Raw genomic sequence first — 72,089 nt, 5'->3', positions numbered from 1 at the left:
ATGAGGGTTCCAAGGTGTTGGAACACCACAAGGACAATCTTTTATATATTTAGGGTGTGTGAGATTAACTTAATTATGCCTTTCAAAATCCTAAACTAGGATTGGATCTTAATACAATCTAATATAACTTTGATCTTCAATGGATTCTTCAAGTTTTCATTTGTCTTGGACTTCAATGTCTTTGGCCTTCATGATGTGGTCCAATGAGATCTTCTTGGCCTCAATCCAAGTAATGTTGTCTTAGCACCAATGAGCTACAACTTAGACAATCAAACACATTAATGATCATTAATCACTTGTGTATTGGAATCATCAAAATAAGATGGGAATGCCAAGGTGGAAACCATTGGGCTTACAGTTATCCTACAGGAGGTGCGAACTTATCATCTCCCAAAAAAATTCTTGATCATGGATCTAGATTAGAGCAATGAGCTCAGGTCGATCACCATGGATAAGAGGCTTGCTTTTATACCAATTGTTAGATTATTTTATAAAAAATAAAGTTTGGAAAGCGATCATATCTCCGGCCATGATGATCAAATCTGACTACTATGTAATCCATGTGATCTCACCATTGGAGATGCTCCATTTCTCTCTCCATCATCGATCAATAGAAGGATCTTCCAAGCCTTGACACTCAAATCTATTGAATCTGGGCTTGCACTGGTAGATCAGGGACCAAGCAGAAGAGAAACACTGATTCCTAACTTGCTCCCATTAATCAAAAACACACATTGTAATGAGATTAGGATTAGGTCTTCCAACGCAACACAATCCTAAATATGGACTCTTGTGGGATCAGTATGAACAAACTAAGATGTTTCCTTCTCACTGAGTTGTCAGTGAGGATTGAATTTCTCTGTGTTTTGTTTGGATTGGATTGCTCATTGAGAGTTGAATGAGCATTGGATTACTCTCTATTTTCATCAGTATGGTGCATAGCACAAGAAGCAGATGTTCTTTCTATCCCCTTATTTTTATTGGGATTGGACTGCTTTCTATTTTTCAAGCTCTGAGAATCTGGTAATTGGATTGCCTTCACTTATCTCAATCTTGATTTTGGATTGCTTTTTGTTGTTTACTTCCACCTCTTTTCAATAATTGTGAAAAGACCTTTGAGACTGAGCAAGGCAAATCTCATTTGTGGTGAATGGGGAACCAATCTCCATCTTTACTACAACTCAGTTGAGTCTATGATCCTCCTAAAACCTCCAAGGAATAAAATCCCATAGTTTTTTAGCACTTGATCAGATCATACAATCATAGGAAGGTCAAATTGCATAGAATCTATAACTGTGCAGTAGCTTGTAAGATTTTACTAATTTCCTTTTGAATACCAATTTAAAATGTTTAAAATTTTGTAAAAAAAATGCATGTTAAAGTAGACCACACACTCTCAGTCCACATCAAATGTAAGTCAATTCATAATCATCCATGGTACGTGTATAGGTAACACAAACCTCCAGAAGAATAAGACAATGTTGCTTGCATTTCTAGTTCATGAATCTACTTTCTACTAAAGTATGAATTTCTCCAAATAGGATATTAGTTGGATTGTATATCACTTTGATAAAAATATATTTAATTGGCAGGATTTTAGTTGTGTGAATCCTCTGTATAGGGTACTGGTTCCACTTTATATAGTGATCCCTGGCCAATTTGCATCCCAAATTAGCTTATTTTGTACGTTTTGTTATTTTTCCCATCCTATAAATTCTAGACAGATATTTCAAGTGTCTCAAAGTGGATTAACTTATTATTAGAACCTGACACATCCAGCGGAGGACTTCCCCTGGGACTTTACATTTTCAAATTGCTCCTTTACAAATTCCTTTATCTTGCATCAAACTAAGCAAGGTGAAGTCCATTAAACTTTAGCCCATGTTTGGATACTGTAGACACCCTCATTTTGCTACACTTTAACCAACAATAACCTAATATATTGATCCGTGGAATTTCATTGGTAAAGTATGCATCCTCAAATTTTCTGAAAACCGAAATGATAAAGAGATGTACCTGGTGAGATGATTAGATCCGAAAAATTGAAAAATACCCTGATTGGTGAATTTAGTGTGTTAAATCCATGTGAGAGCCCCTCTATCATGGATTTATATGTTTTAGGTCATTAATATATCGATCTGACTTTACGGATCATCAATCGGGACAAAATAAACTAGGGTCACTTCACAGCCCGGGACCTGATTCCATTCCGAGACACGATTTCCGTAAATCATTAGATCAAGGGCAGATCTTAACCTGGGTGTCTTTCCTTACTAAGAATTTGTGATCATTTAGTCAAAATAGGATCGATCAAGGTTAATCTCAAATTCAGATTAAACATTGTGTCACTTAATTGAGCAAAAACCCAGTGAAAAATCACGGATCAGTGTGGGTGAACGAGAGCCGTCAAAATAATTTAACCAAATTATCAACAACAGTGCTTTCAGTACTTTAATTGTTGTCAAAATTCTTATTTCAAAGGTTAGGATCATTCATCAAAAATTGATTAAGTTGGTTGGATCAATCGAATCGTCAATTTGATCAACGGTTGGAAAAATGATTCGCTGTTAAAAACCGACGGCTCGCATTGGTCAAAAATTCTGAAAATAATATTTCTATGGCAACATTGGGCTTAAATGAAAGAGGAAAAATCAACGATTTTAATGGCGAAAGAATTATCGAAATCGAACTTCAAAATCTCCTGAAAACTGCGTTTTTCGATTTTTACATTCAAAATATTTGAAAAATCTTTTACAAGATTCTAGGAGATTTGGAGGCATCATCTCGTCCATTCTTTCGATCGAAATTGATCTCAAACACCCAATCTTATTCCATATCATTGCAAAGATTTCAGGATATTTGGAGACCCGATCTCGCCCGTTCTTTCGATCACATGGAGATTGCAGTTAATCGCAATCATCCAAATCGTTGCCATTCTCTACAAAGGGAACCAAATTGGACATTTCCCTTACCTTGAAATTTGCTTCCAAAATCTACAAAGATTCCAAGGACAAATGGCATCATCTTGGACCTTGAATTGTTCCTAAATCTTTAGTACTTGATCCTGGCCGTATAAGTGCCTGCCATTTTTAACATAGTCATGGCTTAAATGGAAGATGCCAAAGAAGAGGGAGAATATTCTAGAAAAATCCGATCTTGGCCATTCTTTCCCCTTCCTTTTTCCATCACTCAATCTCCACCCTACACCTCTAGGCCCTAAAGATGGCAACCTAGCTCATCCCTCACCTATAAATACCCATGCTCTCTTCTTTCAAAAGAGGGAGAAAAAAAAAGGAAGAAGACTCAAAGAAAACTACTAGAAAATCCTCCATATCCCCGCCTTCAAATCTTGTCCTATTCAAAGGATACCCAAAATCTCCATCACAGGTAGGTGCACTATTCTCAGACTTTTTCAGGATTATTTGATATTTTTTTATGTATTTTTGTACGATTTTTAGCATTTAATTGAATTTAATTCAATATTATATGTGTGTGCTCAAAATCACGATTTACATGAGTGTTTCAATTCCGATTCGTCCCGAAATTTAATACACTGATCTATTTAAATAGACTAAAATAACCATCAGATTGGATCGGACATTGAATCAAAGGATTTCAAAAATTTGAGTGATGAGTGGAATTTTATTTAAAATAATGGCTGAGAAATTACAAAATTCGAAAAAATAGCCATCTCAAGATGATCTATTTTTTGGAATTTAAAATTTTTCTTGTGTTCATCATATCAGAACAAGATTAAATGACGTTTTCCGGAGTCGTAATTTCCTCGAAAATCGTGTTTTAAAAATGGAAAACTCTTCAAAAATATCTTTTCGACGAAGAAAAAATAAAATATATACTAAATGGATTCCAAAATTAATGAAATTACGTGGGAAAATAATATGGTACTGATATATTCTACCATGAATTTTTAAGAATTTTTGGATTTTTTTTATATATTATTTAATGCTTTCTTTGAAAATTATCAGATTTTGTGAGAATTTTTACTGACATCCGATCACCATTAAAATTCACAAAATTTTTAAAGTAGTCTTATATTTCATAGTTCTTACGGCTGTACAATTTTTAATTTATTTGAATCTTGTTTCCTATGGGATGTAGTGTTAATTCATAATCTGGTCTGCAAATTGAAAAATCCGAAATTGATAGTAAATAGTTTCTAAAATTCATGAAAATCTCACAGCATGCTATTTATACTTATATCTTACTACTGTAGAAATTTCAATGAATTTATATTTCTATTTCTAGTAGTTTCTGTGTTATTTTTGCAATCTGGTCTCGTTATTGTTAAATCAAAATTAAATATGAGCTGAATGTAAAAATATGCAAAAATCTTCCAGTAAGCTACATCCCATCATGTCTTGCTGTTGTAGAAGTTTCAATTCATTTCGAATTCATTTGCAATAATTTCACTTGTAAAATCACTCATATGGTTTAAAATTGATAAAATCCATTGAAAATTCGAAATTAATTAAAAATCATCATAAAGTTTCTAAAGAACCTTGAATTTTTGTCACATATTAATTCCTAAATTCATTGAAACAGAAATTTTAGGATCTTTAGATTTCCCTGGAAAAATGGCCAGTGCATCCATAATCGTATCCCTATTGCACTCGATCTTTGACAATTTGAACATTTAAGCTATAGCATGTTGTTGGCTCCGAGGTTACTGTCCTCGGAAATCCTGAGATATGCCAGGCAATAAGATGCTATAACTTAAGTATTAAATTGCACAAGGAAAGAGCGCACGATTCCCTTCTTTGGATGTTATTCTAGGCCGAAATTGGTGAACCCTAGAGCCATTGGTAATCCTTAAATGTCTAGAAACTGAAAATCCTTAAAATCTGAAATTCATTAACTTCAAGAACTGAAATCGATTCATCTCGTGTCTCTCGGAACCATTGGATTATGGTTTCCGTCATAAGAACCCTTAGAGCCCAATTTAGGAACACTGGTGTCGTGTCTTGTCCTAAGTTTTAGGGAGTCTTAGGTTTTAGGGAGTCCTAGAGTTAGGAGTCCAGCCTCATCACATACGTTTGCTATAGATAGCAACCGTGCCATAGGTCTAGTTACACTAGTCACCCAATCTTTCCCTAGGACAAGCCTAGTGAACTAGGATGTAGGCTAACCTGCATTAGTCTAAGGAACAACTTGCATTTAGATAAGAATCATATAGCATCTTAGATGAAATCCTAGGATAATAAAATCCTCAACTTGAATTAAAATAACTTCTCTTAAAACTGTTGAAACAGTCAATCCCGTCTAGGTCGGTGTCTTAGTTGAGTTAGGCATAAGTAGCTTAGCTTAGGTGCACCGAACTACGTCGACTCTGATCCCAGTGAGGCTTGGGTACGTAGGCAGCTTGGATGTCTGATGGCATACCAACCGCGAGTCGGCTCCACAACGAATTGTGGGGTTTTGTACATTAATTTTCTTGTACATTCTTAATTAAATTATTTAGGATTTTCCATGAAATTAGAATCTTAGCAAAACTTTCACTTAGATCGAATCCAGACAAATTAAGAAATCAAGATACACATTTAGGATTCACATTGAAACTAGATTTTAGGATGCATGTCACGTAGTTAGCACATTAACAGAGAGTTGAATGAGCCATATAAAATGAATTTAAAAGAGTTAGCTTTTGGAATTGAAGACCGATTATCGGGCAGGAATGGTGCATGTGGTGGATAAATCCCCATACCTTCCATTCTTGTAACCAGGTAGCGAGTCTAGATTTCTGGTTAATTTTGGGTCCTAGATCCCACATCTAGGTGGCAACTCTGTCAGTCTCTTTTGTGTGGAATTCGGATTGCCTTAGTGATCCCAAGTTCACATAAAAGATGAATTAAAATCAATACTAAAAAGTGAACGCCAATCACGTGGGTACGAGAGACCAAGAGAAGGCGTGGCGGCTCGCGCCCCACCCCTCTCGCGGGATCGGGTCCCACAGATACCCACAAGATTTAGATTTGGATTTCTCACATTTGAAGTTGAGATTTGGAACCAGATCAGATCCTTCGATTTCCAAATCAGCTACAACAGTGGAAAAATATGATTTTTAGATCTTTTCTGCAGGACATTATTTAGAAATCCATATGTGGCAATTACCTTCACCCTCGCTGCTCCTCAACCTTGCTGCAGCAACAGCAAGTCGTCACTCCCTCTCTCGTACAACATGAGCATGAGGATGATTGATGTATTTTGTATCCAAAATTCAAACACAAATCCAAATACAAAACCATGAAGTATCCAAACATGGCCTTAAGGAAGACAAATTTGCTTTGGAGGCATTTTCTTCCAGTTTCAAGTCAACAACCTGTGAACACCCAAAATTTTGATGCCCAAAATACCCTTACTTGAAATTTCGTGCCCCTTTGAAAGGGGCGTGTGTTTTTATCTCTTGGAAACCCACTCGGGTTAGGACTTTTAATAGAAAACTATAAATACATCCTTTAGGTTTCTGCAGAACATAACTCCAACCCTAATCATTTCTGCAGCCATAGAAGAGAGAGAGAGAGAGAGAGAGAGAGAAGCAAACCGAAGGAGACAAAGATCGAGGCCAAGGAATTGGAGACGCTAACCGAAGTAAGAATTTAAACCCACGTTTATAATTCGTAGGTGCAATTAAAGAAAACTAAAATAAGGAATTGAAGAAGTGAAAATAAGATTAAGATGTAGGGATGATATACAATAACCTAAGGAGTGAATCTATAAATCCTTAAGAGATTAAGAACGTGTATAGAACCCTAAGAATTGAGTTTTGGACTTACGCCCTAAAAGCTTAGATTAATTTTGGTAATTAGATCTGAGGATTTTCAAGCGTGAAATTGGATTAGATGGATTCCTCTCATCGATATGATTCCAATGGATCCGAGCATGCGAGAATCGAAGCTAAAACGAGAAAGTTATGGTCCGTTGAAGTTTTAGAAAAATTGGGGACGAATCTGAAATTATTGCAGAAAAACCCAGTCTGTGTCCTCGGGGTCCGAAGATTTTGAGCGAGAGTCCGAGCACAGGAACGCGAGAGTGGGTTTTCTCTGGAAAATCTCAGAGGCGTCCGAATGGGTGTTCGGGTGTCCGAAGGTCTGGTTCAGGCGTCCAAACGCAGGAATTTGTGGAAACTTTGGAAATTCATAACTTCTTCATTTCTTGTCGGTTTTTTACGCTCTTATACTCTACGGAAAATGCCGGAAACGAGTTATTTCTGTTAAAAATAGTTTCAAGAAGTTTTGGAAAATTTATAGTAATAATAATTCGAAATTAGTAAAAAGAACCATAGGATTGATATTAATAATGGAACTCATGGAGAATATCCATATTATTGATTGTAGGTAACCAAGGTGTTCTGTGAAAATAATTTTGAACTTCAATCGAGGTGAGTAATAAGGGACTATACTGATGGGTTATCCCAAACCTTTTTGACAATATTCTTATTGTTCACATGCTTCACTGTTTGAAAACCAATTCAGATTATTGATTACTGCACCCTATCGAATGTTGAAAACCATGATACCTTATAGACTGAGACTGTACACCCATTATGAACCTTTTTGAACTACATGTTATTAAATACCTAACCTTCTAAATATCAAATCGGTTTTTCTTGAGATGCTAGTTTATTTCTAAACCCTTAGGCAATGGGGGAATGCATAATACCTTTGGCACTTAGATACCACTGGCCAGTGTAATTACTGTCATATAGTAGACAGATATCGAATCAATAAACATAGCACTATCGATGTCTCAAGAAACTCTGACCTATCGAATTCGACACCCATATCGAATATTTAAATTGAATGATGCCTTATTTCTAAAATTGATGCCCATTGAACTACCAATTACTGTTATCATCGAATGCCTTACCGTCTTTTGATTGTTTTTTTCTTTTGATGCCTTATTTGTTAGTGTAGTTTCTTATTACATCACATGAGCCCGTGAAATCCCAATAGGCAAACCAAGAGGGGAGTGAATTGGGTCTAATTAAAAATCTCTACAATTTGTAATTTGTTTAACCCTAGAAATTTAAAGTGCAACTAGCCCTTGTTGATTAATAAATAAATAAGTAAAAGATATTACCACAATTCTTGCACAAATGATAGAAGAGAGAAAGAGACAATGAACACGAGATTTATAGTGGTTCGGTCTATCACAAGACTTACTCCACTCTTCACGTTCGCACGCGAGTTCCACTATCTCGATCCTCCTTCAAATGGTTGGATCAATGAGCCGATTACAATGACCAAGCTTCTCCTTTCTTGGGCCGAAGAGTAAAACCTTTTACAACCAAGCTTCTCCTTTCCCAAGGGCCAAAGCGTGAAACCCTCTCTACAAACGAGCTTCTTCTATAGGGTTGAAGCGTAGAACCCTCTTTACCAAAATGAATGGAAGAAAGAAATAAACACTCTCAAGCCCACAAGGTCTCCAAATGATTGAAACTAAATGCTCTTAGAGATCCTCTAGACAAGTAATGGATGCAAGTTCAAATGCACAAGAGGTAGAAGATGATTCCTTTTGATTTCTCAAATTTAAAGCTTTAGGGTTTGATAAAAATCTCTCAAAAGGTTGTGATGAAGGTCTTTTATGGGGTTAAAATAGCCCTAAAGGGTTTATGACCGTTTGAGGGCAATATTGTAATTTTTGGGTTAGGTAAACCTACCCTGCGCAGGCCCCAACGGCTCTTTTGCCAGACCGGGGTGGTCGACTGGGCTACGGCGGTCGCCCGCCCTTATCGGGCGCTCTTTTTTATTTTTGAATTTCAAACATCCGCAGTCGCCCGCCGAGGGCTACCTGTCTTCTTGTTATTCTTTATCCCTTCCCTTCGACCGATCGTGCAAGATAGAGGAACCGTTCATTATGTTATATCATCAGGGTTATGATCCACCAACCTACTAGTTCTTTTTATGAGGCACCCACAAAAGAATTTATCCTGGAAGCGGAAGAACTACTGAAACTCCACGAAACCCTCACAAGGGTTTACAAGTCTCGATCTATACGAAACGCACTGGGTTTTTTGTGTTTCTTTCGGTTTCATTGAGAGCAGAAGAGTACGCGCCTTAAGTTTAGGACGCTCACGCTAGCCAGCAAGCAGCAAGCAACTGCTTCAAAGCCCCCTATCACGTATGGGCATTTAAAGGATTTTTGGGATGAGTTTTCTGCTATTTCCCCTGGCCCAAATCCGCTACATCACTAGTGTAGTGAAGGCGTGAACCGTATGTTATGTGTATTGAAATAATGAATGAATGCACGAACACAAATAATGAGCAAACCAGCTCCCGTTTTATATGTGGGCTCATTTCATAACGTATTTTTGAATAAAGAACCGCGCTCCTAGTTAGTGTAACGTAGGTGTCGGGGCCCAATAGGGAAATCCCAATTCATTGGGCCTTTCAATACAATCAAATAGATTGCCACAAGGGTGCCATATTCTAGGAGCCCAAACTATGTGATTGAATAAATCCTCCTCTATCTGTTGCGGGTCGAGGGCTCATTCTCCTTCCCTTCTTCAAACTCTAATTCATATTTTTGGTATAGAAATCTCTTATCAACGACACATTTGTTTGTGAATTCCAATGTGGCAGATAAAATTATATATCTACACGGCCCAATAAATAGGTCAAGTCACACACTCCCATAATCCATCTTCTCTTCGGAGAATCCACTTCAACTATTCTTATCAAATTAAGCACAAAAACATGGAGCGGTCGACTGAGCTTACACGGTCGCCCACCAAGGGCTTTTTGTTTTAAAAATTGTTTAACTTGAAAAACCTTCCGCGGTCGACCAGATGATTACGGTCGCCCGCCAAGACCTTCTGGATGGTTTCTTAACTTTTAGAAACTCCATCCGCGGTCGACCGGCCCGCTTAAATTCGGAGGTTGCTGGATTTCCAGCCAACCTTCCGCGGTCGCCCGGCATGGCCCAGTCGACCGGCCCTATTTTAAAATTTTGTTCTAAGGGACTTTGGGCCGTGGTCTTTGGGCTTTACATATGTGTTTTCAAAATAACTTTTTAGAGATGTAAAGATGATTTTCAATAAGTTTTGAAAACACTAAATCATGCAAACAGTAAATGCCAAGAGGACTCCAATGCATTCTAAAAAACTAAAGAACCTTGAGTCTCCTCGATCTTCAATCTTCTTGGGAGCTTGCATGAGCTTTTCCTTGTCTTGAGATAGTCTTCAAACTTGATCTTGCACTTGTGATTCCCTTGAATCTTCAATAGACTATACAGCTCCAAGGTTAACCACCAAGACTTGACTTTCTCCAAGACTAGCCCTTGTTCTTCTTGCTTCAAGTGTTGATATGAATGAAACCTGTCTAAACCACAACGCTAGCAAAATCATTAAAATCATATAATCAATTTGAGTTTGTAGATCATCAAAACATAGATAAGGTTGAACCCTTAGGCTTACAGCGCGTTTAGCTCACCCTTATTTAACAAATTTCAGATCCTAATGCGTGATTGGAGCTTGATGTTGGAGTAGCGAGGGAGGATTATCTGAAGATTTCATTATTTGCTTTATTAGGTTACTAGTGAGTATTAGAGAGCTTTAGACTCGTTTATTTTATTTTCATTAGAATTGGGATGAGAGAAATTGAATATGGATTGTAATGGATTTATTTACTTTGAGGTTGAATGGTTATTTGGATTTAGTTTGATTGAGCATGGTTTTGTCTATTGCTAGCCTTGCATGCTTGTGAAGACAACTTTACAGGTATGTGGCGATGTCACACCCCTAAGCCTTGTGATTGAAAATTAAGATGTTTGTGAGTGGCTTGGGGCGTGACAGAAAAGTGGTATCAGAGCCTAGGCTTTAGATCCTAGGTGTTAAAAATTTGAAAAGCGAGGTTCATTAGAAAATTTGGATGTTAGAACCAAGAAAGTTCTTAGCAAATTTTCGAGAGAATGATTCGTGACCTTTTTAAACTTAAGGTGTCATCGATGACTTTATAAACCAAAGAAATTTTAATCACGACCTAGTACATTGTTAGAATCTAGACTATGGTACTAAGAACTAGTGAGATTATAGATTCAATTTTATGCATAGTGAGAACTCAAGCTTGTAACCATCTAGGCAGTTACAGGTTAACCAAAGAATTTAGATATTTGGAGAACTCATCTTTTGATTTTGAGAACTATTGACTATTAGTCCTGAATGGAGATGATAACACCAACAACTAGTAAAATATTGGATTTGATTCCCATTGCAAGAAATTAGGCAAACGATTATGAAAGTTATTAAGAACTAGTCTATGAACTCAGAAATTTGGAAGAACCAATTGTGACATATAGGCTAATAAGTCCTTGTTTGAATCCAACAACTATCAAAATTCAGCTTGATGACCCTGTAAGCGGTGATAAAGGATTGTTTATTCATACGGATAAGTAAAAATTGAAATATGACAGTATAGAAAATGGGAAGTGTTTATTTGAACATGGGTAAATTGACTAATTATCAAGGAAGGATTTTATATAAGATTGAAGATATTGATTTTGATACAATTATCGATTAAATTCGAAAGCTTAGTCATTGATGCTGAATATTTGAGAGGACGGCATGATGGGCTTGTGTGCACTGGGGACGCTTGGTTGCACATGAGTTAGTTGTGCTATTAGAGACCACACGATAGATTCACGTGTACCAGGGACGCTTGGTTCAGCATGTGGGTTAGTTGTGTTGGAATGAGATGAGATGGTATGATGAGTTCACATGCACCAGGGACACTTGGTTCAGTATGTGGATTTGTTGTACTTGTGTGAAGAAAGTTTAGTCTCTCATAAGAATTTAGAGCATTTGGTCTTGCATGTAAGTTAGCTATGTTGGTATGGGACGATGTGGTGAATTTATGTTAACTTGTATGTATCTAGAGTGCTCAATTTGATATGAGAATTAGTTAGTTATGAGATATGAAAATATAGTTAGATCATTTGGACTAGGGGCATTTGATTTAGCATATGAGTAAATTGCGCTGGTATGGGACGGTGTGGTGAATTTATGTGCACTGGAGGCCCTTAGTTTTGTATATGAAATACTCCGTTCATCATATATTCCTCTTTGATAAATTTTCGATTAATTTGCGCTGTCTTGAGCACATCATCGTCAAGACATGATTGATTGTAATCAGATCTAATGAAAGTACGAAATATCTCTGATCCAATAAGAATTTTGTATCCTCCCCTTATATTTTTCCATCTTCCATGGTAAAATTCTGATTATCTTCTGATGAGTCTATTTAATCAAATTAGATCGAAAGCTAGTAACCGAATCTGAATTAATTTTCTTAAATTTACCTTTTGACTTGGGGAAATCGAATTTAACTATTATCGATTCCAACCGATATTATGTGTGCACTATTATTATCCAAATTTGATCCTCAGTCCTACCATAATCTCAATTTGCTAATCAAAGAGATGAATTTAGTACATCAGTAAACATGAAAGGTATTTGTGTTTCCAAGTTTGAAATTTGGTGTGAGTCACTGTAATACACCATTATTCCACCTCTTAGGTGACCTATGAGTCTTTGATTATCAGTGAAAAATCATGATATGGAGAGCCCTTAAGATAAATTAACTTAGTACTAAACTAGGTAGGCAAAGACCCCCGTTCCAAAAAATATATACGATATTTGAATTTAGTAGTGAGACTTGACCCTTTTGAATATAATAGAATGTGAATGTGTAATAATTGGAACTTTTTGGATCGATCTGTATTTAGAATTGAAATTTCGAATCCTAAGAGAATATGACTAAGTGGACTTTGAAAAAAAAAATAGATGCATGTTTGAATCCTTTATATCCTATTAGATTATGACCATGTGAACTTTGATATTGGACATACATTTTTTTTACCCCTTTGAACCCTATTGGAAGGTGACCATGAGAACTTTGATTTCTCATTCTGTGTTTGAAACATACCCCATAGGAATTGTACTAGGATAGAGCTTCCGTATGATAGATATGAGGTAACCACCTTTATTATGGAAAATCATTGAGCATTCACAAGTTGGACCCCATCTTTAGAAATATAATGAATATATGAATACGAACCTAATTTTGTTTAATCTACAAGTGTACTACTAAGCTATACAATTGAATGTAAGGAACTGAATTATTATTATAAGTATTAAAGGAAAACTATTTGCACGGAATTATGTAAATATTGATTAGATTACTAGCGTGGAGCTACTTCTGTCTTCTGTGATTCCGTGAGCCGATTTAGTAGAGGCAATCCTCAGGTGAATTACTCTATTAATAGCCTCAATCTTTAGGACAGTAATGGATTGAAACTCTATTTATCTTTACAAAGACATTTGGCTATATACTGATTAGATAGTCAGATATTTTGGAATAGGGTGTCCAATGGATTAGAGGAGGATACCCACTTTGTGTTATACTTTTGGGAAAGCCTATATTGGGATTATCATTCGAATTTGACATCGCCTCACATCCTCAGACAAATGGTCACTCTAAGGGAAAGATGTGAATTTGGTACATAATTTCAGAGTACGTATGATTGAATTGATAAGAAGGTGAGGAGATAACATCTCCTTAGCTGAATTTGCTTATATTGATTGTTATTGAAATTCCAAGGGTAGGCCCGAGTACTTACTCTAATGGCAACTTATGAGGAGGTAAAATTTAGGTTACTAACAAGTTTTAATCTTTTGAAAACTCCAAACCCAAATTTGAAGATTAAGAGATCAAAGATGAAAATTAAGCACACAAGTTAAATACTAAGTGCAATGCAAATGTAAAGCAAGAGATAAGAGAGAATGCACCCTAGATTTAAAGTGGTTCGGTCCTTAAAACGCGAGGCCTACTCCACTCCACCAACCAAACTCGTTGATGGCTTCACTATTTGATCTTCTTAACTTCGGCGAAGATCGGTGCCGATTACAATTCCAATTGCCTTTAACCTTGGTGGCAATCCTCACCACGAAGAGTGGGCTCCGCTTCTCCGAACACTCGCCCGAATACAAATTTCTTGATAAAGAAAGAAAGAATAAAAAATCCCTCACAAAGGTTTACAAACTTTGTAGAAGATGTACAAATTTGAGCCTAACGATCCAAATCCTAATTCTAGAGGATGAGAGGCATAAACAAGCTTGAATCACTCTTAGGATGTTCAAATAGAGTTTTTGAGTGTTAGGATTGATAATTGGGAAGTAGAGAATACCCATATATATAGAAAAACCAAATATGACCATTTGAGGGGCATAGTCATAATTCTGGCAAAGTTCCCAACGGTCACAATTTTGTTCCCGACATAGTGGTCTCGGAGTTCCGAGAATTTCTCTCGGAGTTCCGGGAATACAAACAGAAGATGGAAAAATGCTACTTGACCATTTCTCGGAGCTCCGAGAAGATTATTTCCAGCAGATTTTCAATTCTATTTTTGGGCTTCCAACTCTACACCAAGTTGGGATTGTTATGAGGGTTCCAAAGTGTTGGAACACCACAAGGACAATCTCTTAAACATTTTGGGTGTGTGAGATTAATTTATTTATGCCTCTAAACACCTAAACTAGGATTGGATCTTTACATTCTAAAACAACTTCGATCTTCAATTGTGACGCTTCAAGTCTTCATGCTTCTTGGATCTCCGATGTCTTTGGCCTTCCGAATGTGGTCCAATGAGAGCTTCTTGGCCTTAATCCAAGCAATCTTGTCTTTACACACTCATGATCTACAACTTAGACAATCAAACACATTAGTGATATTAAATCACTTGTGTATTGGAATCATCAAAAGAAGATGGGAATGCCAATGTGGGACCCATTGGGCTTACAATCTCCCCCTTTTTTATGATGACAAGCACAAGAGATTTTCCAATAAAAGCATACTTATATTTCCTTACACTAGATTTTTCTCCCCCTTTGGCATCTATCAAAAAGATGGGGTAAAAGAAAATCAAAGGGATAAAATTTTCAATTTTAGGCTCCCCCTTTTTTTAAGAAAAAAGACAAACATAGAACTCCCCCTATTGGAAAAACAAATTCAATACAAGAGGGGATTTTAAAATTCAAAGATAAAGATATACATATTATTAAGTGCAAGCCCCTAATCTAAAAGCACATATGAAGAGAATCATATGGGGGCTTTGGGAACCCAAGATTTCTTGGTTCCACCACAATCCCTAATCTTAGATGCACATTGGAATTGGTAATGACCATTGATTCCACAATGAAGACATCTAACTTGAGGGTTAGATAGGCTAGTCCTATCATGATTAGGTCTATGACTAGCCTTCTTCAAGATTATGTCAATAATTTTATCACCATTTAAGAATCTAGGGAGACATAATCTTAACATTTCATTTTCATTATGAAGATGGGTTATTTGATTTAGAAAATCATTAGTGTCATCTTCATAATATTTGAAAGAGCTTGCCACATTTTGGAGTTTAGCAATTTGGCAAGTTTTCTCATCCAAACAATCCTTAAGGGTTTTAATCTCAAGTTTAAAATTTTCAATTTGTGCTTGAGATTTAAATATGGAAGAAGATGACTCATTTTTCAAAACATCAAGTTCATTTTCTAATTTTGAAATATATTTTTTAAAAACTTTATTTTTTTAAATTTGAGAATGCAAGGTAATGCATAATTCATCATAAGATATATTTCCACTATCACTACTTGATGAATTACAAGAGGGGTTAGAATTTACCTCATCTTCATAGGAGAGTGCCATGAAGCAAAGATCATCCCTATTAGCTTCCCCTTCACTTGAGCTCTTTCCCGAGGTGCTAGAAGCATCCCAAGCGGCTACAAGACCCTTGTTCTTCTTCCAATCCTTATTTCCCTTGTACTTCGAGGAAGATGACTTGAGAAGTGGACACTCCGGTCTTTTGTCCCGTCTTCTTGCAATTGTAACACCTTATTCCTCCTTCTACTTCATTTTCTTCTTTCTTCTTCTTTTTATCCTTTTTGTGTTTCTTTCTCCATAAGCTTTTAAATTTTCTTAACGCTTCTTCCTCATCACTATCCGCTTCACTTGAGGATGATGAGTCCATCTTGGAAGCCTTTAGAGCTAGAGATCGACTTTCTTTTTCTTTCTCTTTCGGCTTCTTCTCTTCTTGACGGCTAGTGAAGAGCATCTCATGAATGATAAGAAATCCTACAAGCTCCTCCATAGTCAGCGTCTTGAGATCCTTTGATTCTTGTATAGCGGTGACCTTTGGATCCCAATATGGAGGAAGTGACCTAAGCAACTTACTCACAAGCTCATCAGTAGAATAAGATTTACCAAGATTAGCTAATTCATTTGATATTTTAGAAAATCGAGTATACATTTCTGAAATACTTTCATTTTGACCCATTCTAAACATTTCATATTTGCTCTTTAACAAGTTTATTTTGGAATCCTTGACTTGTGATGTTCCCTCATGGGTAACGGCAAGAGTATCCCAAATAACCTTGGCGGAATCAAAAAGAGCTACTCTATTAAACTCCTCCGTAGATAAGGCACAAAACAAAGAGTTTATAGCTTTGTAATTTAAATTTGTATGCCTTTTCTCTACAACATTCCATTCTTCAAATGGTTTGGAATGCAAAGAGTATCCATTTTTTACAATATGCCAAAGCTCCACATCTATTGAAAGAAGATAGATGCGCATCCTTGTCTTCCAATGTCCATAGTTTGACCCATCAAAGAAAGGAGGTCTAGTTGTGGATGGCCTTCCGGATGTTCGGTTCCATTTATGTTTGCCATTTCACAATTAGAAAGTTGCCAATGATCTTATGATCTTTCCCTTGTTAAAATTTTAAAAATTTACCAAAGATTTTAAGAAAAGAAAATCTTTTAAGAGCCAAGGCTCTGATACCAAGTGAAATTCCAAGGGTAGGCCCGAGTACTTACTCTAATGGCAACTTATGAGGAGGTAAAATTTAGGTTACTAACAAGTTTTAATCTTTTGAAAACTCCAAACCCAAATTTGAAGATTAAGAGATCAAAGATGAAAATTAAGCACACAAGTTAAATCCTAAGTGCAATGCAAATGTAAAGCAAGAGATAAGAGAGCATGCACCCTAGATTTAAAGTGGTTCGGTCCTCAAAACGCGAGGCCTACTCCACTCCACCAACCAAACCCGTTGATGGCTTCACTATTTGATCTTCTTAACTTCGGCGAAGATCGATGCCGATTACAATTCCAATTGCCTTTAACCTTGGTGGCAATCCTCACCACGGAGAGTGGGCTCCGCTTCTCCGAACACTCGCCCGAATACAAATTTCTTGATAAAGAAAGAAAGAACAAAAAATCCCTCACAAGGGTTTACAAACTTTGTAGAAGATGTACAAATTTGAGCCTAATGATCCAAATCCTAATTTTAGAGGATGAGAGGCATAAACAAGGTTGAATCACTCTTAGAATGTTCAAATAGAGTTTTTGAGTGTTAGGATTGATAATTGGAAAGTAGAGAATACCCATATATATAGAAAAACCAAATATGACCGTTTGAGGGGCATAGTCGTAATTCTGGCAAAGTTCTCAACGGTCACAATTTTGTTCCCGACATAGTGGTCTCAGAGTTCCGAGAGATTTTCTCGGAGTTCCGAGAATTTCTTTCGGAGTTCCGGGAATACAAACAGAAGATGAAAAAATGCTACTGGACCATTTCTCGGAGCTCCGAGGAATCTCTCGGAGTTCCGAGCTCGGAGCTTCGAGAATTCTCTCGGAGTTCCGAGAAGCCTATTTCCAGCAGATTTTCAATTCTGTTTTTGGGCTTCCAACTCTACACCAAGTTGGGATTGTTATGAGGGTTCTAAAGTGTTGGAACACCACATGGACATTCTCTTAAACATTTTGGGTGTGTGAGATTTATTTATTTATGCCTCTAAACACCTAAACTAGGATTGGTTCTTTACATTCTAAAACAACTTCGATCTTCAATTGCGATGCTTCAAGTCTTCATGCTTCTTGGATCTCCGATGTCTTTGGCCTTCCGAATGTGGTCCAATGAGAGCTTCTTGGCCTTAATCCAAGCAATCTTGTCTTTACACACTCATGATCTACAACTTAGACAATCAAACACATTAGTGATATTAAATCACTTGTGTATTGGAATCATTAAAAGAAGATGGGAATGCCAAGGTGGGAACCATTGGGCTTACAGTTATCGAGATAGTATTCAGATGAATCCATTTGAGGTTTGGAATAGAAGGGAATCCCAATCCCCAATATGTTAGGACTATGTTGTGGAAAGGAATTTATTGAGATTCGAACCAGATCGGTAATTTTTTGAAAAGTTCGATTGATCTGAGAATGCCTTTGTACAGGTCAGAGTCAGTAAAAGAGTTAAGCTGAGATTAGAAGAAAGGAATTGGAATTTCAGGTTGGAAATCATGACTTTTTAGTATCACCCACTAAAGGGTGATGCAATTCGGAACCTTTGGAAAAAAAATTAAGTCTAGATACTTTGAACCTATTGAAATCTTTGACAAAGTGGGGACATTGACTAACAAATTCGCATGGCCGCCTTCTTTGGCAAATGTGCACATTGAATTCCGTGTATCTGTGCTTCGAAAGTATGCGTTTGATCTCAATCATATTGTCTAAGTATAACCTGTACAATTGAAAGAAAGACTTATCTAATGACGAACGAACTGTTTGGATAGTGGATCATAAAGATCAGGTGCTTATGAGACACACCGTGACCTATGTTATGTTATTGTTTAGTATCAGAAAAATGGTATATAAAAATGATGATAGAAAAGTTCAGTGGCAGAATCTTTTGGAAGGCAATATTACTTGGAAGATTGGAAGACTAAAGGTCTGTTTCTGTTCAACGACTCAGGTATGTTACAAATTAAATTTCAAGGACGAAATTTTTGTAAGGGGGGTAGAATGTGAACAGCCGAAGTTTTGATGCCCAAAATACCCTTACTTGAAATTTCATGCCCCTTTGAAATGGGAGGGTGTTTTTGTCTTTTAGAAACCAATTAGGGTTAGGACTTTTAATAGAAAACTATAAATACATCATTTTTGGGTTCTGCAGAACATAAATTCAACCATAACCATTTCTGCAGCAATAGAAGAGAGAGAGAAGCAAACCGAAGGAGAAGCAGATCGAGGCCAAGAAATCGAAGACACGAATCGAGTTAAGAATTTAAACCCACATTTATAATTCGTAGGTGTAATTAAAGAAAAATAACAAATCGAAGAATTGAAAATAAGATTAAGATGTAGGGATGATAATGAATCTATAGATCCCTAAGAGATTAAGAACGTGTATAGAACCCTAAGAATTGAGTTTTGGACTCATGACCTAAAAGCTTAGATTAATTTTGATAATTAGATCTGAGGGTTTTCGAGCGAGAAATTGTATTAGATGGATTCCTCTCGTCGATACGAATCCAACGGATCCGACCATGCGCAAATCGAAGCTAAAACGAGAAAATTATGGTCCGTTGAAGTTTTAGAAAAATCGGGGAGAAATCTGGAATTATCGCAGAAAAACCCAGTCTGTGTCTTCAAGCGTCCGACGATTTTGAGCGAGAGTCTGAACACAGGAACCCGAGATTGGGTTTTCTCTGGAAAATGTCAGAGGTGTCCAAATGGGTGTTCGAGTTTCCGAAGGTCTAGTTTGGGCGTCCGAACGCAAGAATTTCTGAAACTTTGGAAATTCATAACTTCTTCGTTTCTTGTCCGTTTTCGACGCTCTTGTACTCTACGGACATGCCGGAAATGAGTTCTTTTTGTTAAAACTAGTTTCAAGAAGTTTTGGAAAGTTTACGATAATAATAATTCCAAAATAGTAAAAAGAACCATAGGACTGGTATTAATAATGGAACTCATGGAGAATATCCATACTATTGATTGTAGGTAACCAAGGTATTCTGTGAAAAAGATTTCGAACTTCAATGAGGTGAGTAATTAGGGACTATACTGATGGGTTATCCCAAACCTTTATAACAATATTCTTATTGTTCACATGCTTTACTGTTTGAAAACCAATTCAGATTATTGATTACTGCACCCTATCGAATGTTGAAATCCATGATGCCTTACAGATTGAGACTGTACACCCATTATGAACCTTTTTGAACTACATGCTATTGAATACGTAACCTTCTGAATATCGAATCGGTTTTTCTTGAGATGCTAGTTTATTTCTAGACCCTTAGCCAATGGAAGAATGCATAATACCTTTGGCACTTAGATACCATTGGCCGGTGTAATTACTGTCATTTAGTAGACAGATATCGAATCAATAAACATAGCAATATCAATGTCTCAAGAAACTAATTCGACACCCATATCGAATATTGAAATTGAATGATGCTTTATTTCTGAAATTGATACCCATTGAACTACCAATTACTATTATCATCGAATGCCTTACCGTCCTTTGATTGCTTTTGCTTTTGATGCCTTATCTGTTAGTGTAGTTTCTTACATGAGCGCGTTTAGCTCACCCTTATTTAATAAATTTTAGATCCTGAGGCGCGATTGCAGCTTTACGTTGGAGCAGCGAGGGAGGATTATCTAAAGATTTTATTATTTGCTTTATTAGGTTACTAGTGAGTATTAGAGAACTTTAGACTCATTTATTTTATTTTCTCTAGAATTGGGATGAGAGAAATTGAATATGGATTGTAATGGATTTATTTACTTTGAGGTTGAATGGTTATTTTGGATTTAGTTTGATTGAGCATGGTTCTGTTTATTGCTAACCTTGCATGATTGTGAAGGTAACTTTACAAGTATGTGGCAATGTCGCACCCCTAAGCCTTGTGATTGTAAATGAATATGTTTGTGAGTGGCTTGGGACGTGACACAACCTGTCTATTACCCACAAAGGCTGCTCAATTTTAGCTAAAAATCTATTTTATCAATAAGGCCGTGTTCGTTTTAGATTTTGAGTCAAGAACTGATTAATGAACTCAAAATTGTGTTTAATTTTGAGTCCAATAATCAGTTTTGGACTCAAAATCAATTCAGAAAATATAAACAGAGCAGCACCTAAGAAACCATCTAGAAGAATTCTCTGAGACATCAGATCAACATAGAATCGCTAGCAGTCACCCTTTTTGACAAAGATTTCACTAAACACGAAGGGAAGAGGATATCAACTAATCCTTTCAGTCCGTGAATTGTGGAGCTTCTATTATTGAGAACGACTGTACAAATTTTGTTTAATCAATAAACATTCTGATACAATTAATGATCAACTAAAATGGAAAAAAAAGAAGGAAAAGTGAAAGGCAAAATGGATGAAAGGTAAAAACTAATTAATGCTAGAGATTTTTCTTCACCAATTCAAGAACCTGATTTGAAAGACTCTCTGCAAATCTCCCAATTACTGATTCAAATTCAGAAGCTTCTGCTCTAGCATCCAAACTTAAACTTCTCTTGCCAGACAGCACCAAATCAGCAAGCGCCTGAACTTTTCTCATTATTGATGGAAGGAACTTTGATGCTAAACAAGATAATTCTTCCTTGGGCCCAGCTGATATTTCTTCTCTCGCAGATGGAATTCCCAATTCCATGTATAACTTGAGCACCCTCTCTGCAGCAGTATCCAAACTGAGCAATGCTGCCCTACATTCGTCAGTTCTGTCCTGTGTTTCAATTCCTTCAGGAATTTCTTGCTTTGGATCTCTCCCTTCAATTATATTTCTACTCGTGGTCGAGTTTGTAGCACTATTACTAGAATCATTTTGTAGGGGAACAACAGTACCTGAAAAGCTTCCTTTCAAATTCTCCTCATCCTATTGTAGACATGAAAGGGTAGCTGTACGTTAAATAAGATTTTAATTTCAATAGAGTAAGGTGAACTGTAAGTGCCATTTAATAATACGCCACATGGTTCTTGAACCTATCCCAGTTCCAAGCAAGTAATCAATTTGAAGTAACACTTGAAATTAAACAAAAGTTGGGTATTAGGCAAAGCTTTATGGTTCATGCTTTTGAAGTTCTTGATGAACCAAAGTTATAAAAATAAATTCAAGTTTAATGTTTAAAATAAAAAACAAATGCTGGCCAAATAAGGTTTTGTAAACTGGATGAAACTGCCCGGATCCACACAACAGCAAGCTAGAATGATAAATCAATGAAATAGACTGATATGAGTCACCAATTAGTTCGAATTGCCAATGTTTTCTGTTTTAATTTAACCAAAAATGAATCACTAGCTAGTTCACACCATGAAGTTTTTATGTTTTGCTTTAGCCTGTCCAATTGATTTCAGCATTCTAGCAAGGTGGCCTTCTGGATTGGTGATAGCTAGAGTCGGAGTTTACTCTGAACCCAATTCACTGCTGGATCAAGTCTTTTGAGTTTAAAGTACCAACATTATAGACTGGTATTCACGTTTCTCAAATACTCAACCAAAGCTTTTGCAGTGCCCAATTGGCTGTACTGGACTTCCAAAAAAATGATTTTCCTTCAGTTCAACCTGAAACTTGATGAAATCAACTTGGCGAGATTTAAAATACTTGATCAAGCATTTAAAAAAACCATCCCCAATAGAGGAAATCAAGGTTTGGCAGCAATTCATAGTTTTGTGAGTCCGTTGTAAGGAAAAAATGAATTGAGTAGCTTTTATTTGTAAAAACCACATCATATTTCATAGTAATTTCCTTTAGAAGAAAATGGATTCATAGAGTCAAGAAGTCAGCCCAAAGTAGAAGCCATGTTACATTTTTCTAAAACAAGGTGTAATCTCTCAAAGGACATGGGTGTTTTTCAAGGATTTTACAAAACCGGGGTCAATATATTTTAATTTTCCTTCCTTCAAGAGAAATTCAAATTGCATCTTTTTGTGTGAATGGCCAGTGCTGATTACCATTGTTCAGAAAAAAAAAAGGGGTAAATCAACACTAATTCTAGAAAGTGTGTGCATTATACCTGATCACAAGCATATGACAGTTGAGGTTCTTTTGACAAATGAGTTGATGGATTCCCGGATGAATTTTGACTGGCTTCACCGGGACAATTAAACCTGTCAAGACCCAAATTTTCACTGGATGTTTCAAAAAGCCTCTTGCTGTCCGTTAGACATTCACGACGCACAACAAAACGTGCCGAGAAGCTTCTTCTTGCTGATGATCTTCTGCCTTCAAGCTGAAAACAGAGAAATACACCAAATATGAAAATAAATAAATTTTCAGACACATGGGTGCACACACACACACACAACGTTGCATCAGTACGTGTATGAGTGTTGGAATCCGACACAAATATCAAAGATTCATGGATTCGTCAAAATATTTTAATCAAATCTCAAATTTTAACTTTTTTATATAATAATATGGCTATAACAAGTAATGTATAGAAAATTTAAATAGGTTAAGTAAATATAATGTTTTATTCCATATATAATTTACTATTATGATGGAATAGTAAAGTTTTGGTAGTCGTATTTGTGATACGACCAGTTACTCCAAGAATCGAACCCCCAAATTGTTTGTCTACAAAGTTTCTGCCCAAGAAGACAAGGATCCAAAGCCGTATCACTTTCGGATCCAATCCACCAAAATTCGATTTTGCGGCCAACACAATTTGCAGCCAAGTTGAAATCCTCCACCAAAAATCTCATGTGAAGAGAGAGATTGCAACGACCCCTTTGTAAATATGGAGGGTTTCGACACAAGCAAGAATGAGGATTTTGATTTTGTCTCAACAAAACCACTTCAAATACAATGTTTGTTTCTGTGTGAAACGTCCAAAAAACGAACCAGAAACAGAGCAGAGAGAGAGACAATAGGGTTTGAAGGACTTTCCATTTTGTTGGGATTTGAGAAAGAGCATAGCAACACGTCCTTCAACACGTCTCTGTGTGTTGCACACAAGAGAAAATTGCCAATTCGGTAGCTGAATATTCGTGTCTACAAAGCTTGAGAGAACGTGGGTTCTGTTCCAAGCAATTCGACCCAAGATTTCAGCCCAAAGCAAATTGTATTTCAACAAATCCTCCTGATAAGAACGATCTCCCCAAAACCAGTGACTCAAAAGAGTAGAATAGCCACCAATAAGAGTCGTTCCCACAAAGAACTCCCAACGGCCAATCTTGATTCGGAAGAAAACCCACGATGTAATCTGTATTCCAACGAGTGTTTCCAATCAAGAATTCCAAATCAATATCTGGGTTGAAGAAACCCACGCCCAAGAGAGAGAAAAGCACGCCCAAATTGATTTTATGTTTCCATTTCAATGGCCTCTGCAGATTGAAAAATTGTAGACAATCCCTTTCTTTAATTCAACTCAAAGAGCAATTAGTATGTGGGTTTTGTACCCAAATAGGATTCGACAATGGATTTTGCTCCTTTATTTTCACCGACCAAGGGATTGAGAGTAACCCCAATACCTACAAAATTGGCGCAAGAGAGCCCTATATGACCGGCGATATCACAAAGTGGGTTTGGAGACAGCAGCACAAGCAAATCTATGGCAAAAACCCATCAGGGATGAGAAATCCACGGCTAGATTCCGAAAACCAGCGAGGGAAAACAGGGGAAAAAACAAGAGGCGGTGCCATGCTGCTTCAAGAATTGTTGAGGCGGTGGTAGTTTATGCTTGAAGCATTACGCCTAAGGCATCAAAGTGGAATGCCAGACACATTGCCTCCAGCCCCTATTTATACTCTGTATAAATATTAAAGGGATAAGGATGAGAAATAAGAGAGGAGGTTATGGGCTTCAGTCCATATGGGCCCATACACCTAATCCATTATCTATGGGCTTATATTAGAACATATATCCAACAGTAGTGGGCCTTCAACATTGTGTATTGTTTCTGCCACGACCGAATTTGTAGATGAAATGGGAAATACCACTATTGTAATTCAATATATTCTCATTTTCTATACCATACTTTTGGCCAACACTCGGTTTTACTGCTTCAACAACAACTGAAACAGTTTCCTCAAATTTAATTAACTATTCGGCACACCAAACCTTGTTAATAAGCAATTTTACCTTGGGTTGACAAATGCAATTTTACTTTTGTATTTAATCAACATGTAAACTCTGTAGAAACTTCATTTCCCTTTTCATGCATTTGTATTTCATATTTTCTAATTTGAAAACGCAGTTTCGGTGGTTGCCTTTCCATTATAATTTTCCTTTTCTTGCATCTCAATAAGAAAGACCAATTGCAGCTCCAAGTCCCTATTTGTTTGCCCTCTTTTTCCTTTTTCCTCTTCCCAACTTCTTCCTCCTTTAGTCCTCCCATTTCCTCCAACGTTATCCAATCTTGAACTGTTTTTCCATCATTTCAAGAAAAAAAAAACTGCTCGAAGTAATGGATATAATCTCGAATATCATTTTTCCTAGTAGCCACTTCCATGTGGTACACACTTGTTTTAACACCATATTTTCCTAGTACGCACTTCCATATCCAAATTTTCAGCATACCATCTAGGAACTCTAATGTCTTTTGCTGCAGCAATGTAAAAATGTAGACAACTTGATCTCGAAATAAAAAATGAAGGAGAATAACTCTGAAGTTTGAACCTCAAATGATGAGAAAGTTATCCCTTGAAATAATAAATTCGTGATTCTTCAAGAATTAGAAACCATCAATTGCAAGAGAGCTTTTCCCATTTAAAATCTAGTATTGTCAATACCATTAAAAAAAAAGTATTGTCAATATTCATGATTAAGTGTGGTTTCTATTTTTTTTCCCGAATCAGGAAGACATTCATAATTTGGAAGCCTGGCCTAAAGGGTTGAAGGGAATGTTTCACGGCTTCTAGTTGGAGAAAAGTGCACATACATCAAGATCATTTTTTGTCATAAGACAGAGCACTGCTAGAGTTTAAGAGATGCTTGCCATTTTCAAAAAGAGAGCAATGCATTTGCAAGCGAGGAATGGTGAGGATTATAAATCAGTTCTTTTCTATGATTATATTTAGAGAGTTTCACAAAGTTATTCCCTGGAATGCCGGGAATGGAATGATTCACAACATGATGGCATTCTTTTCACCGATTAGAATTCCTAGTTGGAAGAAGGGCACATAATAGGTAATGACAGTAAAGCATCATTAATTGATGCCATTGTCAATGAAGAGTGGGCCCTTCTGATATGCTACGGAATATAGTGAATGTTTTAGTTAGCCCAAGGTTTACCATGGGTTCAATTAATCATCTTTTCCTTGTTGTTTTGATGGTAGCAAACCCAAATTGATTAGTCTTTATGGACTAATGTGTTGCATTGGAGTATTGTGCCTTAGACAGGAATTTCACATGTCAAACCAAAGATAGCACATCTAGCACAATACAACACAACACAGTTGCTTGAGGATCAATACGCACTAAAGAATCAAGTGAGCTGACAAGCAATGGAAACACCATTCTAGGAAGATGTCCAAGTCAAGAGCTCAAGTCAAAGATCCCACAAGCATGCCTTGCACAATGCTACGAGGAGCTAGAAGATGAACAAGTGTTGGTGACTTCTCAAGCATTCGATGTGAAGATTAAAGAAGAGAAGTCACATGGACCAAAGCTATCTCAAGTGCTCACTTACAAGCACAAGAGCCCATGAAGATCTCTGAAGCCAATGCAGACCTATTTGTATTTCATGGAAAATCATTTTCAAAGGTCTTAAACATTGTTAAAACAAAAGCTCATAGCCCAAGAACCAAAAAACCAAGTGGTAAGTTAAATTAAAAAGTGAAATGACATTAAATTGGAACTTGCATGGTAAATCAGAGACCTGATTTCTACTTTAAATGATCCAAATGATTTTTATATATTTTTAACAAATAGCTCTCATTCTTCTCATGTCTGTAGAGTACAAGAACGTCAAAATCCGACGAGAAATGAGAGAGATGTGAATTTTACAAACCGGCATAAAAAAAACATTTTTTGCAACCGCAGACGACCGGCCCGGTCAACCTTCGTGTCCAGAGACACAAAATAAAAAAAATTCCAGCGAACATGGTGCGAGAAGAAAAATTCCAGCCTCGGGCGACCCAGTCTGCGCGAGAAACTAGCCGTTGGTGATTTTTTTACCTTTTTTTCCTTTTTTGCCCAAATTACGCCCAAACAGTCATGAATAATTGTTGGTTATAAATGTGATGTTTTCTCATGGGTTTAAGAACTTTTGGACACATTGAATATCATCCTTGAGCTTAAACTTTCAAGTTTTCTAGATTCTTCAAAGAACTTTGATTTTGCATATCCTTTTAAAGAAGATCTTCATAGGCTTCTACTGTATCTATCTTTGGAGAGTTATTATGAGCATCCATTGTTGTATCAAGCCTACATATAGGCTAAGAGTGTTTTCTTTGTTCTTCCTCATGTAATTGGTGAGAAGGGTTGTAACCCTTGATTGTAGTGGAGAGGGATTCAATCCCCGATTTGGTGGTGATCGTAAACGGCTTGAAATCCAACTTTAGTGGGATTGGAGTAGGCCTTCAATATAGTGGAATTCAAAATAGTAGAGAAATCCGACTTTAGTGGGAGTCAATATAGTGGAAATAATCCCAAGGAGGACCAACATGGGGGGTGGACTAGGCCTTCAAGGTAGACAACCGAACCACGATAAATCCTTGTGTCAACTTTTGTGTGGTATTTGCCTCTTTCTCTATCTCTCCCTAATCTCCTTGTTTGATTGTATGTTTTATCATTAATTAGCTTTTACAAAACATTGCATATTTTATACAAGCTAATCATCCACTAATAATCAAGTTGTAAACCATATTATGAATATCTATATTTAAAGCAACTTGATTAAAACTAGGGTGATTTTGGAAAAAAAAACAATTAAAAGGCAGAAAGTTTTTAAATACAAACAATTCAGCCCCCCCCCCCCCCCCCCCCGCCCACACACATATCGGTTGCCACACCAGGATTTCAGCTTTTCTCTTATGCATCTAGAAGGAAATCGTCACATTTTTTTAGTAGTAACGATGGAACTTTGTTAGAACTAAAATGCATTGAAGCACAGGAAATGAGAGGTTGTCCATAAAGATAAACACAATCAACACAAATGCATCAAAATGGCTGCATGGGATAACCTCATGAATAAAAAATCGCCAAATATTCTCTATTTCTTTTGGTAGCTCACAACGTATGTTGTGTCCAAAACATAATAACTTGATTCAGGGTTTATTTTGTGCATCAGATTTGCAATTCAAGCATTATCTGGAATAGGTCTATGCATGCAATTCCTTGAAAAGAAAAAAAAAATACCATATGTGACTGTAAGGGTGATGAGAAAAAAAACATGAAAGTAGCGAATTAACTATGTACCTTCATTACTTCTGATAAATTTCTAAAGTGCTGGCTGAAGACATCACTGCCGTTACAATCTTTATCACTGTTTTCATTGTCAGTTGTTTGCAGACGGATGTCATGTTCACAGCATTCAATTGCACTATGAACACAGGACTTGTCTTCATTCTCAAAATAATCGCCAATGATATTTGATGTGACTTGTTCACTTAATTTCAGCCCCCTCCCATCATTTGTATCCTTGTTATGAAACCCAGACATTGCCTCCAGGGAGAGAGAATCCTGAGTAGGAAAATTGCCTAACATGGTGTCGTTGGTCCCATCTTTATCTGAGCCCTTCAAGGGAGGGTCTTCTACTGCATGACAGCGATGAAATAATTTGGACGAAGTAAAATTTAAGAGTTCCTCTCATAATTAAATCTAGTAGCTAGTAGATGCATCATGTATATAAGATCTAAGATGAGAAAGAAAATAATTCAACTGCCTCTGCATAATGAAAAGAACTCAAAATTCAAATCTTGAGAAAGGAAAATTAATCAAGAATTACTGAACTTTGTTCCTTGTTGAATTGGGTCCCAGTTAAACTCAAGTAACTCGTACTTAGATGTTGTTCCTAGTCCTACGACGAGATCATTTTCTAGACAGTTGGGTCCTATGATAGCTTAATTTTTACTGTTTGTTGTTGCTCCAAACACCACATGCTGACACTTCTACTAAGGACTCATAAATAAATGAATGAGTGAAAAGGGAGAGTTCGAGGAGCATGGAAAGGGGTGTCATCCATTCTCAATTTGGTGAATAAGTCAAACAAAACTGTCCAGTGCCAGATCTTTGTCAAGACTCAAGACCATGCCTAAAAACAGAGTAAAATACGGGTTCTAGGCCCTAATCTAGATGGCGTCTCTAAGATTCTCTCTTCTGTGGGATAGAACCTCATAAGTAGGACCACAGGGTTGAAGGCCAAAGCCTTTACGATTGAGCTAGAGGCTCAATCCCTCAGCTGCCAAATGATATCACAATATCCGGCCCGGGCGTTTAGTGTTTTGGGAATCTATATGATTTCGAACTTACTGAATGTCAAGATCGCACTTCATACTTTCTCCAAATATTTCAAGATCCTTGGCTCTTCTGCCTTGTAGAGACCGTTCACTTGACCGACGATGAGCTGTGAGTCGCTGTGAGCTTTTAATCGGTCGACATTCAATTCGGAGGCGAGCAACCCTCCTCAGACGAGGATGCAAACGAAACTCCCCTCGTGATTAAGGAATTAATCAAACGAGAGGAGAAGCGTTGAGCAGAACCTTTAGAAGATGAAATTGAAACTATTAACATTGGCACTGAATCCCTGCTTCCAAAATCAACACTCTAAGGCTCACGAAACACACTTATTTTCATTATCTTTCAAGGAAAATGACTATCAAACACCCTATGATCGAATACATGATAAATCTTTATAAAACAGCCCACTACTTCATTTGTATATGCTGATTTTTATAGAGATCAGCATTTAAGGCTTAGATATACAGTGTACATAAAGAAAAGCAACAATTCAGTGGAAATGAAGAAAAATCATATAATAAGAAAAGGAGATTCCTGAACGCATAAATTTAGAGGAAAAGAAAAGCATCAATTGAGTGGAAATGAAAAAAACTCATAAAATAAGTCATAAAAAAGGAGATTCCTTGAGTGGAAAAGAAAAGCATGAATTAAATTTCTTAAAAGAAAGAAGAAAACTCATAAATTAAGTCGCCTAAAGAGTGGGCTAGCGTGCGGTCGACCACTTGTGTGGTCAAAATTTTATTTAAATAGAACATTGCACTCTTTTTTTTTAGGGAGAAATATACGTTGTCTGTGAGCACTAGTGTCCTTTGTGTTGAACACCATAACCCACAAAAAAGCATTTGCGAGTTTTAAACTTTTTTTCTTTTTTTTGTATGGAACAATATGTGGATAGTGAACACATCCGAAGGCCTTCAAATGATTTAGGTCGGGGTATGGCCAAATAATCTTTCATAGGGTGAAGACCCTCCAAATACTAGGTAGTCGATTAATTAAGTAAACATCGGTTTCGAAGAATACATTACTTAGGGTTATGTATTTAAACCACAAATACTCTATCTTTTATAGGTTTTCCTTTCATTATGTTTAGTATCTCTTAACCATTAAAAATATGTTTAGCATCTTTACATAGGTCTCTTTGGTTCCCATTGCATACACCAAGTTTACTGTGTTTCAATATACCAGATCAATGATCTATCTCTTTGGCCAAACTCAATTATCATGACATACCTATTCTGGATAGAGGAATTTAATGAGTGTCTTGGTACAGATAGAGCCTGGGCTTACTCAATTTGGGGACAGGAACTGGCACCTTGATGTCTCTGAATTCTCTCATTGAAGGGGTATCTGGTAGATCGAGATAAACAGTATGAATTGTATGCCAACGCCCCTCCATGTCAAATCTGCTAATGGTTCAAAGATAAGGGAAAACATGAACAATGCAGGTTCTACAACCATTTATATTAGTTAGAAAGAGGATTAAAAAAAGTATTGATATGATATCCACCTCTTAGTCCCTCGACCCATTGGAGAATTCTTCGTAGTGTCCATACTAGATGAGCTTTCAGATGCATTAGAGAGACAGAATTGATTGCCTCCCAAGTTTGGTTGACAAGGAGTGCAAACCTCAACATCAGTGGTAGCTAAGGTCCCACTGTTATTGTCCATTGGCGAGGTGCAAGCTTCAAATTCTACTTCCTGACAACAATGGCAACAAATTACATATCTAAGGAGCAGCTGTTTGATTTAAATCCAGAAGCATTGTGCGATTTATTTGTTACTAAAAATTTTCTTAACTTTATAGAAGGAAAAACACTTGTCAGTTTACAAAAAACAGATAGACCACAGATTTGCCAGTAGCAGCCACCAGCCAAAATGCTGAGATATTGAGTGGGGATAGGAAGGCAACAATGGGAAACTTCTCGCAAATAGTTCTCAACAGGCCAGACAAACTTTAAATTGATGATGCTTTGGTTAAAACGCTGAAATACTTTTTTTCATTGCAAGGAAACACCAGGGGGCAGGGACATTTACATATATTTTGATTTGTTCTAGAATGACTACAACATATAGCTGAATTTAAGAACACAAATTGACTATTCCAACAATACCATTACTCTTTCAAGAAGGGTGAATATTCTGGATTTAATGAGATGTTTTCGATTTCCACATTTCCTGAGAATTTCATATCTTCAAGAGCAATTCAGAATATTACCCGAATTTTGGTACTTCATAAGTCGGAAAATATGGGTCATATTTCTCATTTTTTGAATATACAGAAAAGGTTTCTCTAGAATATTACACAAATTTTCAGAGGTCTTCCTACAAATTACCTGGGATAAAACACATTCAGGATCACTGTTGACAGTCTCTTTTCTTGTTACTTTGATCTGTGCCCACTTTGGAAGCCTTGAGGTACTAAATTTAAATGCTGAGATCTCTCCATAGCCCATATCTTCAATAACCATTCTTTCACCATCTTGGTTGGAATTCCCTAGCACAGAGATATCTTTTAAGTTATTGCTTGAATTGTGACCTACCTCTTCACATAATATGCCTTCACTTGGAACTACCGACTGGGATGAATTTCTTGGACACAGAAAATCAGTGCGTTCCGTAATTATCTGGAACATTGTTGATGACAATAGAGCTGGCAACTTCCATACAAAAACGCAGCTATCACCACCAACCTGGAATATCATATGAAGAACATCAAAAGTTCAGAACTAAGAAATTTTACAAAACAAAGAAACAACTCAAAGGGCATCATGGGCTATTTGAAAGATCACTGCATCAATGCTTCCTACCCGCACAAAATCATTGCACGATGGGGATCTAGACTCATTTTCGTGACCGACATATTCAAATGTATGTGTCTCACGAATTTCTAGGGAAGGGCAAAGATTTTAATTATTTTTATTTTTGGGTTTACATTGGAAAAAAAAAGGGAAAATAAAAAATTTAAAATATATAAAAATATAAATTTTAAGAAAATGAAGAAACAGAAAATATCGTGAAATATTGTGACACTTAAACAAAAAAAAAGCATCGCATTATTTTGTAGAATCTCAGGATAATTTGGGTTTTAGTCATTTTATCAAAATATTCAAAAATCGCTAAATTTTAAAATGTCAAATATGCGTGTCATTATGGCAAGAGTCACTAGGCTGGTATTGGAGTTGCAGAGTTAATGAAAAGCCTCGTCTTATCCAATAAGTATCCATATGATTGGTTTATGTTTGAGTCATATGCTTTTCTTGTGGTGCAGACCCAAGGTTCGTTGTTTTTTGCATTCTCTTCAAAGTATAAGTCTATGTGACATGTGGAGGCATTTTTTTCAAACTTACATGATCCAAAGGTTTTCATGAACTACCCAAGCGTAGGATAGGACATTTCAAGTACATAACAGAAATTTACTTTAAAAAACCTAATAATGTTGAAGTTCCCGAAATGCCACTAAGGAAGCAACTCCGGTCTCTCAAGTCTAGGGTTTTAGCAAGAAAAAACCTATTTTAGTGATCTTATTTGTCCAGTTTGTGGATTTAAGATGAAAAAAAAAAAAAGTTTCTTCACCACATTGGTCAATAAAACTCACCAAAATCATCAGTGCGGGCATTGGTTGAGTTATCATGTGACAAATCCACTTTTGTGGTTAATTGTGTGAGATACAGTCTCTGTGTTCTGTTTTTTTTTTTTTCTGGTATTGTTCAGGATTTCTAGTGCATGAAACCGATTTTTATGTTTTCTCCAATAACATGAGGTCAACTTATGAGAAGTTTTATGATCAGTTGACTGCAAACATGCCCAGCTGGCTATTTAGTCGCCATGCTGTCTCGTTTGGAGACTGTCATATTCAAACACTGGAATCCCTTGTTTTGAGACTTTTTTCAATTTTACAAATTTTTTAACAGCTTTTCAGACTTCACTATTCAATTTTCCCGGGAGAGAAAAATTGATTTGGCATAGCAAGAAACCAAGTTGAGACTTGGAACTGCAACAAATTCAACCATCTTATTCTCTAGGAAAGAAAACATATACAGCATAGAAAAATGATCTATGCATCAATGCAAAGAATGTTTGTTATTTACAATATAGAAGTTGAGAATAAAAAATAACTTACAGAAACTATGTGCTTGCAGTCAGGCAAGAAAATGACACCAGTTATTACTTCAGCATGCCCAGTTGCTTGCGCGACCAGCTCTCCACTGGTAATATCATAAATGATCATGGATTTGGTAGAGTAGCAGCAAACCAGATAGGTGCTGCTGGGGTCTATAGTTACCTGTAAAATGTACATCGCATGGGATAAGGCCATGGTGGTGGAAGTGTGTGTGGGTGAGTGTTGTGGAAAAAAGGAGAGGGGAGGGGGCATCATGGGATCGTGGCCATTGTCATAATAGAAGCGCACCTTTATTGGTTCCCCAAAATCTGGATCTTGCTTGAGTGTTTTAACAAGGTTCGCAGAGGCGAGGCCAAACAAGTTAATTTTCTTATCCTAGAAATGGAATAACATAATCATGTAATCAGAACAGTGTTGTCTTTACAATGCAAAATTAGTGAAAAATGTGTCACCATGACAAGAATTTGACCTGCCCAACAGTGACCGCAACCTCCAATACAGGATCTGTAACCATGTCATATACTGTGCCATGAGATGCAATTTGATGATGATGACGCAAAATCCTATACCCATCATCCGTTACAGCCACATTACGGAACAGAACAGACCTGTTCAATTAGGTCAATAGTGTAAACATTCCAAAATTTTGGGTCCCTATGATTTCAAAATGTAGAATTAAATATCATAAACTTAAGACAGTTTACCTATCAGCACTGCAACTGAGAAGCTTACAACCATTGCATGCGAGTTGTACAGAGGTAACTGCCGCTGAATGATCGTCAAGGCTTTCAATGAGATTAAAACCCCTGAGATAAAGAATATCAGAGAACAATACCTTAGGGGGCCGTTTGGATACCATAATTTTAAAATCCTGAATTTTTTTAAGTTTTTTCAATCCAGGTTTTAGAAATCTTTGGATGGAAAAGAGATCTAGGATTTTAGCCACTGAGACACAACTTTCAAGCTAAATCCCAGGATTGTAAAATTCAGTAATCCAGACGGCCGCTAGAAGTTCAAAGGAGAAAGAACCACCAAAAAGATATTCAGTTAGACCTTTTAACATCATACACATGGATTGTTCCATCCCTTCCTCCCGAAGCAAGCAAATTATGAGTTTCTAATTTCTGCTCAGTAATGACATGTTTTGCACTGGTCGAGCTAAAACTTAATGAGAGGACTTCTGAACCATGAGCCTCCTGCCACAGTGTCCAAGAAATACATTGGAACTTGAAACAACAAAATATGTGAAACTATCAATATAATATTAGCCATAACTACACATTTTTACAAGCACTAGACTCTGGGGAGAATGGAAAACCGAGAAGAAAAGTAACGAAATTTCAGGAGGATTAATAAGGATTTATGTTTTTAAGAAGTTGATTCCAAATATTTTCTCTTCTAATGAATGTCTCTGCATGCATCTGTCTATACATTTATGTGTGGGTGTATTTGTGCGCGCGTGCGTGTGTGTGTGTGTGTGTGTGTGTGTGAGAGAGAGAGAGAGAGAGAGAGAGTGCAAATATGTGATCTTGAAAAGAATTTCTGCAACATGGTCTGAAATTTCGGCCGGGACCGACACCGAAAGTACCTTGATTCGGTGTCGGTCCTGAATTTCGGCCAAATTTTTCTTTTAATTTTTTTCCTGAAATTCTGAAATTTTGCAGAAACTGTGGCTAAAAATTCAGAAATTTCCGAATTTTTTTTTTTTTTACGAAATTTCGGCTGAAAGCCTGAAACCGAAACTGAAATTTCAATCCTTGTTCCGCAATTCCTTGAAAACTTCCTTCAAAGCATACCTCCGGGAACAGCTAGAATATAATTCTTTACTAGTTCTGAATTAAAACAACATAGAAAGGTACATGTGTGTCCCTAGCATTCTTGTGACTATGATGAAACATGGTAGAGAATTACCTGTAAACATATATAATCGGACGTATATAGATTATAGATATGGATGTTTCCATGGAAATCCCCAGCAGCCAAGTATTTTCCATCTGCACTAGCTGCCATAGAACGAAAACCTCGACCACCAACATCAGAGTCCACAATATCCCGTTCAAAGACTCCAGTGCTCACTACAGGACAAATTAAAACAGGTGATTAGCGAATTCTAAAATGAAAATAGAAATCCTAAAATATCTGAGATAAGCAAAGACTAATTTCTAAGGTTCAGTTACCAAGAGGAGCTGAGAACGAAATGATGCAAAATTGACCCTATGTAGAATCCCAGCAGTTTTTCTGGTGCAAATGAAATTTATCCCTACCAAGAAATATGACAGATTGCTAGAGATAAAAGTCTGAAGTGAAGTTACCAAGAGGAGTTGAGAACAAAATGATACAAACTTGACTGTATGTAGAATCCTAGCAGTTTTATGTTTCAGATGAAATTTATCCCTACCAAGAAATATTACAGATTAGTAGAATAGTTCAAGAAGCTATTTTACAGTCTGTAACAGTAGGAATATGAGTCAATAAACTCATTTTAGTACGCAGTTAAAATGCTCGTAGAAGGGAAATGGGAGAGGACTACATTAATATGATTGCCATGTACATAAAAAAGAAGGCAATTAACTAGATTGTCGTGGTATGGGAATGTTAGCCCTTTTGGGTACGGTAATCCTTTGTGGGCGGCCCAGTGCACGAGGCTCCCGCCATTGCGGGGTCTGGGGAGGGCTAGATGTACGCAGCCTTACCCCTTCTTTGCAGAGAGGCTGTTTCCGTGACTCGAACATATGACCACCAGGTCACAATGGAGCAACATTACCGTTGGGCCAAGGCTCGCCCTTTTGGGTACGGTAATCCTTTGCAGTAGAGATAAAAAAAAATTCTTTAAGTACACTATGGCTCTCAATTTTAGATATAAATTCCGTTCCGTTCCGGCCGGAACGGAATGGGCATATTTTCCGTTCCGGTCGGAATTCCGGTCCGTTCCGGCCGGAATTCCGGTTTCCGGCGGAATTCCGGCCGGAATGGCCGGAATTCACTGTTCCGGCCGGAAATGCGGAAAAATTCAAAAAAAATCGAAAAAATTCAAAAAAAATTACAAAAATGCCATTAAGGCCGTTGGAGAGTGTATTTTACAGATTTGCCCTCGTTTTATGACTGTTTTATAGTTGTTGGGAGGGCATTTTTTGTCTTTTTCCAAAAAATTCGAAATAAAATAGTAAAAAAATCCAAAAAATTACAGAAATGCCATTATAGCTGTTGGGGACTGTTTTTTTACAGATTTGCCCTCGTTTTATGACCGTTTTATAGTTGTTGGGAGGGCATTTTTCGTCTTTTTCCAAAAAATTCGAAATAAAATAAAAAAAAATCCAAAAAATTACATAAATTCATTTATGGTTGTTGGGGAGTGTATTTTACACATTTGCCCTCATTTTGTGACCGTTTTATAGTTGTTAGGAGGGCATTTTTCGTCTTTTTCCAAAAAATTCGAAATAAAATATAAAAAAATCTCAAAAATTACAGAAATGCCATTATAGCTGTTGGGGACTGTTTTTTACACTTCTACCCTCATTTTATGACCGTTTTATAGATGTGGCTGGCAGCTGGCACTATGTATTTGGCTTTTGCTCTTCTATGTTCTACTTTTTTATGTCTTAGTTGTATTAAACTTTGGTTTTTAAGTAATAAATATGTCTTTTAGTTCATTTAAGTGTTTCTTATATTTGTCTAACGATTTCTAATTTTTTAGGATTTTTTTCATATTTTTAACTATTTTTTTCGACCGGAACGGAAAGTTTCGACCGGAACGCCGAACGAAACGGCCGGAACACCGGAACGTTCCGTTCCGGTAGCCAAAACGGAACGGCGACCGGAACGGAATTTATAACTAAGCTCTCAATTCAATAGTTTCAAGAACAGCAATATCGAATGTTGGAACAAGCGCATAAGTCAATCACAATTTTGATATCCTTACATAAAGTGAAAAGCTGAAGCCATAGTCCATTTCAAATGGAAACCATTTCTGGAAAAGATGACCCAATAGCATCCTAATTTTCATATTCACTCCATGTTATACCCGCAATATGACATGGCATAATGTCTGTTGTCGGTTCTTGCATTTACAAACAAAAAAAAAGAACTACAAATCATTATGCTATGGAACAAGCTTCTCAAGCAGATAAAACTGTACAAATTAGTGCAGCATGGTCTTAAAACTCAAAACATCAAGCAATACCCAGTTTTTTTTCGTGGGCAATGTGGAGTTTGGCAGACCCCTACCAGTAACACGCCAGATTCAAATTGTGAAGGCTATCAAAGATTGTAATCTTTTTCAAGCAATACCCAGTACCACGCCATCTTTGATTTTCAAATAGATTACCAACTAAAATAGAAACTGATTGGTTGGTGCAAGACTGTTGAGCACCTAAAAGCAGCGGTGTAAACAATTAAACTAGAAAATCAAACAAGGAAAAAACAAACAGTATCAATGACTGCCGAAAATGAACATGATACACAGTGCTTTAATATACCTTACAAATATAGATATTACCTAAATGTATTGTGCCTTCTTGCTCAGTGTTGAATGAACTATCAAGTTGTTGACTCGTGGGGATCTCTGGTTTAACGTGTTCTTTGTTCGTAGCAGATTCCAACGCAAGGTCCCATAACCTAATAGTGCCATCAGAAGAACATGTTGCAAATGAAATTCCACTGCGACAACCTCTAGCAATACATGCAACAGTTGGATCATGCATGTCCTTGCAAGGAACATTCTTCACATCCCATATGCACGCACTATGTGAAACAAGCACACAGCACCTACTAATCTGAAAATGCAACAATTTTTGCTCCATCAAAATCCATGTAAACAAGAAATCCATGCACTAGAGGGGAAGAGAAGGTCACTTTGATTTCACCTTAGGTACATCGCAAACATCCCATACATAGAGACTGTTATCCCCATAAACAACTGCTGTGAAAGTACCAAAATAGAAGCATTAGACACACTTTAGGGTGCTTCTATAGGAAAGATTAAATACCACTGAGAAAGAACCAAAACAGAAGGATTAGACACATTTTAGGCATGGAATTAAATTTTGGCCAAAATACAGAAATTTCAGAGATTCAGTCGGCTCAGATTTCGACCAAAATTTCAGAAATTTCGGCCAAATTTAAATTTTTAATTGTTTTCCAAAATTTCTACACTTTCCAAATTTCGGAAATTTCTTTAAATTTTTTGGAAAAACCCGAAATTTGTTTCCTTTAACTAATTTCGGCCGAAATTTCAGCAAAAACTGAAAATTTTCGGTTTCGGTTGTGGCCGAAACCGACACTGAAACTGAAATTTCAATCCTTGATTTTAGGGTACTTCTATAGGAAAGACTCACTTTAAAATTTTTGATACTTAATTGCTCACCGAGCTTTTCGGAGGTTGAAAATTGGCAAGCTATTGCATCAGGGAGAAGAGCAGAAGGCGGAATACTGCTCTCAGATGATTTTTCATGGCATAGGACAGTTGTTTCCAAATGATGTTCATTTTTTTCAGAATACTGCAAACTTCCAACATATTTGAGAGTTCCAACAGCAAAGAGTCGTACTATTCCTTTACTGCACGCACAAGCAATAAGCTTGTTGGATACAGAAAGCGCAAATCCTCTCTCCACCTGAAAATTAAGTTCTTGAAATTTTGAAAAAAAAATAAAAGTTGCATTGACCAAATAAATTATTCAAAATATTAAACATGTACCTTCAAATCAATCCATTTTTTTATAGAAAACCCAGAATAAATAAGGCATAAAACACCTGCAAAGTAAAGATTAGTAAATGATACACTTGCAAATTATACTTTAACACCTGCAAATCAAACCATATTCTATGGAAGACATAAAAAAAAACCTCCCACCTCTATCTGTCAATGCATATATCGGATAAATATCAAATGCCCGATCATTATTGACAAGACTAGGTCCAGCCCAGGCAGTAGATGTGACAGATGTAAAAGAAGTGCCTTTCTGAGAACCAAGATTAATAGGCTTTCCATCAACTGCCAGTAAGCATGTTCCTGTATTCGAACGAGGCCTCGTAGATGATCCAACTTTCCAGATCTTCAAGTGCTTTTTCCCAGCAGTTATGAGAAAATTACCATCTGATGAGAAACTAACAGATAAAATGGAAGAACAAGGTATACTTGCTTTATGCTTTGTGACCAGCCTTCCATTTCGCCAGTCCCAAAGACAAAGGTACCCATCGTGAGGAAATCCAACAGAAATGAGATGTTTTCCTGTCAAAAAGAAAAATCAACGAGAAGAAAATCAGCAAGATTGCCCGTGTCAAAAATTAAAGTTCTAAACATTGCATGCATCATGTCTGAATTTCACAAGCAACAGATACACTACAAAATGAATTGAAAAATTAAAACATAACTTCTACTTGCCCACTTTTAACTAACCATCTGGGGAAAAATCAATGCATGCCACCCCATATCGATGGCCCTTCAATTCAGCAAGAAGAGTTCGCGATGAATAGTCCCAGACTAAAATTTCCGGTTGATGTCCTGCCTGCAACACCATATCATCTTGATGCATCGATACAAAACATAAATTACCACTACAAAGTAAAAACACATTTAGTTACAAAATTGCTCCCAGCTCTGTTTCATAAATTATAGAACCACATGCTAACATTTGATTATGGGTATACAAATTATTATTTTTTAATGAAACATATACAAGACAATTTTGTTGTGTAAGAAGATACATGAATAACCTTGAATATTATCTCGAAACAACATGAATTCGATCCTAAGGAGTTTTTTTTTTTTAATAATTCCGAAGGAATTGTCTTGTATATGTTGGGGGTAGAAAAAGGAAAACTCTAATACGATGACTACGCGTGGCATCACCGTCATGGCGAGGCCTCTCGGCTAGGATAGCAGGCGGCCTCTGGGAGAGACATCTCATCCTGGCGCATCTCCGGCTCGGAGTAACCTCAGCCCTGCCCCCCTCCCCGACTGGAAGCCTCCCGAATCACCTAGCGTCGTCTCCAATGAAAGCTCCCGACACCTCATCGCTATCACGCAGTGTCACCGCCAATATCTGTGTCAAATCCCGCCTCCGCCGTACAAGGCCCTGCATCTGCCAGCCATCAACATGTCACCATCAAAAGAACCAGATCTCCCACTCCGTCGTATTGCATCTTCCATGATTGTACACGCATGCCCTACCACGCCGGGACCTCCAGCAATATATGAGTTCCACATCACCACCACATCGTGCCTAGGAAATCAGAACTCCTGCCTATAAAGGGGAACCCCCCACTCAAAGAAAAGAGGAACCTATTCACCTCACACTAGAAGAGAGAGTGAGAGACATTTAGCATTCCTACCAGAGGAACACACATCAAGCACTCAGTTGAGCCCACTCCATCTCCTACACACACAAGTAATCACACTCTCAGGTACGGGTATCCGCCCTCCGTTCACGGCGATCTTCTCACCTCTACTCCGTTCAGCTCTCCTTTCTCCTGGTGCCTCAATCTGACTTGATTGTTGAAGGGTTCCCTCGCAGTTCCGACTACGGGTGGTCCTAAACCTTTTGTTTGTGGACGCAGGTCCAGGGTTGAGCCAACCCACTATATAGAGCCCAACAGGAGGCAGGACCCCAACATCCTGACCGTTCACATCCAAGCACAGATTCGAGCAGCATCAGAAATAATGGTGCTCAACTGACTATTAGAAGGGGGGAAAGAAGAAACTGACTATTTCTCAAATTGTACATCTAGAAGTTGCAGAATAGTTCAGGAATTCCATTTTTTAATAATTCTATGACTTCTAAGAACAATAACAATGTGCCATTCTTGACAAGTTGCATGTTCACTAGGACATTCACACAGCAAGCTTGCAAAGGCAACATACTGAATCTGAAAATAAAAATTGATCCATCACATCTACATACCTTAACATCTCAGTGGTCACAAATGGAAGAACTCCAAGCAAATGCAAATACAAGACAATGTGTCAGCATATAAAGTTATCTAAGTAATATGAATTTTAACAACCAAGGTGTGAAGGTATGGACACAATCAAACATGTATCTATGTCATTCAGCGCATTGGCTCTATATTGGAAACCAACCACCCAGAAGAATAAAATGTGTAATAAAAGGGTCTGGCTTAGAATGACATGCAAACAGACATAGGAAAAGGAACAGCGTGCTAAGATAATGCAGATTATGCACATCATGCAAAACAACTGACAAATCCTTAAGCAACAGAGTGGAGGAGAAACTAAACTAAATAGCAACCTAGTTTAAAAATAAACCCAAAAAAATGTCAAGTGCAAAAAAAAGAGCTCTTCCACCAACCTGTAGAAATAATATTATGCATCTTCAAGTTACTATATGTCAGTATTTAAAAACTCATATTTGGACGAGAACTTGCTCAAGGAAAAACCGGGTCGACTCGCGAAAGTCAATGAACTTGCTGAAGGTAAAACTGAGTCAACTCAGGACAGTCAATGATTGATGCAGCGAGTTTTTATTGACTCGACAGGGCCAAAATTGAGGAGATTCGGGTGAGACAGTGATTGACTCAAAGAGCATTGAAACAAAGCTAGACTGATGAAATAAACGAGACAATAAAAAAAGCAGGCTACAAAAAGTAAAAATAAAATAGAGAAACCAAGTGACAAATTTACGTGGTTTGGCAGTGTGCCTACTGTAGCCCAAGGGTTCAACAATTCACTCCGTAATCCCATGTTTTGATGATAACAAACCCATCATGATATATTACTTAAACTATGGACTAATGTTTTGATGTGTTTAAGTGTAATATTCTAAGAAGCAAAGGCCAAAGCAAGTTCACTGTAGCCTTGGACCAAAAGCGAAAGCTGGAACAATTCATGAAGAATGCTTGGAGCTGAGGCAAGGATGAAGATCAGTCCAAGATTGAAAATCTGAAGAGAGTTATTCTTTTTCTTAGAATGTAACTAGTCTCACATGTGGCTTAGCAAGTCTTGGCACTTCACATGTGTTTAAAATGGTTAAAAATAAGCTAAGGAACTTGTAAAATCAATAGAAGCCAGGTTAAAAATAAGCCAAGGAACTTCTAAAATCGATCGCAGCCAGGTTAAAAATAAGCTAACGACCGTGACTTACCATGGACGACCAAACAGTACCTGTGCAAATTTAATGAAAAAACAGAAGTGGCTTCACGGACGACCATCACATGGAATGGTCGACCGTGCATAGGGACGGTCAACCATCCAGAGATCTGCTGCAACGGGCAGATCCCTAGCGGCTAGCAGGATGGACGACCGTGGTTCGTCCGTTCTGGTCATTAGAAGTCCCAAATGGTTAGTTTATGGGGTTTTCAATAAAACCAAAGCTTGGGTTCAGTTGTTTTCAACTCTTATGCAATCCGCGTATGTCGGCAATAAATTCAAAGTGTCCACCAAATCATAGCTGAGAACCTATTTTCAAGTGTGAACTCACACTCATTTCTAATTCTCTTTTGTCATTGCTTGCTATTCATTTGAGAGATTAGATTAGGACCTTTTGTAATCTTCTTGAGTTCTGAGAGAACTTTTCATATCTCGTTCAAAGATGTCAAATTACCAAAATGCATGACATAGATGGTTTGCTATGTAGCAAGCATCTGTTTCGTTTGAGTATGTAGATCAGTAAATGTATGTCTTGAAATGTATGTATCTATCAAGCTAGGTAAGCCTAATTTTGTAGTCACATGAAGACTATGAGTAGAATTACTAGATTATTGCAATTGCAAGCAGGAGACAAAGATATTTGGTAACTGAGTGTAACCCTCTGTCACTGTAGCCCATTTTAATCTCTTTATTGGAAGAAGATTTGTGCCTTGCCTCACCCAAATCTCTTCTTTACAAAACCGTGTTCTCCACTGCATTCATATGGATCATTTCATCTTCGCATTTGTTGATTCCAGCATCAACTCTGTTCTTTTCACTGAGAACTAGGTTTATTGAGGGGAACACACTGAGGAACGGAAAATCCTAAATTCCAAACCACTCAATCAATCAATTCTTGTTACTTGAATGTGAACCATTCGTCAGTTTTTGTTTTGATACTCCATTTTCATACTTTCAACTGGAAAATTAAAGCTCATTCATTCAGCAAGATTTTTTGGCTGAGCCAGAGTTTCAGACTATCAGGTGGCAAACCAGGCCCAACCGAGAAAGAATCCCTCTCCCTTATAAGATATCTGAACTGTTTAACCTAAAGTTGTGATCTTGGGTCGTGGTATATGAATTTTTAGTTATTGACTAAATCAATATAAAAACGTTGATCTTCAATTCTGTTTTGCACACACATAAATATTAAGCTTTAGCTCAAAATATTCTCTAAATTCCATGGTTTTGATTCACGCAAAGAGAGAAACAAAAATGAGAAGACAAATGAAAAGGTTACACAGTAACCTCTCCAGCTGCAATGAAGGCCCCTTCTCGACGTGAGACCGCGACACAACTCAAGGGTTTTGGTGATCGAGAGGACACCATGAGGTGCGATTGAATGCCTGAATCCACGTTGTAAACAACAATGACACATCCTGCCAAGTAAACGCAGTTCCCAGTCCAGATATTTGAAGCCAAACCACTTTCATTTTTTGTTGTCAATCCAATGATTTCCTCCAAAACGAGCTGTATATAACCAAAGAAGAGAATGGAAGTAAGGGCTCAATGTTTACATATTTGAGTGGATTTTGCAATTCTATTGAAGGCGTTTATGAAACATGAATGCGACATTTTCATTCAAATAAAACCCTAGAATCATAGAGAGAGAGGGTACCTTCGGAGTTGAGTCTGATTTTTTGGGTTTAGGTTTCAACCTCATCTCCAAAGATGAAACCCTAGACCCGATTAATAGAGATACCGAGAGGGAAAAAAAGACCAAATGTTTTCGGTATTGAATGGATATTTAAGATAGTAGCCGAAAAGAAAAGTTGCGGGTTTTGAAAAGAAATTAGGGGCGGGAAAACAATGCAAAATTGAAACGCATGATTAACTAGGGGTGGCCATAACCGAACTGTAAAAAATATTTTTAGTCCGGTTCGGTTCCACTGATGAAGAACCGAACTTATTCGGTTCGGTTCCGGGTCTAATGTTCTCGGTTCGGTTCCGGAACCGAAGAACCGAACTTTGAATATATATATATAATATTTCTATATTTCTATTATACATATACTTAATAATATAAATTACTTATAATATTAATAAGTAATAGTTAATACTATTCTTATAATAAGAAAGTAACTTATATTATAACTTTAATTAAAAGTTTTTATAAATTATAATTAATAATTAATAATTAGCCATTAGAACCGAAGAACCGGACCGGACCGATTATGTTCTGTCCGGTTCGGTTCGGTTCTTACGGTTCATGGAACCGAGAACCGAAAAAAAAGGAACCGAGAACCGAGAACCGAACCGGTTGGCCACCCCTATGATTAACGTTGCTCTTTCCTTGTTTGAATTTCCGTCTTTTAAGGAAAAGGGATAACGCATTTCAGGTCTAGTAAATAGGACGAAGGTGAAAATGATGATAATATCCTTGTTCAAGTGTTAAATTTTCAAACAAGAGCCATCACCACTAACCAGCAGTCTACTTGCCCTACAATACTTTTGTTGGTGAAAATAGGGGCAACTATAAAATGAAAACTGCAATAATATGATCTCAGAGAAAGATCGAAAGACCAAACCAAATATAGATGATCATCAATATATGTAGAGCTGATGTACGTCTTCGAACACTTCGCTTAAGACGTTATCCGGCCCTATTTCGGTGCAAGGATTTGACGACCGAACTGTCTCCAGGAAGAGCAATTAAGTGTTGGTGTGCACCTACCAAACACTTTAAGCTCCGTTTGGTTGCCGGAATTTTTTTGGTTCTTGGGATTTTTGCGGAACAAAAAACTTCCTAGGAGATTGGTGGGAAAAAAAACTCCCTGGAAGTATCCCGGTAAAATAAAAATCCCATGTTTGGTTGACCGGACTACGGTGAGAAAAAAAATGCTTTGTTTGGTTGCTTGAACTGTTGGGAAGAAAAAAAATTCTTCTGCAGGCTTATTTTTGGTTCCTGGGAGTACTTTTTTTTTCCTTCATGGGGTTTCGTGCAGGGTTATTTTGGTTCCTGAGATTATTTTGGGCCCACCAACCAAACGTAGGTTTCCTGCAAAAATTCCACAAAAGTCCCAAGAATAAAAAAAAATTCCAGCAACCAAACGTAGCAAGGCAAATCTTTGAGTCTTTTGTTAAGCAAATCGGGCTCTACATAGCACTTTGAGGCTTCTTGTGTCAACCTTAATCACACACAGAAATGGTGGAACAAATCACACCAAAAATATGGGACACACCTTGGTTGGCTTTTCTTTCCTCACACAACAATGGAAGAAAACTTTCTTCTTGTTCTCTCTTTTCTCTATACTAGAAAAGCTGTACTTTTTCTCTCTATTTAGAAGCAAGCCATGAGTCTCTTCATTTTCTGGAATCACCCTTAATGAGAGCACTAAATGCACACCACTAAATGAGAAAACCAGAGAATCACATTAAATGGAACATGAAGAGTCTCACAAAGAGTCAAAGCTTATCTTGAATCTATTAATGTAAACAATTAAATAGATTCATTAGTCTAACTCTTCACCCATCCAAGTAATGGCCTTTGGAATTTCAAGGAATATGAAAAGCCACCTTAAAATCCACAGCCCTTTATTTAATATTTGAAACTTAATTGGATACAAAATCTAACAATACCTCACAAGTTTCAAATCATCCATAAACTCGGAGAGCTCTAGTCCTCTAGTCCTTTTGCTTCATAAAGATGTCTTACATACTTGAATATTTACTAGACTTCTAAATAGAAGTGAAAATTCATAGTGAACCAGGTCATGAACTAGAACTTCACAAACTATTTAGTAGTCACACAAGAACTAATTCGAGATGTGTATGCATAGTGAACCAAGTCTTGAATTATCATACCACCAATCAACACATTAAAGGCCATGCGTTTGTCCTGGTTTCTACAAGGGCTCTAGGAATCCCATCATCTAGATTCCATAGGAGACGGTCTATATCTCCACCCTAACATAAGTGTGTCATTTAGTGTGTTCATGTCAAACACCCCGTACCCGAAGTACTTCGGACCACATTAAGGCTTAAAAGCCAACCTCTTTACCATGAAAGGTTTCTCTGTGGGCTCTAACAATTTTTCAGATTAGATAAGAGATAGCAAATCTCTAGCCGCACATAGGTGAGCTCCTCAAAGTATACACAATACTCAGGACTCATTAAGGCACTAATGCCAACCTCAACTCAGATATGGTTATGTATGGGCTCCAACAGTCATGACTACTCATACCCCATAAGAGGTGATATGCTTATACCCATACATAGGTGAGTCTTTTAGTGTGCTCCTGTCAGGCACCCCGCAGCCGTAGTTCTTCAAACTCCTTAACGTTTAAAAGTCATCCTTCACACATGACAGCAAAGAGACTATCTTTGCAATAAATGCATAGTCCTTTTTGCAACACATGTAATTAGACCCTTGTGCAACATATGCACTTAGTCCTTTATGCAACAAATGTAAGCAATCATGAATAAGTCTACTTGTGTTTTATTCTTTGAACCATGAATGATATAATTAGGTAGACAACTCTTTAAACCATAAATGACATTACAATGGTAGATATAAACACAAATGACCATTCTCAAATGCAAATGACCATAATCCAAATGCAAATAACCATACCTCAAATGGACATAAGTCTCATTTTGGCGGCTATCTGCAAGACCAATTCCCTTTTCAGACCTTTTATCATAGGATCAACAGCATTCTTTGATGATCGAACATCGATCACTACAATGATTCCTCGACTTATTAGATCAGATAGATAGTTGTGCTTCAAACGAGGAGAGTCATCTTTCTTCCATTAAAGAGTTTGTTTTCTGCAGCAGTACTGACCGCTTGATTATCACAAAAGAAAGTAATTGCCGACAAACGCAATTTTCTCATTGGAAGATCTAGCAGAAGATCTTTGAGCCACTCAACCTCATCTTCAGCGCTTTCCAAAGCAAAAAACTCTGACTCCATAGAAGACTTAGCTATTATGGCTTGCTTCTTGAATTTTTATGAAATCGCAGTACCTCCCAAGGTGAAAACAAAGCCTCCAGTCGATCTAGACTCGTCTGGCTCTGAACACCAAGTGGCATTTGAGAAACCTTCTACAATTTATGGATAACCAGAGAAAAACAAACAACAGTTGAGAGTACCCTTCAAGTACCTCATCAGTCTTTGGACTGCATTCCAGTGTTGCTTACCTGGATTGCTCTTAAACTTTCTTAGCATCCCCACTGAAAATACAATATCTGGCCTGGTGCAACTCATTGCATATATTAGACAACCAATTGTCTTTGAGTACTCCAGTTGCTTTCCAGTTCTTCCAGTATTAGCATGGAGCTTTTGGTTGTAGTCATATGGAATTGATAACTCGGCCAGATCAAAATATCCATATTTCTTCAGCATGCTCTCAATGTAATGAGATTGAGACAAACAAAATCCAGACTCTGTCCTCAGAACTCTAATCCCTAGGATAGTATTTGCGGCTCTGGGAACATCGGCTTGAAAGGCTGATTTTCTTCTCGGGGTGCTTCTGCCAATTGTTCAGCAATGGCTCGGCCCTTTACTGATTTTTGGGTTACATGGGTGATATCGAACTCATACAACAATAATAACCATCTGGCAGTCCTACCTGTCAGAGCTGGTTTTTCAAAGAGATACTTCAGAGGATCCATCCTTGACAAAAGCAGGACCTTATGTGATAAAAGGTAATGCCTGAGTCGCTGAGTAGCCCAAACCAAGGCTAAGCAGGTTTTTTCTAGGACAGTGTACTTCTGTTCATACTCCAACATCTTCTTACTGAGATAATATACAGCCTTTTCATGCTTGGTTTCTGGATCTTGATGTGCTAACATACAACCCATAGTGGTTTCTGTTACTGACAAATAAAGCAGTAATGGATGCCCCGGTATTACTGGTGCTACTATCGGTGGTTCAGCCAAACTTTGCTTTATCTTCTCGAAGGCCTGTTGACATCTCTCTGTCCATTCTTTGGAAGAGTTTTTCTTTAAGAGCTTAAAGATAGGTTCACAAGTTGATGTCAGATGAGCGATGAATCGTCTTAGGAATTGTATCCTTCCTAGGAATCCCCGAATTTTCTTCTCGGTTTTAGGTGGCGACATCTCCTGGATAGCCTTAATCTTTTGAGGATCTACCTCTATACCCATTTGACTCACCATGAATCCTAGCAACTTACCAGAGGTAACCCCAAATACACACTTGCTGGGATTCAGGCGAAGCTGGTATTTGAGAATTCTTTTAAAGAACTTCTTAAAGTTCGGGATATGATCTCTCCTTTCCTTGGCTTTTACAATCATATCATCAACATAAACTTCGACTTCTCTATGTATCATGTCATGGAGTAAGGCTATAGCTGCCCTTTGATATGTCGCACCGGCATTCTTAAGACCAAATGGCATTACCCGATAGCAATATGTCCCCCATTGTGTAATGAACGAGGTCTTAGCCATGTCCTCGGGTGCCATCTTAATTTGATTGTAGCCCGAGAAACCATCCATGAAAGATAGTAATTCATGTCCGGCCGTATTGTCTACCAGGATATCGATATGTGGTAGAGGGAAATCATCTTTTGGACTTGCCTTGTTCAAATCCCTGAAATCTACACACATTCTCACCTTTCCATCTTTCTTCGGTACAGGTACTATATTTGCGAGCCATTCTGGATATTCCACTACTTGCAGAAACCTAGCATTCAACTGCTTAGTAACCTCTTCTTCTACTTTCAAGACCCACTCGGGCTTCATTCTTCTTAGCTTCTGCTTTTTAGGTTTAATTCCCGGTAACAAAGGTAGCTTGTGCTGAACAATGTCTTCACTCAACCAGGGCATATCTTTGTAGGACCAGGCAAAAACTTCTTTATATTCCTTAAGTATGTTTATTAATTCATCACGCTCTTCAGGAGATAGAGTATTTCCAATTCGTATTTCCTGTATTAAATCTTCTGTTCCGATGTTTATAATTTCGATTTCATCTTTAAGAGGCTGGGCTCGGCGCTCCTCCTCTTGTTTGAGCATATGCTGCAATTCAAGGGGAGTTTCGTCGATCCCTTCTTCCTCGTCTGAGGAGGGAGTGTTATCATTATTAAAGTCAGAAGCAAACACAGAGACATACTGAGAATCATATTTCATTGAATTGAAAGGAATTACATCATTATCATTGGACTCGTCCTGAACAGGCTCAGGATTCACATAGTAAATAAAATCAGAAAATGACTCGCCTGGACTAGGCACTGACTCGGATTCAATCGACTTGACGGGACTTGACTTAATAAAATAACTAGGAAAAACACTAAAACTCCAGTTTGAAAGATTTTCTGTTGCAGGTGCAATCTGACTCTGAGGTTCAGTAAAGGTATCATTGCTCTGAATAACTGTTACTAGCACATTTTCACAGTCTGTCTCTTCTTACTCTTCAGAATGGTCTAAAATCGGCAACTCCTGCCAAGCAACATCAGGCACATTTTCTTCAAACAAAGACCCCAACACCTCTGGCTCAAAGTAGACTAACCAGTCCTCAATAGTTTTCTCAACATAACATACCGGCGGTTCTGTTTCTGGGAGAGCAAGGCCACTGAATATTTCAAAACCGGGTATCATGATCCCTGTCACTGAGTCATACCATGGTTCAGAAAACCCATAGTATGGAGAAGTCTCGCCTTATTTGATAAAGTGACCATTCATTGATAAAGAGTATGGAGCCATCGGGAGTACCCTTCCGGTGCGGCGGATTTCTTCCTTCAATTTCAATAATTCTTCCATGGCTTCTTCCTCATCCTCAGTAGGTACATATCCAAGACCGAAAATCCCATGGTTTGCCTTGATTGGGCGCCAGTGAGACGCCTTGCTTGGATCACGGCCCAAATTCATACCAGGAAAGTAATTCATTTTTCTCATCATCTTGGCAACCACAGGACTGATGGCAAAAGGCAAATACAACTCCTCCCGAGAGGCCTCTTCATAGGAAATAGCAGCAACGTCGAACACGAAACCATTCAGGTTGAAATCTTCTGCTTTTGCAACTGGAAGGATCAGAGTTTCTCCTGTTATCTGTCCTATTTCTGGCTCTTTGTCACCTCTGACAGTGATCAGTTTTCCATCTTTGATGAACTTCAATTTTTGGTGAAGGGTTGAAGCGACAGCGCCCTCCTTATGCAACCAGGGACGTCCCAGAAGCATATTGAACGAGGCCTTGATATCAATAACTTGAAACTCAACCTCAAATTCTTGACCGCCTATAACGATCCTGGTGGTGAGGACCCCGACTACATTTCTGCAGGTGTTGTCATATGAGAGGATACCAAGGGTTGATTCGGCAAAATCAGTGGGACCGAAACCCAAGGTAATGGCAGTTCTCAATGGACACACATTCAACGCGGATCCGTTATCTACCAACACGGATGGTACTTTCTTGCCTCCACAGACAATGGTGACATGAAGAGCTCTAGCGTGATTCCGACCTTGAGGAGGCAGCTCCTGATCTGAGAAATTAATGACCCTGGTGGCCTGGGTTAGAGCAACAACTTCAGCCAGCTGCTCCGGAGATATTTCTGAGGATACCTGTGTGGTGTTCAATTCTTTCAACACGGCTTCTCTGTGTTTCTTTGACGCTATCAACAATCCCCAAACAGATACAACGGCCTGAGTTTTCTTCAACTGTTGCACAACTTCATCATCTAGATCTTTCACATATTGCGGCTCCTCTCCTCGAGCCAATGCCCCTGGATTCTCGACTCTCAATTCAGCAGGTTTGAAAATTCTTCCGCCCCTTGTCACATGTCTTACTTCATCCAATTCAGGGCTCATCATAAGTGATAACTTGAGGGACTTATGGCTCATAGGTGATTACGAAGGGAGGTACTGACTCATCACAGAAGATGATTTGGGGTTCAGCAACGGGTTCTAACGCACATATGAGGGTGAGAGGGTCAAACTCAGGATCTCCTATGGTTATGGCATTAACGGCAGCAGGAGGGTTAGCATGACCAGGTAGTGGATTTTGGGTAACATTGGGTCTTGGCTGGAATGCAATGACTTTCTCATCAATGAGCTTTTGGATTCTAAATTTCAAGGCGATGCAATTGTCAGTAAGATGACCAGGACCTCTGTGGTACTTACAGTGTAGGTCAGCTCGCCAATTTGCAGGTAGAGGATTGGGGGGAGGCCGGATGGCAGGTAGGGTTATGCGACCTGAACCAAGACACTGCTTAAGCACCTCTGGAGATGGAATGGGAAGAGGGGTAAATTCTACCCGGGTTTGTTGTCGAGGTGCGATCGCGGGTTGGGCATAGTCCATTACTAGGGGTTCCTGGGACTTAGAGGACTGAGCATTGGAACGAGAAATGCTATTGACTTGGGTTGGAGGGGACTTTTTGAAATCTCTGGGGTTTGGGTTGCTACGGTTGAATACACCTTGAGCCATAGCCTCCTCTATCTGGGTGCCTGCCACGATGAAGTGCTTGAAGTCTGGATAATATTGCAATGACATGTGATACTGGAGTTGGGGAGAAATAATTTTCATGATTATTTGGACCTGCTCTTCCTCAGAAGGGCGCTCCATCATCTGAGCTGCTAGCCTCCTCCATCTTTTCACAAAAATTAGAAAGGATTCCCTCGAGTCTTGCTTGGTTCTCTCTAAATCCTTTCTAGTGATTTCTGTCCCATCATCATATTTGAATTGCTCACCGATATCCTTCCATGTCCTATAACGAGTCTTGTCTAGGACCATGAACCATCTCCTAGCAACCTTGGTTAGGGAAACCGGGAACAATTGAGCCATTTGCTCAGGAGATAAGCCTTGAGGCTGACACATGATGGTAAACATCTGTAAATGGGTGATTGGACAACCCACACCATCATATTTGTCGAAATCTGGCATTTGAAAATTAGCAGGGAGATGGATTTCAGGAAACAATGTAAGATCACTTGGGTTGAAACTACCCTGGTCTTGAGACTGGATGTCTTGAACTTTCCTGGTAAGACTTTCTAATTTCTCCATAACTGTCTTATCAACCACGGACTGAGAATGCCTATTGCGATCCTCGCTGTACTGCTCTTTTTCCAAATCTTCTTCTGCTTTATCAGGGATAGTGATGAACACTGGTTGGGCAGGTGCTGCTGAAGTAGCTGCTTGGTGCATGGGCCCTTTATCTTTGGACAACGACGGTCCCAACTTCTCAGAAAGCTGAGCCTTGATAACTCGGTTCTCTTCTTTGAGTTCTTGAAGCTGCTGGAGAATCAAGGTAAGAGTATCGGTAATAGCAGCGGGTGGAAGGCCATCTTGGTTGTCTGCCATTGGTGAGGATGAGAAAGAAGGAGATGTTGGGGTTCTCAGAGAGGGTGGTGGAGAGACAGAATTCCTCTCCAATCGTGAAGAGATCCGAACCCAAGGAGTAGTGGGGTTAACTATGGTGTTTACTGCCCTGAAATATTTGAAAGACATATTTTAAAATCAGAAAGAAGTAGACAATGATGCACGCATAGACCAAGATAATGAGAGAGAAAGATGAACTTTATTGATCAACCATTAAAGCTTGAGTACATGGTTCATTCTTTCAAAGATAAACGGATAAGATTAAACATGGAACTAAGCATTCTTTTTAGGCTTCTTCTTCGGACGACAATCTTCCTCAGCTGACTCTTTTAAAGGTTTGATGATTCTGACATCCCAAGCAGATGAAACGGCTTTGACAATCTTGGGCTTGAGATCCTCAGGCGGATAAAAATGACGAAGGGAAGGCACAATAGATTGCTCCCTTCCAACTGACGCAGGATCCTGGCAGGAACATAAAAGGAAGTCTTTTTGAGACCAAGAAGGCGAACGTAGTTAGCTTCTCCGGTGTTGAAGACAGCTTCTTGGATTCCAGGAATTTGCCAATAAATCTGATCTTGTTGGCGATAATTTAACCATTTAACCCAATCGCTTTTATGATCGAAAGAAACATCATGACGCCATTCACTGAATGTGTATAACGTATGATCGAAATAGACAGGAGCTGCAATTTTTAGCCTGTGGCACAACCACACCTGGAGTAATGCAGGACATCCTGAGAAAGACCTAACGAAAGAGCGAACATAAGAGCCTGGACCTGAACTGGCACGAAGGTGAGCCATATCATCCAATCCATTGAAGGTTTCTGCAAGTATAGTAGGAATTGGATTGGTGCCACGATCCATTTGATCAACGAGGTCCAAAAGAACAGCCGACGCAAAGCGAGAAGGCTGGACAGTCAGGAACCTAGCGAAGGAGCAGAATCTCAAAGTGCGACGTCGGGCTTTTTGAATATCAACAGCACAAATGTGTCCAATAGGAGGGTAAATGTCAATCAGTTGTTGCATGGACACCTCTTAGCCTTTCATGAAAGAGTTCATGGATTCATCTGGATTATTCATTAAGCGAAGGAACAAAGGACGATAATCTGGTACACAGGATGGCTTCACCAGAGGGCCATCCACAGGATATTCCAATAAGGCACACCATTCTTCAAAGGTGGGACACATTTCTTGGTTGCCAAAACGGAAGACGTGATGATCGGGATCCCAACACACTGATGCAGCATAGAGTAATCCCCAATCGAGCTTAATGGTTGCCACGTAGCCGAAGAGATTTTTCTCTTGCTCACTTATGGCATAGATGTGAGATTCTCTTAATGTACCACAGATCCAATCAAGAATTGTACTAGTAGACATGGTGCCTGTAAGCCAAGAGAAGGGATACGAGAATAATCAAGATTATATGGACACGAGATTGTGATAAGTCCCTGCCAGTACAAATAAAGTATGAATACATGATCGAATCACATGATAGAAGATTGAAAGGTGCACGATCAAGAGATGAGGTGAGATAGCATAAGATTGCTTTCAACGGATAGATCATGAATGACTAATCCTATGAGATCCTTGGAAATGATGGGATTTATATCCTAACCCCAAAGGGAAAGTTTTTAATCTTCGCACATTTTAACAGTGTTACCTGAAGGCATCAAACCCTAATCTTAATCTAGCGGAGTGGAGAGAGGATCTCGACTCATGACTTTGTTTGTGTACCTAAGGACCGATCGTAGCCATTGGAAGATGGACTACGGTCTAATCTAGATACAAATGGGTAGGATATCCTAAACTAGGCTCACACACGTGATGCACATGTGTTCGTATACTACATGCATGTGTGGGTTAATCTAGGGGTAAGGCCAAGAGTTCTCTTAGCGCGAATCCATGTTCGATATACTGTACCAGTATCCGGCGTATCAGTACGTGAACAAGAGATCCGTTTACGCACCATAAGGTGCTAGGCTAAGGGTGGAATGCTTCTCTAGCACAGAGGCACCAGGTGATGAAATCCCAGTCAACCATGCTAGATAACACTCCGGGTTCATAAAATAGGACTTGTGTGCATGTGAGATGCAAGGGTTTAGATGCAAGTGATGTAAGTGTGTGCAATAAGTTTGCGCAATCTATGATGCCTTCAGGTTTTATTAAATTAAGTTTGAGTACGATGTGATGAGAAAATAAAACAAGACAAACAAACTAATCTAGCAAACATAAAAGAGATAGATTTTTTATGAACCAGTTAAATTAAATTCAAATGAGTTATCTTTTGAAATTTTAATGAAGTTAGGTGATCCCCAGCAGAGTCGCCAAACTGTGGGACCCGATCCTGCGAGAGGGGTGGGGCGCGAGCCGCCACGCTTTCTCTTGGTTTCTCGTACCCACGCGATTGGCGTGTGCTCTTTTATTATTGATTTTAATTCGTCTTTTATGTGAACTTGGGATCACTAAGGTAATCCGAATTCCACACAAAAGAGAGTGACAGAGTCGCCACCTAGATGTGGGATCTATGACCCATAATTAACCAGAAATCTAGACTCGTTACCTGGTTACAAGAATGGAAGGTATAGGGATTTATCCGCCACATGCACCATTCCTGCCCGATAATCGGTCTTCAATTCCAAAAGTTAACTCTTTTGAATTTCTTTTAAATGGCTCATTTAACTCTTTGTTAATGTGCGAACTATGTGACATGCATCCTATGATCTAATTTCAATGTAGATCCTAAATGTGTATCTTGATTTCTTAATTTGTTTGAATTCAATCTAAGTGAAAGTTCTTCTAAAATTCTAATTTCATGGAAAAATCCTAAGTGATTTAATTAAGCATTTACAAGAAAATTAATATACAAAACCCCACAATTTGTTGTGGAGCCGACTCGCGGTTGGTATGCCATCAGACATCCAAGCTGCCTACGTACCCAAGCCTCACTGGGATCAGAGTCGACGTAGTTCGGTGCACCTAAGCTAAGCTACTTATGCCAAACTCAACTAAGACACCGACCTAGACGGGATTGACTGTTTCAACAGTTTTAAGAGAAGTTATTTAATTCAAGTTGAGGATTTTATTATCCTAGGATTTCATCTAAGATGCTATATGATCCTATCTAAGTGCAAGTTGTTCCTTAGACTAATGCAGGTTAACCTACATCCAAGGTAACTAGGCTTGTCCTAAGGAAAGATCAGGTGACTAGTGTAACTAAACCTATGGCACGGTTGCTATCCATAGCAAACGTCCGTGATGAGGCTGGACTCCTAACTCTAGGACTCCCTAAAACCTAAGACTCCCTAAAACCTAGGACACGACCTGACATAAGTGTTCCTAAGTTGGGCTCTAATGGTTCTTACGACGGAAACCATAATCCCATGGTTCCGAAAGACTCGAGACAAATCGATTCAAGTTCTTGAAGTTAATTAATTTCAGATTTCAAGGATTTTCAGTTTCTGGATATTTAAGGAATACCAAAGGTTCTAAGGTTCACCAATTTCGGTCTCGAATGGCATCCAAGGAAGGGAATCGTGCACTCTTTCCTTGTGTAATTTAATACTTAGGTTATAACACCTTATTGCCTGGCATATCTTAGGATTTCCGTGGACAGTAACCTCGGAGCCAACAACAGGCTATAGCTTTAATATTCAAATTGTCAAAGATCGGTTGCAATTGGGATACGATTATGGATGCACTGGCCATTTTACCAGGAAAATCTAAGGATCCTAAGATTTCTGTTTCAATGGATTAAAGAATTAATATGTGACAAAAATTTAAGGTTCTTTAGAAATTTTGATAATGATTTTTAATTAATTTCAATTTTGAGTGGATTTTATCAATTTTAAACCGCATGAGTGATTTTACAAGTGAATTTATTGCAAATAAATTCGAAACGAATTGAAATTTCTACAGAAACAAGGTGGGAATATATGTAGCTTACTGGAAGAATTTTGCATATTTTTACATTAAGCTCCTATTTAATTTTGATTTAATAATAATATGACCAGATTACAAAAATAACACAGAAACTACTAGAAATAGAGATCTAAATTCGTTGAAATTCCTACAGTATTAAGATATAAGTAAGCATAGCATGTTGTGAGATTTTCATGAATGTTAGAGACCATTTACTATCAATTTCGGATTTTTTAATTTTCAGACCAGATTATGAATTTACACTACAACCCTTAGGAAAGAATATCCAAATGAATTGAAAATTTTACAGTATCAAGAAATATAAAATATAAGACTACTGTAAAAATTTTGAGAATTTTAATTGTGATCTGGTGTCAGTGAAAATTTTCACAAAATCTGATAATTTTCAAAGAAAGCATCAAATAATATACCAAACAAAATCCAAAAATCTTTAAAAATTCAAGGTAGAATGTATCAGTACCATATTATTTTCCCACGAAATTTCATTAATTTTGGAATCTATTTAGTACATATTTTATTTTTCTTCGTCAAAAAGATATTTTTGAAGAGTTTTCTATTTTTAAAACATGATTTTTGAGAAAATTACGACTTCGGAAAGCATCCTTTAATCTTGTTCTGATGTGATGAACACAAGAAAATTTTAAAATTCCGCAAAATCAATCATCCTGAGATAGCTATTTTTTCGAATTTTGTAATTTCTCAGTCATTATTTTAAACAAAATTCCACTCTTCACTCAAATTTTCGAAATCTTTTGATTCAATGTCCGATCCGATCCGATGATCATTTTAGTCTATTTAAATAGATCAATATATTAAATTTTGAGACGAAACGGAATTGAAACACTCATGCAGATCATGATTTTGAGCACACACATTTAATATTGAATTAAATTCATTTAAATGCTTAAAAATCATGCAAAAATATAAAAAAATACCAAATAATTATGAAAAAAATCCGAGAACAGTGCACCTACCTGTGATAGAGTTCCTCGCCGAATCCAAAAGCTGAAGAATCAGAAAAAGCTCGTCCACGTGCAATCCAATCCCCTTTCTTTCTCTTTTTCTTTCTTTGTTTTTCTTCACCACTCAGATAAATGGCGAGAGTGAGGGAGACAGAGAGAGAATGAGAGAGACAGAGAGTGAGTGAGAGTGAGAGAGACAGAGAGGGATGACAGAGAGAGTGTGGGAGATAGAGTGTGACAGAGAGAGTGTGGGATAACCAAGAGATATAGAGAGAGTGAGACAGAGAGGTTGAGAGACGAGAGACGAGAGACAGAGAGGTTGAGAGGCAGAGAGAGAGTGAGATTAAAAGGGATATAGAGAGAGTGAAAGTAAGAGGGACAAAGAGGGAGTGGGATGACAGAGGGAGTGTGGGAGATAGAGTGTGACAGAGAGAGTGTGGGAGATAGAGTGTGCCGTTGGGATGCTCTGTTTTTTTTTTTTTTTAGAGATCGAGAGTGAGAGAGGCTGGCTGTTCTTAGAGAGGTGAGGTGAGAGGGTGGTTAGGAGAGGAGATGAGAAGTACGATACTCTGTTTTGAGAGGGATGAGAGAGTGCTCTGTTGAGAGAAATGAGAGTGGTGAGAGTAAGATAGAAAGAGGTATATGAGAGATGAGAGAGTGCTCTGTTTTTCTTGTTTTTGAAGTGGAAAGCTTGGGACCTTGACAGAGGAGATGAGAAGATCTTTTGAGGAAGATGAGGAGAAAAGCCTAAGGAAGAACAGCCGGCCCGAGACTCTGTTTCGTTATCCTTTTTCCCAAGAACCCAAAAAAAACTAGAAAGAAAAAATCTTATCAGAATCGTCCAAATCCTCTCCCTCCCACCGAAAGAAAAAATCCTCCCAAGTAATTAGAAGCGTCCAAATATATGGTTGTCCCCCCTCATGGAAAGGAATCCAATATGCTGCCTCCTCCCTCACTTCTCTCCCCATGCATTCTAATTTCGTTGGCACATGTAATTGGCTTTTCCTTGAGAAAATGGTAACTGCTGCAATAAAGATTGCCTAAATCTATTAATGGCAAGACTCTCTTTCCCTTAACTGTTGCCCGGTTGGTAACTTTCCTTTTAGTTCCTTCTAGTAATAGGATTGTAGCAAAATAATGCTTCTACCTTTAGAAAACATGCCATCATTATGACGAGTTTCCCAAATCTTGTGGTGACTATCCTTCCAAAGAAATTGCCCATGCACTTAACTGCTACTTCCTTGTTAAAGAAGAAAACAGTAGAAAAATTGGCAAGTTTCTCAAATTTATGGTCGGCTCTTGCTTTTTCTCATCAGCCCACGTGGGTCCCACCATTGCAAGCAAGAATTTAGAAGATACTATTTATTTTAACCCACAACATGTAAACCAAATATGCGTGGGCGTGGACACTATTGTGATAATCCAAGGCAGATAAGGATCTCAACCATTTAATTGCAGGTGGGTCCTACCATTTCTAATCCAATATCAGCCCATGACTTTGATATCCACAGCCCACCCTGATTCACATTAAAAAAAACAGCCCACTACTTCAATTCTAATGTTAATAACCCACTTCAATTTGGTAACCGCAACCCATTTTTAATAGACAATCGCTACCCACCATCCCCGTTAAATGGATGGTTCGGATCACTCTATAATGTGGACTGCAACATAAATTAGAATGTACCCTTCAAATCATTTCCTAGGGCAGATCAAACCGTTCATTTGATGGATCATAATGTTCATTGATGGTTCTCTCAATCCCTTTCACAAGATGATCCAAACCATCCAATTTAATGGGCCAAAATGTATCTTGGTTGTGCCCCTCAAATTGGTTCCGAAGCATGATCTTAACTATTCTTTTAACGAGAGGTAATATAATTTGGATGCACCCCCAAGTCATTTCTACAAGCAATTCGAATCATTCATTTGCGAGGCCACAATGGGATGCGCACAGAAATTAATTCCATCTGCTCCGAATCATAGATTCATTAGGACACATCAAAGAGAGTTCTCCTTCACGAGCAACCTCAAGTATTGGATCCAAGTAAGCCAAAACTCATTTCTTCCCCAAAACACTGCACGAGCCCACCTGATTGACTCTGCCCAAAGAAAATTATCCCAAAGCTCTCTCTTATTTAGATTCCCGTGAATAACCATTCTCAACACCCGATGGAAAAATACAAAACACAGCGGAAATGACTGAAAAGATTATAAGAGATGGACACGAAAATAAAAATACTAGAAAACGGGTAGAAAGACACTAACCACTTCATTGATTAAAGTGGAGCAAAATGGGGGTGTCTACAGATCATCATTCACATGAACTTCCTTAGACATAGTTGAATCTCCATCGACAGTCTCTTGATAAGCTGGAAGGGAGACAAGTTCGTCTAGTTCAGTAGACCCTCTTGCATGAGAGTTTTCTGGCAGATCACTAAGTGTAACATTCTTGTCTTTGATGAACTTGTCTTCAAAGAATTCAGCATCTCTAGCTGCTAGAAGGGTCGTAACCCTCGAGCAAAATCCCTACGCGCAACGGACAAAGAAATTGTATAGACCAAAAATTTTCTAAAGATTTTGCCCTTTGTCCAGAATTCCTAGGGACTAGATGATCTTATGATGACAAAATAAATACAAATATAATGTCAAATACCTTATTTATGATCGCAGAATTAATCGTCTGCTTGATCTACTCCTTGAATCACCGCGCGCAATCTAATTGCCGCGAACATCGCAAGTTGATCCGATGGGATCCTTTTGCACAAGGGAACGAGAACAACGATTGTTCTCTTTGATTTACTGATCTAAATCAGTAGTTTAGAAAATGGAATATTCTTTCTTTTATTGGAGCATAGGTGTGTATCAAACTACCTTGAAGATGTAGTTCAAAAAAGAAGATGAGAGAGGAGAAACAAAGGACGAAATAAACTTGGGATTATTTTGCTTCAAAAATTCCAGTAGTTCTCTATTACCAAAAGACTTGTCACACACATATATAGAGAAAATCTATTACTTGAAATCCCAACTTGGTTTCCAAAGAAAACCATGCAAAATTAGTAACGCATCTAACGTTTACATATATAGCATGCATGATGTAACAATTACCTTTATAGACTCTTGCAATAGCGTATGTGTGGGACCTGATCCCGCGAGAGGGGTCGCGGCCTGCGTGAGCTGCCTCCCTCTCTCTTGGTCTCTCGTACCCTCGTGATTGGCGTGTGCTTTTTATTATTGATTTTAATTACCCAACCAAGCAGGCAGCAACCGAGCCATAGGGTGCAAACAAACGTGCAACCCAGTACCCATAAGGGCAGGGGTAAGCCGTCGAGCCTAGCAAGGTGTGATTTAATTCATCTTTTCCGTGAACTTGGGATCACTAAGGCAATCCGAATTCCATGCAAAAGAGAGTGACAGAGTCGCCACCTAGATGTTGACCAGAAATCTAGACTCGTTACCTGGTTACGAGAATAGAAGGTATGGGAAGTTACCACCACATGCACCATTCCTGCCCGATAATGGGTCTTCAATTCCAAAAGTTAACTCTTTTGAATTTCTTTTAAATGGCTCATTTAACTCTATATTAATGTGCGAACTACGTGACATGCATCCTAAGATCTAATTTCAATATATTCCCTAATGTGTATCTTGGTTTTCTTAATTTGTTTGAATTCAATCTAAGTGAATATTCTCCTAAAATGCTAATGTGAGGGAAATCCTACATATTTTAATTAAGAATTTATATAAAAAAATTAATATACAAAACCCCACCATTTGTGTGTGGAGCCGACTCGGGCTTGGTATGCCACTCAAGTATCCAAGTTGCCTACGTATCCCAGCCTCACTGGAATCAGAGTCGATCGTAGTTCGGTGTACCTGAACTAAGCTACTATGGACCCCGATCCAAGGACGAGTGAGGGAACGAGTCCCTAACACCCTCTGGATCATCCACAACGTGAAGGAGAGCTCTACCAGAGAACTCTCGAAACTGTTGCCACCCTCACAGCATAGCATGAGTGGCGATATAAAAAGAAAGAGATACATCCTGATCCGGAGCCAAGGCTCGAAACCAAGATATATTTAAAAATAACTCAGAGTCGCCATCCATGGATGCGCCATAGAACCAAAACAAATGCTCTGTTTGCAATGGATAACCAGAGATACAAAAGGTCCGTGCCTGATGACGAATGGAGAAGGTCCGAAGAGCGCCCCCAATTCGCCCGAGTACGAACACTTGGTCTCTTATGCCATTTTTCATTAACTTCGAAGAAGTTTGGGTAAAAATCATGTGAAATGGGAACAAATATCCCCGAGTGAACGTCTACCTAACCATGCATGACTCGGGGATGAAATAATAAACACACATAAAGTAAGATAAAAGATGCGTCACCTAATGACAACTAGGTTATGAGTGACATGCCTAACAGGTGTCTAAGTTCTGGTGGACGAATACATGCATGCTACAGCTAAAGGTATAGGTCTGCACAAGAAAGTAAGAAAACACAACAAAATATACAATATAACACAACAAATCTTAAGACTCTAAATGATTTAGCCCGAGTCCTCGGATGGTCTGATGTTCATCCAAAGAAGCCTACGTATCCCCGCCTCCATGAGAATCAAGGCAACGTAGTTCTTCGCGCCTATTCTAAGCTAGGATGCCTAAGACACCTAGACCTCTATCTTAGACTCGATCTAAAAGACCGGACTAGTTATTAAAAGCTTCTTGTACGATTATTTAAATTCCAATGAATTGTAGATTTTAGGACACTCTATATGCCCTAACTAAATGCAGGTTTAGCCCTAAGCTAATGCAGGTGGTTCCTACAACCTATGTGTAACTAGGCTGTGTGTCCTAAGGAAAACAATAGGATTGCTAACGCATCTTAGACCTAGTCATCAGTGGGCGATGTGAATCGCCAACTGACCGGACGGAGGCGCAACAAACTCTAGGACAGACCCTTAACTCTAAAACAAGCATATAACAAACAAACAAATAAACAACCTATCAAAAGAAACTCCTAACTCTAAAACTCTCTATCTAGGAGAAACTCCTAACACTAGAGGAAGAGCTTTTGAAAACACGGTTTTAAAGAAAAAGAGTTAAAGCATTTTTATTCACAAAGTTTGGCTAGACCTGGGATAAGAATCCCAAGCTGCACTACGTACCTCGTGGAAGAGGATCAAGCCAACGTAGTTCGAAACGAACTCTCCTAAACTACGCTATAAAACTCAACACTTTAGATTTTTTTAAGGTTTTTGATGTTTTAAATGTTTTTGAAGTGCTTTTATATTTTTGACGTTTAAAAAAGTGTGTTAACACCCTTTCAACTAAAGGGGATCCGATAGAAGAGCCTCTATACCCACCATATCGCGGTAGAGTATTACAGAGGGAAACGGGATCCCTAAAGCCTAAGGGGAAAGAAATCAAAACGGGGGAACTAAAGTCCCAAGGAAGAGAACAATCTCAAAGAGACGAAAACAAAACTAACGAGCCCTAATCAATCTCCAAAGGAGACGATATCTAACCTGCGAGGGAAAACCCTAAACTAACGAGAGATGAAAAGCTTCTAACCACAAGGGCAAACTTTTAAATGAAAAGGGACAGAAAAGAACCCTATAGGAAGAACTACTGAACAATCAACCACTAAGGAAGGGTCCTAACTAGTTAAACACTCTGAGAGAAGGAAATCCCTTAACCTGCGAGAACTCTAAGGCAGGAAGGGAAGAGGTCGGCTCAAGAAACGTTCCATCGTCGCCAAAACCGACAAAGTGTTCCCAAAATCGATGGAATCTTAAACTTCGAAAAGGATCCCGAGGAACGTGCAAAGAATAGTCCCGGAAAGAAAGGAAACCCCTCAAGCCCTACGAACACCCTAAGATGGGAAAAAATGATAAGCAGGGCAAGAGGTTGGCTCAAGAAATATTTCGTCATCGCCTGAACCCAAGAGGAAAATTCCCAAAAATCGATGGAAATGCCAAACACTTGCGAAAAACTTAAGCTCTTAATGGAAAATCAAGATGACAAGGGTTTGCTCAAGAAATCCCGAATAAACCCGAATATCGATACCAAAACCCACAGGGGTAAAGATAAAAAGAAAAAGGAGGGGCTCCGAGTAACCTCATCAAAGCCATCCGAGATGAAGGCCCAAAACACATTCAGTTAGGAATACAGGTGAATACCTCACAACCAATTAATTCAACAGATAAACAACCATCTATCATATGATAGAATACCAACATGAAATCAAATGAATCGTCTGTTTATACCTTCGACATGGGGCAACGAAACGAGATCAAATAATGCATACAATCAAACCCTCGACACGGGGTCTCCTGTGAAATCAGATGCTACCCGCGCCCAGTACATGGAGCAAAGTAAACATCCGATTTCCTACACAATTGAGCATCCATAACTTCACAATCCACCTACAATAGAAACTAAACCCCAGCTTAGATCCAAAAACGAAGTTAAAATCAAGTCCATTGACTAATATTGCAATATCTAAAAGACAAAGTGAACAACCATGAAATCAGAGATTGGAATTACGCAGGGCATAAAAGAAAATCTCCAAGTTACACATAAAAGGAAGTAACCACAATCTTCTTGCAAATGGCCCATTAGCCTGAACCCACATATACCATGAAAGAAATGGCCTTTGGAGCATTACCTTAACACATTGAAAATAAAGTCTTAGTTAATTTTGCAATTACCCCAATGACCTGAATTCACATAGGAAAGATAAACCTCCATAATTTTGACAAATACAGAAATGACCTATACTCACATACATCATGAAGAAATGATCCCCAAATTATGTCCTACTTGCATAATGGAGGGAATCTCAAGTGAGCTTAAAAAAATGCTCAGTTATTAGCTGAGGAGAAATCCGATAAAACCTTAATTCAAATCATTTTTTTTTAGCAAGGAAATGTGATTAATCAATGGAGATTTAGAATATACAGGGACAAAAAAAACCACCGAGTAAGAACAGGAACAAAACGAGCTCAAAAAAAATATAGATTCTAATCAACTTAGCTAGTATCTTTAAATGAAAAGAAAATTGCAGTAACCACATCAATTTCTAACTTAATTGAGGGAAGCATTAGAGGGCTTACATTCTGATTCAAATGATAGATATAGCCAATTCCCTGCTATTCTTCCTCTTTCAGCATTTGATCCACCATGATGACCGCAAACCAAGGGATCTTGGATCTCTTTGCGATTCTAAGCTTTGAGGTAGTGCTAATGGAAGAAACGAAAGAGGGTTTAATGAAGGCAAAGGTCAGTGGTTATGAAGGGGAATGGAACAGCTAAAGTGAAGTCGGAGGTTGATGACAATGATCAGATTTAATGGCAGAAGGCCGGATTCCGATGAAGATTTGCTGAAGAAGGTGAAGGTTTAGGATTTGATGAATGAGAACAAAGTAAAGTGATGGCTGGAAAGTGAAAGGAGCAGGGGAATAAGAGGATATATCAAGGTTCACACAAAAATGACCGGAAATTGGCTGGAATATTGCAGGAGGTGGAGGTGGCTGGGAAGAGAAAATGGGGTTTTGTAAAAATGGGGATTCGAGGTGGGTTTGGAAGATGGTGGAATGGAAATGGGTTTGAGGGTGGGGACCGTGGCTGAGATGAGAATGGGTTTTGGAGGTGATTATTAAAAGAAGAAAATGAAGAGAAAGATGACCGGGGGTTGCAAATGGCCAGCCGGAGCTTGACCGGGGCACGGCCGGAGAAGATGAAAGGGGTAAATGTTAGGGTGGAGATGTGGGTGTGGGGGAGAAGAAAATGATGGAGTTAGGTTATTGAAATGGGATTGGGGGTTGCAGAGGCGGTGGTGGATGTGGGTTTGGCTGGAAATGGGAGGTTGGATAAGGGTGGTGCCTTGCCGGATTCCGGCTAGGGAGATCGGAGGAGATGGGGGTTTGGTTGGATTGCAGAGACGGTGGTGGAGATGGGATTAAAATGGAGGAGGGTGAAGGGAGAAGAAAGGGGGTTTGAAGAAATGGGAAATAGATGATGGCCGTGGATTTGGTGGTCGGTGGTCGGAGGTGGCACGGCGGTTGGTGGTGGCGAATGGAGCTCGAGCTCCCTCCCTCTCTCTCTCTGTTTCTCTCTCTCTCTCTCTCTCTCTCTCTCTCTCTGTTTATGTTTCTCCTCTTGGTGGCTGAGAGGGTTTGGGTGTTGCAGGTGGTGGTATAGAGGTGTAGGGGGTGCGGCTGAGATGAGGATCGGTTGGAGGAGGTGGGAGAAGATGATGGCTAGTGGAGGTAGGAGGTGGTGGTCGGTTTTAATGGAGTTGGGTTTGGGTGAAAATCCAAGCGGAGGTGGTGGTGGGATGGGATTGTGAGGATGGGATTTGCCGGACTCCGGCTAAATGACCGGAGAAGGGGTTATTGGAGATGGTGGCTGGGTGGTAGGGATCAGAGAAGGGCTTGCCAGATTCCGGCCGAAAATGAGGCCGGAGAAGAAGATGGTGGGGAAAATGGTGGGTGTGGGTTTGGGATGTGGGTTTTAAGAATAACATAAGAAGAAGAAGGAGAATGGGTTTGATGGTGGTGGATCAAGGGGATGGGGAAGATGGGTTTGGATTTTTAGGGGTTTCTCCTCTCTTCGTCTCTTCTTGTTTTTTTTTCTTTTGAACGAAAAATGAGGCCTCTCCTCCAAACCCTAGTTTGATGGTTTTTTTTTTTAAAAAAAGATGATGAATTTGATCCCCCCTACTTCTCCCTTGGACAGCCCGCGCATGGTGAATTTATGACCATTTTTTATACTAGCAGGGGGGGCCCCGGGCAATGGTGGAGGGGAAAAATTTATGGAAAATATCTTCCTCCTCTTGATCCTAGCCCTTCAAATCCGCTTTTGTTTAAGGGCTGGGATCAAAGGAAGCCTAATTACCTAGGATTCCCCTCTGGCTAATTCTAGTCCTAAGGCTCTCACTAACCTAGCTTAGGGCCTAATGGTGACTTGGAGGGGAAGAAAAGCATCCTCGGAAATTATGAAATTGCCCAGGTTCAGGATAATACACCCCATAATTATGTTGTACACTAATCTGTGTACCCACATATCCTCCTGGACAGCCCAAAATAGCAAATTTGAACTGGTTTTCCAGGATCCAGCGCACCCCTGATTCTGGCTAAATCGCCACCCTTCTGTACTTGCCCCACGACACCGTCTTAGCTTGTTTACTAGGCAGACGCGCACGGATCTTGACGAAATTTTACAGGGACCTTGGTGGGACCCTAAGCTAACCCAGGGCATAATTTGGGACCTTAGAACACTAGTTTATTAGGGCAATTATTTAAAACAAAACATGAAAGGGTTCGGTCAAAATGGGGTGTCTACAGATGCCCCTCTTTGTCAGAGTGTGCTTGTCACACGAATGACAAAGCCGATAAGACAACGCATTTTGGCCGACCTGGCTTTAAAAGATTAAATTTTGGATTTTTGGTTTTGAAAAAGGTTTACACAAAAGCAAATTGGCGAAACAGCTTCTCACCGGACTCTTACTTGTGAGATAGTCCCTCACTGACTCTTAACTAAGTGACATGCATCCTAAAATCTAATGTCAATGTAGATCCTAAGTGTGTATCTTGATTTCTTTATTTGTTTGAATTCAATCTAAGTGAAAGTTCTCCTAAAATTCTAATTTCATGGAAAATCCTAAGTGATTTAATTAAGAATTTACAAGAAAATTAATATACAAAACCCCACAATTTGTTGTGGAGCCGACTCGCGGTTGGTATGCCATCAGACATCCAAGCTGCCTACGTACCCAAGCCTCACTGGGATCAGAGTCGTCGTAGTTCGGTGCACCTAAGCTAAGCTACTTATGCCTAACTCAACTAAGACACCGACCTAGACGAGATTGACTGTTTCAACAGGTTTAAGAGAAGTTATTTAATTCAAGTTGAGGATTTTATTATCCTAGGATTTCATCTGAGATGCTATATGATTATTATCTAAATGCAAGTTGTTCCTTAGACTAATGCAGGTTAACCTACATCCTAGTTTACTAGGCTTGTCCTAGGAAAAGATTGGGTGACTAGTGTAACTAGACCTAGGGCATGATTGCTATCTATAGCAAACGTACGTGATGAGGCTGGACTCCTAACTCTAGGACTCCTAAAACCTAAGACTCCCTAAAACTTAGGACAAGACACGACACCAGTGTTCCTAAATTGGGCTCTAAGGGTTCTTATGACAGAAACCGTAATCCAACGGTTCCGAAAGACACGAGATGAATCGATTTCAGTTCTTGAAGTTAATTAATTTCAGATTTCAAGGATTTTCGGTTTCTGGACATTTAAGGAATACCAATGGTTCTAGGGTTCACCAATTTCGGCCTATAATAACATCCAAGGAAGGGAATCGTGCGCTCTTTCCTTGTGCAATTTAATACTTAAGTTATAGCATCTTATTGCCTGGCATATCTCAGGATTTTCGTGGACAGTAACCTCGGAGCCAACAACATGCTATAGCTTAAATGTTCAAATTGTCAAAGATCGAGTGCAATAGGGATACGATTATGGATGCACTGGCCATTTTTCCAGGGAAATCTAAAGATTCTAAAATTTCTGTTTCAGTGGATTTAGGAATTAATATGTGACAAAAATTCAAGGTTCTTTAGAAACTTTATGATGATTTTTAATTAATTTCGAATTTTCAATGGATTTTATCAATTTTAAACCATATGAGTGATTTTACAAGTGAAATTATTGCAAATGAATTTGAAATGAATTGAAACTTCTACAGAAGCAAGACATGATGGGATGTAGCTTACTGGAAGATTTTTGCAGATTTTTACATTCATCTCATATTTAATTTTGATTTAACAATAACGAGACCAGATTGCAAAAATAACACAAAAACTACTAGAAATAGAAATATAAATTCATTGAAATTTATACAGTAGTAAGATATAAGTACAAATAGCATGCTGTAAGATTTTCATGAATTTGAGAAACTATTTACTATGAATTTCGGATTTTTCAATTTTCAGACCAAATTATGAATTAACACTACATCCCATAGGAAACAAGATCCAAATAAATTGAAAATTTTACAGCAGTAAGAAATATGAAATATAAGTCTACTGTAAAAATTTTGTGAATTTTAATGGTGATATGATATCAGTTAAAATTCTCACAAAATCTGATAATTTTCAAAGAAAGCATTAAATAATATATCAAACACAATCCAAATATTCTTAAAAATTCATGGTAGAATGTATCAGTACGATATTATTTTTCTACGAAATTTCATTAATTTTGGAATCCATTTAGTATATATTTTATGTTTCTTCGTCGAAAAGATATTTTTGAAGAGTTTTCCATTTTTAAAACACGATTTTTGAGAAAATTACGACTCCGGAAAATGTCCTTTAATCTTGTTCTGATATGATGAAAACAAGAAAAATTTTAAATTCCAAAAAATAGATCATCCTGAGATTGCTATTTTTCGAATTTTGTAATTTCTCAGCCATTATTTTAAATAAAATTCCACTCATCACTCAAATTTTCGAAATCCTTTGATTCAATGTCCGGTCCAATCAGATGGTTATTTTAGTCTATTTAAATAGATCAGTGTATTAAATTTCGGGACGAATCGGAATTGAAACACTCATGTAGATCGTGATTTTGAGCACACACATGTAATATTGAATTAAATTCAATTAAATGCTAAAAATCGTGCAAAAATACATAAAAAAATATCAAATAATCCTGGAAAAGTCTGAGAATAGTGCACCTACCTGTGATGGAGATTTTGGGTATCCTTTGAATAGGACAAGATTTGAAGGCAGGGATGTGGAGGATTTCTCTAGTAGTTTTCTTTGAGTCTTCTTCCTCTTTTTTTCTCCTTTTTTTGAAAGAAGAGAGCATGGGTATTTATAGGTGAGGGATGAGCCAGGTTGCCATCTCTAGGGCCTAGAGGTGTAGGGTGGAGATTGAGTGATGGAAAAATGAAGGGGAAAGAATGGCCAAGATCGGATTTTTCTAGAATATTCTCCCTCTTCTTTGGCATCTTCCATTTAAGCCATGGCTATGTTAAAAATGGCAGGCACTTATGCGGCCAGGATCAAGTACTAAAGATTTAGGAACAATTCAAGGTCCAAGATGATGCCATTTGTCCTTAGAATCTTTGTAGATTTTGGAAGCAAATTTCAAGGTAAGGGAAATGTCCAATTTGGTTGCCTTTGTAGAGAATGGCAACGATTTGGATGGTTGCGATTAACTGCAATCTCCATGTGATCGAAAGAACGGGCGAGATCGGGTCTCCAAATATCCTGAAATCTTTGCAATGATATGGAATAAGATTGGGTGGTTGAGATCAATTTCGATCGAAAGAATGGACGAGATGATGCCTCCAAATCTCCTAGAATCTTCTTGTAAAAGATTTTTCAAATATTTTGAATGTAAAAATCGAAAAACGCGGTTTTCAGGAGATTTTGAAGTCCGATTTCGATAATTCTTTCGCCATTAAAATCGTTGATTTTTCCTCTTTCATTTAAGCCCAATGTTGCCATAGAAATATTATTTTCAGAAATTTTGACCAATGCGAGCCGTCGGTTTTTAACAGCGAATCGTTTTTCCAACCGTTGATCAAATTGACGATTCGATAGATCCAACTAACTTAATCAATTTTTGATGAATGATCCTAACCTTTGAAATATGAATTTTGACAACAATTAAAGTACTGAAAGCACTGTTGTTGATAATTTGGTTAAATTATTTCGACGGCTCTCGTTCACCCACATTGATCCGTGATTTTTCACTCGGTTTTTGCTCAATTAAGTGACACAATGTTTAATCTGAATTTGAGATTAACCTTGATCGATCCTATTTTGACTAAATGATCACAAATTCTTAGTAAGGAAAGACACCCAGGTTAAGATATGCCCTTGATCTAACGATTTACGGGATCGGGTCTCGGAATGGAATCAGGTCCCGGGCTGTGAAGTGACCCTAGCTTATTTTGTCCCGATTGATGATCCGTAAAGTCAGATCGAGATATTAATGACCTAAAACATATAAATCCATGATAGAGGGGCTCTCATATGGATTTAACACACTAAATTCACCAATCAGGGTATTTTTCAATTTTTCGGATCTAATCATCTCACCAGGTACATCTCTTTATCATTTCGGTTTTCAGAAAATTTGAGGATGCATACTTTACCAATGAAATTCCACGGATCAATATATTAGGTTATTGTTGGTTAAAGTGTTGCAAAATGAGGGTCTCTACAAGATTCTAATCAACTTAGCTAGTATCTTTAAATGAAAAGAAAATTGTAGTAACCACATCAATTTCTAACTTAATTGAGGGAAGCATTAGAGGGCTTACCTTCTGATTGAAATGATAGATATAGCCAATTCCCTGCTATTCTTCCTCTTTCAGCATTTGATCCACCATGATGACCGCAAACCAAGGGATCTTGGATCTCTTTGCGATTCTAAGCTTTGAGGTAGTGCTAATGGAAGAAACGAAAGAGGGTTTAATGAAGGCAAAGGTCAGTGGTTATGAAGGGGAATGGAACAGCTAAAGTGAAGTCGGAGGTTGATGACAATGACCAGATTTAATGGCAGAAGGCCGGATTCCGGTGAAGATTTGCTGAAGAAGGTGAAGGTTTAGGATTTGATGAATGAGAACAAAGTAAAGTGATGGCTGGAAAGTGAAAGGAGCAGGGGAATAAGAGGATATATCAAGGTTCAAACAAAAATGATCGGAAATTGGCTGGAATATTGCAGGAGGTGGAGGTGGCTGGGAAGAGAAAATGGGGTTTTGTAAAAATGGGGATTCGAGGTGGGTTTGGAAGATGGTGGAATGGAAATGGGTTTGAGGGTGAGGACCGTGGCTGAGATGAGAATGGGTTTTGGAGGTGATTATTAAAAGAAAAAAATGAAGAGAAAGATGATCGGGGGTTGCAAATGGCCGGCCGGAGCTTGACCGGAGCACGGCCGGAGAATATGAAAGGGGAAAATGTTAGGGTGGAGATGTGGGTGTGCGGGAGAAGAAAATGGTGGAGTTGGGTTGCAGAAATGGGATTGGGGGTTGCAGAGGCGGTGGTGGATGTGGGTTTGGCTGGAAATGGGAGGTTGGATAAGGGTGGTGCCTTGCCGGATTCCGGCTAGGGAGATCGGAGGAGATGGGGGTTTGGTTGGATTGCAGAGACGGTGGTGGAGATGGGATTAAAATGGAGGAGGGTGAAGGGAGAAGAAAGGGGGTTTGAAGAAATGGGAAATAGATGATGGCCGTGGATTTGGTGGTCGGTGGTCGGAGGTGGCACGGCGGTTGGTGGTGGCGAATGGAGCTCGAGCTCCCTCCCTCTCTCTCTCTGTTTCTCTCTCTCTCTCTCTCTGTTTATGTTTCTCCTCTTGGTGGCTGAGAG

General features: G+C 38.3%; 3 protein-coding genes across 9 annotated transcripts; all 3 read right to left on the bottom strand.

Moving 5' to 3' along the window:
• Positions 1–21,091: 21,091 nt before the first annotated feature.
• LOC143856725 (Transducin/WD40 repeat-like superfamily protein) lies at positions 21,092–44,264 on the bottom strand. Of its 7 annotated transcripts, none has more exons than XM_077367002.1 (20): positions 44,142–44,260; positions 43,772–43,993; positions 39,776–39,884; positions 39,230–39,607; positions 39,074–39,129; positions 38,744–38,990; positions 38,244–38,299; positions 37,877–38,153; positions 35,293–35,456; positions 34,435–34,577; positions 34,086–34,187; positions 33,851–33,989; positions 33,670–33,756; positions 33,382–33,543; positions 31,595–31,951; positions 30,769–30,959; positions 30,549–30,667; positions 28,221–28,555; positions 22,873–23,088; positions 21,092–21,734 (listed from the first exon to the last, which is right to left on the bottom strand). In XM_077367002.1, the coding sequence occupies exons 1-20, from the start codon at positions 44,184–44,186 to the stop codon at positions 21,261–21,263; spliced, it is 3,879 nt and encodes a 1,292-aa protein (XP_077223117.1). In that variant the 5' UTR covers positions 44,187–44,260; the 3' UTR covers positions 21,092–21,260. The 7 variants fall into 7 exon arrangements, with proteins under 7 accessions (XP_077223117.1, XP_077223115.1, XP_077223118.1 ...); XM_077367000.1 differs by having other exon boundaries at positions 28,221–28,558; positions 44,142–44,259; XM_077367003.1 differs by having other exon boundaries at positions 30,549–30,664; positions 44,142–44,259.
• Positions 44,265–47,249: 2,985 nt separating this feature from the next.
• LOC143855969 (secreted RxLR effector protein 161-like) lies at positions 47,250–47,870 on the bottom strand. Its single transcript, XM_077366012.1, has 3 exons — positions 47,666–47,870; positions 47,492–47,569; positions 47,250–47,449 (listed from the first exon to the last, which is right to left on the bottom strand). The coding sequence occupies exons 1-3, from the start codon at positions 47,868–47,870 to the stop codon at positions 47,250–47,252; spliced, it is 483 nt and encodes a 160-aa protein (XP_077222127.1).
• A 5,047-nt stretch (positions 47,871–52,917) lies between these two features.
• LOC143856460 (uncharacterized) lies at positions 52,918–61,102 on the bottom strand. Its single transcript, XM_077366687.1, has 2 exons — positions 57,706–61,102; positions 52,918–54,174 (listed from the first exon to the last, which is right to left on the bottom strand). The coding sequence occupies exon 2, from the start codon at positions 53,816–53,818 to the stop codon at positions 53,123–53,125; it is 696 nt and encodes a 231-aa protein (XP_077222802.1). The 5' UTR covers positions 53,819–54,174; positions 57,706–61,102; the 3' UTR covers positions 52,918–53,122.
• Positions 61,103–72,089: the final 10,987 nt, after the last annotated feature.

The sequence above is a fragment of the Tasmannia lanceolata genome, unplaced genomic scaffold, assembly GCF_043159265.1.
Source record: "Tasmannia lanceolata isolate RefF3 unplaced genomic scaffold, GAP_Taslan_0.1 ptg000023l, whole genome shotgun sequence".
Taxonomy (NCBI): domain Eukaryota; kingdom Viridiplantae; phylum Streptophyta; class Magnoliopsida; order Canellales; family Winteraceae; genus Tasmannia; species Tasmannia lanceolata.
This window is presented reverse-complemented; position numbering and strand designations above follow the sequence as displayed.

Excerpts from the sequence above, each read along its gene's own strand:
- LOC143856460 (XM_077366687.1), bottom strand. The coding sequence starts at position 53,818 with ATGCAACAACTGATTGACATTTACCCTCCTATTGGACACATTTGTGCT.
- LOC143855969 (XM_077366012.1), bottom strand. The coding sequence starts at position 47,870 with ATGCTGAAGAAATATGGATATTTTGATCTGGCCGAGTTATCAATTCCA. Across the intron at positions 47,570-47,665 it reads AAAGTTTAAGAGCAATCCAG|AAGGTTTCTCAAATGCCACT; the intron begins GTAAGCAACACT and ends CATAAATTGTAG. Across the intron at positions 47,450-47,491 it reads CTTTGTTTTCACCTTGGGAG|CTAAGTCTTCTATGGAGTCA; the intron begins GTACTGCGATTT and ends AAGCCATAATAG.
- LOC143856725 (XM_077367000.1), bottom strand. The coding sequence starts at position 44,186 with ATGAGGTTGAAACCTAAACCCAAAAAATCAGACTCAACTCCGAAG. Across the intron at positions 39,885-43,771 it reads CCTTCATTGCAGCTGGAGAG|GCAGGACATCAACCGGAAAT; the intron begins GTTACTGTGTAA and ends ATGGTGTTGCAG. Across the intron at positions 39,608-39,775 it reads CATTGATTTTTCCCCAGATG|GAAAACATCTCATTTCTGTT; the intron begins GTTAGTTAAAAG and ends TCTTTTTGACAG.